The sequence below is a fragment of the Carcharhinus amblyrhynchos genome, unplaced genomic scaffold (genome assembly GCF_965287045.1).
Source record: "Carcharhinus amblyrhynchos unplaced genomic scaffold, sCarAmb.v2.hapA scaffold_38, whole genome shotgun sequence".
Taxonomy (NCBI): domain Eukaryota; kingdom Metazoa; phylum Chordata; class Chondrichthyes; order Carcharhiniformes; family Carcharhinidae; genus Carcharhinus; species Carcharhinus amblyrhynchos.
Window position 1 is genome coordinate 8,274,249 of NW_027649779.1, and position 60,388 is coordinate 8,334,636.

Sequence of the window (60,388 nt, forward strand, 5' to 3'; positions counted from 1 at the left end):
TTTCAATCCATCTAGATACTTGTCCCTGTATCCCATGAGCCTTAACCTTTTCAACCAACCTACCATGAGGGACTTTGTCAAACCCCTTACTGAAATCCATATAGACGGCATCAACGGCTCGTCCTTCGTCAACCGTTTTTGTCACCTCCTCAAAACATTCAACCAGATTCGTAAGGCAAGACCTCCCCTGAACAAAGCCATGCTGCGTATCCCTCATCACATCGCAACGCTCCAAATGCTGATACATCCTATCCCTAAGAATTTTCTCCAACAACTTTCCGACCACTGACGTTAAACTCACCGGCCTATAATTACCAGGGTTATTCCTACTGCCCTTTTTAAACAACGGTACCACATTAGCTATCGTCCAGTCCTCTGGGACCTCACCTGTGTCCAAAGAAGAGACAAAGATTTGCGTCAGAGGCCCAGCAATTTCATCTCTCACCTCCCTAAGCAGCCTGGGATAAATGTCATCAGGCCCCGGAGCTTTATCAGTTTTTATGCTGCCTAAAAACCCTAACACTTCCTCCCTCGTAATGGATATTTCCTTCAACTGGTCTACAGCTCCCTCCAAGACATTACAAGACACCAAGCCCCTCTCCTTCGTGAATACCGACGCAAAGTATTCATTCAGGATCTCCCCCATTCCCTCAGACTCTAAGCACAGTTCCCCTCCTTTATCCTTAAGAGGACCGATTTTCCCTCTAACCACACTTTGGTTCCTAATGTAAGAGTAAAATGCCTTTGGATTTTCCTTAATCCTATCCGCCAAAGCCATTTCATGATCGCTTTTCGCCCTTCTAACTTCCCTTTTGAGCTCCCTCCTACTCTCTCTATCATCCTCAAGTGCTCTCTCCGTTCCCAGTTGCTTAGACCTAACATATGCCTCTCTCTTCTTCCTGACCAAGTCCTCAATATCCCCTGTAATCCACAGCTCTCTAATCCTACCTTTTCCATCCTTCCTCTGAACCGGCGCATGTCTTTCCTGCAACCTTTTCAGTTTTCCCTTGAAAGCCTCCCACTTGCTGACCGTGGACATGTGTTTACTGTGATTCTAACTTTTCTATTGTAAATGGAAGGATGCCGGTTTTAATTGTGATGTTGACTTGTAAACTATATGACATTTATCAGACAACACACAAAGACATACACACATATATTCTGTCGTTCTCATTCTTTCCCACAAATTGTTTCCCTTACACACACATTTTCTTTCAACCTAAAACTACATCTTGGATTCCTGGGAGTCTTCAGAGACCCAACTAAATTTCAAATGGAATGACGAACATTTTCCCCAGCGCCATGTTTGCTGAGCTGGACATTAAAGGTCCCATGGTCTCCAACAGCTCCCTGGGCAACTTCCCTCCTTTTAACCAAAATCAACAAAAATACATTCCCATGGATTGAGCCATTTTCATCTGATGCTGCCCTGGCAACATCGGGACACAGCAACAGGAGTAGGCCACTCAGCTCCTCGAACTCGCCCCACCATTTAATAAGATCATGGCTGATCTGTGGCCGAATCCATTTTGGCTTCGCTAAGTCCATATCCCTTGATACACCTGTTCAATTAAAAAAAAACTCAGACTTATATCTAACAATTGTACCAGCGCCCACCGGCAATTGCCGAAGAGAGTTCCAATCATTCACCTCTCTGGACATGTACTAATGTTTTCTATCAACTCTCCTGAAAGGCCTTTCCCTATTTTTTTTTAAACTATGGTCTTTTAATCTCGAACCTTCAACTAATGGAAACAGTCCTTCCCTGTAGGTATTTCATAGGTTTCTATCAGAACAGTCCTCAACCTTCTGAATTCGAGAGAAAAATGTCTTAATTCGTCTGATTTCTCCTTGCAACTTGCGTTGAACTCCGTCCAGAGTCAACATTTTTCCAAAGATATGTTGCCCATACTTGCTCACAGTACTCTAATTGGGGTGGAACAAGGATTGTGCACGATTGCAGCACAACATCTGCCTCCGTATCCCCCAGTCCTTTGGATATGAAGGGAGGCATTCCATTGGTCTTAATGATTATTTTCTGCAGCAGATCGTGACATTTTAAGAAACTATGTGCCGAACCCCAAATCCTGTTTGGCCTCCACTAAATTTAGCGTTGTCCCTTCTAAAAATTATATCTTGATCTATCATTTGGATATTTGACTCTTTGTCCCATTATCTAAGCCCTTAATGAATATTGTAAATAATTGAGGGCCCAGACAGATTCCTGCCGTACACCACTTAATCTGCATAATTCAGCAACGGACATGTACAATTCATTGCACCATAAATTTTGGCACCTTGCAGAAGGGGATATGATATGACATTAATGGGTGTGAATTCTTGTTCCATTGATACCATAGATCATACCGGACAATGATATTTTCACACTAACTGTAATTACAAGGTTTTGCCAGCAGATGGAAATAAATCTTGGTGGGTTACATTACATGAAGCATGAACTGCCGCAATACACTGGACCCTGCATCTGTTCATTTTGAATTGGCCTCCATATGTATATATGTTAGAATGGACCCTGTCCATGATTATAATATATTATAACATACAGCGCGCTGTTTAAACTGGTATTGCACCTGTACATGTCAATGTATACATCACACAATCACCTTCATCCGAATTTCTCCAGTTAGGATCTAACTTTGCAGTTCTGACACATACAGTTCTGAATGGTGGTGGACATTAAAGCAATTAACCGCAGCAGGAGCCTCAAATAAAACCGCAATTCTTAATGATGTGGGAATCCAGCAAATGGAGATGAACAAAACTGAAACAATTGCTACAATCTTCCGCCAGAAGTGCCGAGAGGATTTTCCATCTCGGCCTCCTCCTGAGGTCCCCAGCATCGCAGATGCCAGTTTCCAAGCAGTTCAATACCTTTCACAGGATAAGATTGGAACAGGAGTTGGCTACTCGAGCCCGGGAGCCCGTGTCATATCTCTGCTTACATTCAACTAGCTCCCATCTCTGTTTGTATTGCAATAGGCCATGTCTCGATAACATTACAACATCTCCTTTAGTTCTCTACTCGGCTCATTATCAGTTGCTCCTACATGATAGACGATACTTTCTAAGTTAAAACTGGATTACTGAACTATGCTTCAGTTAAGATGGCGGCACGGTGACACAATAGTTATCACTGCTGTCTAATATCACCAGGGACCCGGCTTCAATTCCCAGCTATGGGGACTGTCTGTTGGCGTCTGCAAGTTCTCCCTGTGTCTGGGTGAGTTTCATCCGGATCCTCCGCTTTCTTCACACAGTCCGAAAGATTTGCTGTTTAGGTCCGTTTTGGCCAGGCTAAATTCTCCCTAAATTCTACCCGAACAGGCTATTCGGGGATCTTCACATTAACTTAATTGCATTGTTAATGGAAACCTACTTGTGACACTAATAAGTAAGTTTAAAAACTTTAATCTGGCTCAGTCTCAATTCCTACTGTGGGAATCGAGGCAGCAGTGCCAGCCACTGTGCCACCGCCCCGCCCTCATGTTATATGTTTTATATAGTTCAATCACAATTTTATGGGTTTCAATCAGATCTCCTGTCATCCTTCTAAACTCAAGTGAATACATGAGGTGGCGATGCCAGTGATGGACTGGTGTGGGCACAGAAAGAAATCTCACAACATCAGGTTAAAGTGTAACATGATTATTTGGAATCACAGGCTTTCGGAGCACTGATCCTTCATCAGGTGAGTCAATCGAATAAAGACCCAGTCAAATCAATCTCGCCTCATAGGACAGTCCCAACAATCTTGGTATCAACTGTACTCTCCCCAGACCCTTTCTTATTGAGTGAGATCAGAACCCCATGTACTACACCACGGGTGGTCTGATGAAGACCAGGCATAGCCATAGGAATACCTCCCTAATTCCAAACTCCAATCTTCTTGCAATGAAGGTTTTCCAAACTGTTTGCTGTATATGTCTCTCCTATTTCATTAACTGGTGTACAAGGACACACAGATCCATTTGTACATTACACTTCCTCATATATACTGCTTTCTGTTTTACACACCAGTATATAACTGCACATTTAGCTACATTGTACTCTAAATACCATGTGTCCGCCCATTCAAACAACTTGTCCAGGTCACACTGAAGCCTCCCCGTATCCTCTTCACAACTCACAATTCCGCCCAGTTCCGTATCACCAATCCTTTTGGACATATTACATTTGTTTCTCTCATCCAGAGCCCACAGTGGCACAGCGTCAGGGATCTGGGTTCGATTCCTGGCATGGGTCACTGTCTGTACGGAGTCTGCACGTTCTCCCCGTGTCTATATGGGTTTCCTCCGGGTGCTCCGGTTTCCTCCCACAGTCTGAAAGACCTTCTGGTTAGGGTGCATTGGCCGTGCTAAATCCTCCCTCAGCGTAACCCGAACAGATGCTGGAATGTGGCGACTCGGGGATTTTCACAGTAACTTCATTGCAGTGTTAACATAAATTTATTTGTGACAAATGAACACATTTAACATTTGGGGACCTGCGGTACCCCACTGTTAGCTGACCGTCACTCTGAAGAAGACCCATTTATTTCCACTCTCTGTTTCTTATCTGTCAATGAATTCTATACCTAGGCCAACACATCACTCCCCATCTCACGTGCTTTAATTGGGCCTACCAATATTTTATGAAGAACCTTCTCAAATATCTTCTGAAAGTGCAAATACACCACGTAAACTGGTTGCATCCCTCCCACTCCCTACCCGAAAGAACCCCCACTTCCCCCACCCCCAAATATTATTTACATCCTGAAAAAATGCAAGCAGTTTTGTTAAGATAAACATGTCTTTCTTAAGCCCATACTGGTTTCATCAAACTCCGTCCATGCTTTCCAAATATATTCCTATCATGGATTTGATAACAATCTCTAACGGATGCTAATGTCAGTCTGTAATTTATCAGTTTTATTCTCCCTTTCTCTGTATATATCGGGGTTACATTTGTCACCCTCCAACCTGTAGGAACTGTTTCGGCCTGTATAGAATTTTAGAAGATGGGCAGCAATGTATCCCACATTTCCTGGGCCATTTCCTTCCATATTCTGGGATTCTCAGGCCCCAGTGACCTACCAGAATTTCACCCTATTATTTTACCCAGAATGATTTTACTAATACTGGTTTCCCTCAATACCGTCTTACAACTACCCCCTAGGTTCCCGAACATTTCTGGGATGGTACTTGTGTGAAGGTAGTGTCAAACTTAGTGTTGTATTCATTCAATATTTATTTATTCCCCATTATAATTTCCCTGGATTCAGGCTCTAAGGGATTTACATTTACCTTAACCAATCCTTCTCTCTTCAGATATTGATATAAACGGTTATAATTAATTTTTATGTTCCCTTCAATTTTACTCCCACTCTCTATTTCCCCCGTCGATTATGCGGACTCTATTTATTGAATATTAAAACACTCCGAAACCTCAGGCTTGTTTCATCTTCTGGTAATTTTATGTATCTTTTAACTAAGAAGTAACATTTCCTCCCCTGAAAGACATCCGGGAAAAAGAGTTCTTCGATAATGTGACTGAACACATTGACGAAGGAAGTGCCGTGGACGTGGTGTACATGGACTTCAGCAAGGCGTTTGATAAGGTCCCCCATGCAAGACTTCTTGAGAAGGTGAGAGGGCATGGGATCCAAGGGGCTTTGGCCTTGTGGATCCAGAACTGGCTTGCCTGCAGAAGGCAGAGAATGGTTGTGGATGGGTCTTTTTCTGAATGGAGGTCAGTCACCAGTGGAGTGCCCCAGGGATCTGTTCTAGGACCCTTGCAGTTTGTCATTTTCATAAATGACCTGGATGAGGAAGTGGAAGGATGGGTTAGTAAGTTCGCTGATGACACGAAGGTCGGTGGTGTTGTGGATAGTCTGGAATTATGTCAAAAGTTGCAGCAGGACATAAATAGGATGCAGGACTGGGCGGAGAAGTGTCAGATGGACTTCAACGCGGATAAATGTGTAGTCGTCCATTTTGGCAGAACCAACGGGATGAACGAGTTCACTATCAAGGGCAGGAGTCTTAGTAGTGTTGAAGAGCAGAAGGGTCTTGGGGTCCGGGTCCACAGGACTCTTAAATCGGCCTCGCAGGTGGAAGAGGTGGTCAAGAAGGCGTATGGTGTACTGGCCTTCATTAATCGAGGGATTGAGTTTAGCAGTCGGGAGGTAATGCTGCAACTTTATAAGACCCTTGTCAGGCCTTATTTGGAGTACTGTGCGCAGTTCTGGTCGCCTCACTATAGGAAAGACGTAGAAGCTATTGAAAGGGTACAGAGGAGATTTACAAGGATGTTGCCTGGACTGGGAGGCATGCCTTATGAAGATAGGTTGAGGGAGCTGGGTCTCTTTTCCCTGGAGAGACGAAGGTTGAGAGGCGACCTGATAGAAGTTTATAAAATGTTGAGAGGAATAGATAGGGTGGATTCTCAGAGGCTATTTCCCCGGGTTGAAATGTTCGCTACGAGAGGACACAGATTTCAGGTGCGGGGAGGAAAGTACAGAAGTGATGTTAGGGGTAAGTTTTTCACTCAGAGGGTGGTGAGTGAATGGAATCGGCTGCCGTCAGTGGTGGTGGAGGCGAACTCGCTGGGGTCTTTTAAAAGACTTCTGGATGAGTATATGGGGTTTTATGGGATTGGGGGTTATAGATAGGTCTATAGATTGGTAGGTGTTGATGTGATCGGCGCAACTCGTGGGCCGAAGGGCCTGTTTGTGCTGCAGTGTTCTATGTTCTATGTTCTAAAAAGATGAGCTTTGACCATATATGATTTTCACAGTAACTTCATAACAGTCTGAATGTAAACCTATTTCTGACGAATAAATAAACTTCAAACCTTTAAGTACACACGGTGTCTTTATCAATAAACTGAGCTGAAATTCCCCAGCTGCCAGGGTGGAACTGGAACTCCTGTCCCAAGCTTCTGGAATACTAGCTTAATAATGATATTGCTATACTACCCCCGAGACTGAAATATCATCACATTTATTAATGGAACAATTGAACATTCTGTACTGGGTCACAGGTTGGATCGCGAGGTATCTTGTGGGAATTGAATACATTACAATTTGACTCAGAAATTATGTTCTTTCCATTCTTAACTGATCACAGTTTGTGTTTTGGCATGATGACATTTAACTCAGTGCGCCTAAAGTCTGAGATCTATGTCCAATATTACACTATACATTTATAACACGAATACATTACAAATGAATTTATGCTGCATTCGGTTATTTCTCTCGTTATGTACACTGAGCCATCTCTCTATTTATGCTACATTAGTTCCTCTTTATTAGTACTAGAGTAGATCACGGATCTGATCCTATTACATCCGATCCCATCTCTGTTTATATTACACAGGATTTGTATATTTACATCCATCTCTGTTGATTCAACACATGACCATGTATATGTTGCCTGGCATTTAACTGTCAGAAGCAAGTATTCTCCTGGCCTTGAATCTTATTCTGACAGAATGACAATGATTCATGGGAATCCATGTAAAAGTTCCATCAATTCATGAAATGACAAGGGGGAACAGGTGAGGTAGAGAAGGTCATATCGGGCTTGACGTTAATCGTGTATAAGCTGCACTATCAGAACAGCTGAACACTTGGTTTGGTTCCCTTAGAACTGAGCAGTTTATGAGAGATTGAGTACAGACGCTCAAAGTGATGAATGGGAATGTTTTACTCATTAGAAAGAAACTGTTACCCACTGACAAGAGGGCCAGTATACAGAAGATTGATTACAATACACTAGGATATGCCTCTTCATGTACTGAATGTGACTCAAATGATTCATTATTACAACGGATCTTATATTTGTTTACCTTACATAAAATGCCACTTTATTTATTACTCCTATTTGTGTTGTACCAGAGCTAGTCTTTGATTATATGACAGTAGTTCTTGTCTCTTTTTACACTACATTCGGTTATTTCTCTCGTTATGCCACCCTCGGCCATCTCTCTATTTATGCTGCATTAGGTCCTCTCAATTAATACGACAGTAGACCACGGATCTGTTCATATTTCATCAGATCTCATCTCTTTTTGATATTGCACGGGATTTGTCTCTTTGAATGACATCAGAATTTGTCTCTGTTAACCAACATACGACCATGAATATGTTGCCTGCCGAGATATTATCAATCCCGATATAATATGGGTGTGCCTGTCTGACACTAATCATTCTTGTTTGGAGCAGTGAGTTTAATTTTTACTAATTTCGATAAGTAGCTGTGAGAAATATCCAATTGCTTTTTATTGTGTGAGTAATAGTCAGTTTGAACAATTTCTCAGTGATTCACTGGTATTCGGGGACAGGTCAATATCTGGTTAATCGTACAGTGCTCATTCCAGTATCTTCAAGCAACCACCGTTGTGATACATTTTATTAGTTGAATATTGCACTGCACTGTGCCAATTTGATACAGACTTTAGAGATAAAGATTGACTTGTCTTATTTATAGCATTCAACAGACACACTGACAGTATGAGACAGAATTCTGTACTCGCAATATCGCCTGATGGGCTCCCAGAGGCTAAATATCTATCCACTCATTAATTACTTATATGTTTCAGAGAGAAATAAAACGAAATCGCCACAGAACGAGTGTTGTCAGTTAGGTTATGTTTGAATAGAATTATATATATATATATATATATATTCTGTAATTTGTGTTGTTACCTTCGAAATTATTTTTCACTTTCGGATGCCTTCATCTGCCTATGCCTAGGCTTTGTAATTCCCTCCCTAAATCTCCTTATTTCACTTTCCTCGCCTAAATCAATCCATAAAACTGTCCCTGTATTGGCCATCCTTTCAGTCACCTGTTCAAATATCTCGTTGTTCAAAAGCAAGATGCTGTGGGTGCCTGAGATCCGAACAGAAAATGCTAGAAACACTCAGTGGATCATTCATCATCAGTGGAGTGGTTTACGGCTCTCTCTCTCTCTCTCTGTCTCTCTGTCTCTCTCTCCCCCCGCCTCTGCCCCTGCCTCCCTCTCTCTCTCTCCCTCTCTCTCGCACACACATTTGTTGTAGACATGTACAGCAAGACACTGGGCCTTGTATCTTTATTTATTGCATGCGACTCATTTGAATCATTATTGCAATAGATCTTATATTTGTTTATATGACATAACACACCATTCCATTTATTATTATATGATGACATGCCGTGATAAATGCTACAAATCATCATTTCTGAGTTCTTGTTCAGTCAAGAGGCCATTTCTGTGACATTAGGCTCCATCTCAGATATGATTGTGTTAGGCTCTGTGTCATGCACTACTGAACACATCCGTGCCTTACTTTGTATTATATTGGACACTAATAATAAAGCCAACACTGTCTCAGTAACTGGTTTTCTATAAAATGTGTTTGGCAGATGGGAAAAAAAGGACAGCACGAGATGAAAAGATGGAAATTAGCTTTAAAAATGTAATGGGGTTCGAAGAATGTGTTTCATCTCGTTAATAACTACTGGGTGTTGTGCATCATATTTAATTGCTCTCGCATTGCCTGGAATATTTTATTGAAAGCTTGGGATGAAACTTGTAACATCCTCTTGTTCAAAAGAGATTGAGGAACATAATGAATGTATGCCACGTTGCACTGCAAATGGACATTAAAGGACAATTCAACATGGCCACTCCAACTAACCTGTACATCTTTGGACTGTAGGAACATAGAACATAGAACATAGAACATTACAGCGCAGAACAGGCCCTTCGGCCCACGATGTTGCGCCGACCAGTTAAAAAAAAAACAACAACAATGACCCACTAACCTAAACCAATCCCTTTTCGTCCATAAACCTGTCCACAGACCTCTTAAACGCCCCCAAACTAGGCGCATTTACAACTGCAGCAGGCAGGGCATTCCAATCCCTCACCACCCTCTGGGTAAAGAACCTACCCCTGACATCAGTCCTATAACTACCCCCCCCCTTAGTTTAAAGCCATGCCCCCTCGTGCTAGATTTTTCCATCAGAGGAAAAAGGCTATCACTGTCCACCCTATCTAAACCTCTAATCATCTTATATGTTTCAATAAGATCCCCTCTTAGCCGCCTTCTTTCCAGCGAAAACAACCCTAAATCCCTTAGCCTCTCCTCATAGGATCTCCCCTCCATACCAGGCAACATCCTGGTAAACCGCCTCTGCACCCTCTCCAAAGCCTCCACATCCTTCCTGTAATGTGGGGACCAGAACTGCACACAGTACTCCAAGTGCGGCCGCACCAGAGTTGTGTACAGTTGCAACATAACGCTACGACTCCTAAATTCAATCCCCCTACCAATAAACGCCAAGACACTGTATGCCTTCTTAACAACCTTATCTACTTGATTCCCAACTTTCAGGGATCTATGTACACATACACCTAGATCCCTCTGCTCCTCCACACTATTCAAAGTCTTCCCGTTAGCCCTATACTCAACACATCTGTTATTCCTACCAAAGTGAATTACCTCACATTTCTCTGCATTAAACTCCATCCGCCACCTCTCGGCCCAGCTCTGCAACCTGTCTAAGTCTTCCTGCAAACTATGACACCCTTCCTCACAATCTACCACACCTCCGACTTTGGTGTCATCAGCAAATTTACTGATCCACCCAACTATACCCTCATCCAGATCATTAACAAAAATCACAAATAGCAGTGGCCCCAACACAGATCCCTGAGGCACAGCAGTGCCTGAAGAAAGCAGTAAACATGGAAAAAACCCACGCACATACGGGGTGAATGTGTAAACACCACACAGTTAAACAAGGCTTAAATGGAACCTGTGTCCCTAACAGTGTGAGGTACCAGTGCTAATTACTGTGTAAATAATAGCTATTAATTTTAAGCATGATATTGTAATTTATTCAGTATTTATTGCACATCCTATGTCTCAGTCAACAAATAAAGTTAATAAATGGTCCTGGACGCTCTTGAATGTGATGTACAGCTGGTCATTCCGCTGCCAAGGCAATGCATCTTTCAAATGATTCACTGAACTTCTGTCTTTCTCTGTCTCAGACTGAACCTAAATCAGATAACTTCTCTTCTCTCTCTCAGTCTCCATTAACTCACACAGGTTCTCAGGAGATGGATCTGACTCCGAGATTATTTCTTTTTTCTTCCTTAAGGCACCTTGTGACTGAAAAGATAAAGCACAAAAATCTCAGCAGAGGAAAATTCATTGTAGGAACTTAACCATTTCACTCAATTAACCTCTCTCCTCTATTTCTCGCACACAACACCTAGCACACTTAAACTTTCTAGTTTGGAATACGTCTGCGGATAAAAAATGTTGCTTTAATTTTCCCTCTTTCCCCTCAATGGTAACCCTCAGTCCATCTTCCCTTCAATTAATCTGTTTAAACCCCAAATATGATCATTTTCTTGATTCATTAACATGGGAATGGGGGTGACTGTAACACTGAGACCGGCAGCAATCTGTATGGTTGTTCTTGATGCTTTCAGAGTGAGTTCACCCTCACAGGCAGGAAGACTGTTCACGGTGATAACACCAAACTGGCCCCGGTTGTTTCATTCTCAGGTAACACAACTTCCCGTTTCTCTGCTGCCGGTTCCAAACCGCACATCTCACTTCCGAGCAGAAAATAAATCCAGAGACCACAATCTGGTGAGAACATCTGTCAGTGCGGCTTATATCTGCCCACAGAGTCAGGGCAGAGTCAGACAGGTCACATTGCGGTGACATTTACAAATGAGCCTGGTGTGATCTGGTTAAAGTTTCCATTCCCGGACATAACTGGATGGTCAGTGGATCAGTCACTGAACTCCCCCGGGATCTGTGAAGGGAGGGAATGATAGCTGTTATCTTTCATTGTTTGATCATTTTCTCTCCATCTGCTATTTATTTTTGTTCCTCAGCTTTTATCTGTCAGCCCCCCCCCCCCCCCCCCCCCCCCCCCCCCGTTTTCCTTTCTCCGAACTCTCCCGCTGTCTCTATCTCCTTGCCAGTCTTTTCAACACATTTATTAGTGATCATAATCATGAAGTTGTGATTGGGTAAATTAAAGAGAGAATCTTTCAACTGGGGGACGGTCAGCAGCCAATGGGCACAAATTTATTTGAGTGAGCAGCGAGACAGAAAGATAAGTGTTTACTTTTACACCAGAGTTGTGATGAACTGGAATGAGCAGCTTGGAAGGGTGATGGAATTAGATTTCACCGAAACTTTGGAAAATAAATTCGATATATCCTTCATGGGATGAAGTTTTGAAGGATTCTCGAGAATGGGAGCATTTTAATGGATCATCTATATCAGTGTCCCAGCATCCTTTTTGTGTCTCTCCCTGTCCTTCATTAAAACGGAATAAAATGGAATATTTATACAACTGTCGTCTTGTGCTAATCTTATCTTTTGACAGCGCCTTTGTGTTGTGTGAGTATGTGTGTGTGTCTGTGTGTGTGTGTTTGTGTGTGTGTGTGTTTGTATATGTGTTTGAGTGTGTGTGTGTTTGTGTGTGTTATATGTGTGTGTGTGTGTCTGTGTGTGTTTGCGTGTGTTTTGTGTGAGTGTGTGTGTGTCTGTGTGTGTGTGTGTTTGTGCTTGAGTGTGTGTTGTATGTGTGTGTGTGTTTGTGTGTGTGCGTGTGTTTGTATATGTGTTTGAGTGTGTGTGTGTTTGTGTGTGTTACATGTGTGTGTGTGTGTCTGTGTGTGTGTGTGTTTGTGTGTGTTTGTGTGTGTGTGTGTTGTGTGTGTGTGTGTTTGTGTGTGTGCGAGTGTGTGTGTTTGTATATGTGTTTGAGTGTGTGTGTGTGTCTGTGTGTGTGTTTGCGTGTGTTTTGTGTGAGTGTGTGTGTGTCTGTGTGTGTGTTTATGTGTGTGTGTGTTTGTGTGTGTTGTATGTGTGTGTGTGTTTGTGTGTGTGTGTGAGTGTGTGTGTTTGTATATGTGTTTGAGTGTGTGTGTGTTTGTGTGTTGTGTGTGTGTGTGTGTGTGTTTGACTGTGTGTGTGTGTGTAATTGCCAGGAACCATTCCGAAAGTCTATTCTATTTACAAAACATCACTTTGAACAGATTAGCATCGGATCGAACTTTTTTTTAGAAAAAACACAATAATCCTAAACATTTATTGCACTGTTTTTCTCCCTCCGATGAGGGTTTCATACTTAGTCATTTCAGTCCTCACATGTGCTAATTCTGTCTGTAAATGTGAAACTCCTTGTAAAAATGAGAAGGAAGAGATCATTTTCTGTTCCTCCGACAGATTCGCCATCGGTCCCTCAGATAACAGAAATGTATGGAGTCCGCCATGACTGTCCCACCTTGTGAATACAAGCCTCAGTCAGGTGGAGTCAGTCACTTCTGCGGTTGTGGTAGGGTTTCCAATCCGTGTTTGCCACACAAATCCCTGCCTCACTCCTCATGACAAAGAAACCTGCCCTAAGGCCCGAGGAATGATTCCTTCCTTATATCAGGTTCCAGTCTGACTCCGGGCCCAGCTGTCTCTGTCAGTGATACACTGGGGCCAGTCATTCACATTGTAATGTTCTAATTCTCAGGTCCCAGTCTGACTCCGGGCCCAGCTGTCTCTGTCAGTGATACACTGGGGCCAGACATTCACATTGTAATGTTCTAATTCTCAGGTCCCAGTCTGACTCCGGGCCCAGCTGTCTCTGTCAGTGATACACTGGGGCCAGTCATTCACATTGTAATGTTCTAATTCTCAGGTTCCAGTCTGACTCCGGGCCCAGCTGTCTCTGTCAGTGATACACTGGGGCCAGACATTCACATTGTAATGTTCTAATTCTCAGGTCCCAGTCTGACTCCGGGCCCAGCTGTCTCTGTCAGTGATACACTGGGGCCCGTCATTCACATTGTAATGTTCTAATTCTATAACCGTTACCCAATCAGTTGTGAATTAGAACCTGCATCTGGTTTTGCTTCATTAGACACCTGTCTGTTATTATTGGACAAATTACTTTTTTCTAGAATTATCACACGCACAAAAACTGTTAATTTAAATATTCTATCATGCTCTGTCTCTGTTACTCGAGAGATCCCATACATTGGTTTACATGACTCTCCCAGTCAGTTTATGTCATCATTGTGCTAGCATATCTGTCTATATTAGATTAGATTCTGTCTCTGTTGTCACTGCATCATTTTTAATCATTGAGAGGATGTGGGCAGCACTGACATCTGTTGCCCTTTTCTCATTGCCCCTGACAAAGTGTTGATGAGCTGCTAACTTGAATCGCTGCATTCCTGTTCACTCGGCAATATCACCGTTTATATCACACAAGGTCTGGCCACCCTTATGGTAGACCTGATCCTGAATCATCGTGTTCCCGAGATTGTATAACCTATACACAGTAGGCAATATTTAGGATGGTTACAATGGAATTGGTGGAGGTAACGGTTACACAGGAGAGTAGCAGATGTTTTAATCTTTTGCATCAATAGGAATAAAAAGTCTGAGAATTCCAGGTGTAATTATCTCCTGTCGGCTATATATCCAGGGTCATTTTCACCATCATTTTCACAAATCAGTACACAATTGAGTCGTATTTCAGGATGTTTAGCGAGACGCTGAGACTAATTTTCATAATAGAACATAGAACACTACAGCACAAACAGGCCCTTCAGCCCACAAGTTGTGTCGATCATATCCATACCTACCAGGCCTATCTATAACTCCCAATCCCATTAAATCCCACGTACTCATCCAGAAGTCTCTTAAAAGACCCCAGCGAGTTCGCCTCTACCACCACCGACGGCAGCCGATTCCACTCACTCACCACCCTCTGAGTGAAAAACTTACTCCTGACATCTCCTCTGTACCTGCTCCCCAGCACCTTAAACCTGCGTCCTCTCGTAGTGACCATTTCAGCCCTGGGAAATAGCCTCCGAGAATCCACCCTATCTATTCCTCGCAACATCTTATAAACCTCTATCAGGTCGCCTCTCAACGTTCGTCTCTCCAGGGAGGAGAGCCCTATTCATCCGGATAAACCCATGAACAGGAAGAGCATCAATAGAGAAAGCTGGGATTCAGCCTGGGCTGGACACAGACAGAGTTCCAGAATAGAGTGTCTCCAGGTCAAAGTGGGAGATTGGTGACCCCAGCGGTTCTGCAACCTCACTGCACCCCCGCCCACTCACCCTCCCCACCCTCCCCACACTCCCCACCCTCCATCTCATTGGTGAATGTCCTCTATTTAATCTATTGATGGTGAATCGAAGAAGTGGAATCGAGCTGAGTGACTGGTGTTAGTCTGGGGACAGTGGGGGGTGGTGGGGGGTGGGGGGGGCGTCGGGGAGAGAGATGGGGCGGGGGGAGGGAGGCGTTGGGGGGCGGGGAGGGATAGAGGGGGGAGAGCATGGGAAATTGTGATAGATACTGGGATGAAAATGTTCATGAAATACTGGACCTCAACTCCCATTGAGTTACTTTCAGAGTCAGATTGCAGCTGGGAACAGAAAATTGGAGAGTCTGTGACTCCACTTAATAAAATCCAGCGTCAGCACTGGACAGTGAGATTGGTCTAATCACTCAAATCAGTGCACAGGAAGTCACTTTGAAGCGTTCATGCAACTTGCAGTGTGTGTGTTTTATAGATCAGAGTGAGTTAGGGATGGGAATGTGCTGCAGTCAAAAATTAGGACAAGGTACTACATTTAAATCTACACAGAACAGAACATAGAGACTGGGTTCGGCTGGAATTCTGAAGGGGCTAAGGAAAAAGATGCGAGTAAAAAAATGGAAATTCAGCGAAAACGAGATATGTGTCCAATTATAATGAACAATTATTTAATAATATCTGGATGAGAAAGTAGACAAATCTTTCAATCAATAAAAGATAAGGTTATAAAATAATTAGCTGGTAATCGACATATTTACTCGCGGGACGTATTAAATCCACTATCCTCCGGCCAGATTTCCCTGTGAATATTACTGACAGAGAGATTAATGCAGTTACTTTACTAATTGTTCCCTTTCTGGAGAAACAGGGAAATAAATTTTCCCCAAATCTCTCCTCAAACCTGCTGCACTTTCTTGTGATTAGAGTGATACAGCACCACCATCTGCTGGCGGCCCACTGTAACTGCAGGCGCTGGTGTTTGTGAGTCTGGGAACCGCTGAAATGTGAACATTGAACGATATTATCCGTGATTGGAGATTCCAGAAGGAGTTCCCCCTTTTTATAACCTGACACCGCACATAAACCGTGTTCTTCATCCCCCACAGGGGAATATTGTCTGGAGATTGAAGTTGGGATTATTTCAGACTGCAAATTGTACATTCGATGCAGTTATCAGATGCCTTAAAATGATAGTGTTTTCAATCGTGAAAGTATCATTGTGTGAAATTTAGATAATTATGATGGAAATATTAAAGTTTATTTATTAGTGTCACAAGTAGGATTACATTAACATTGCAATGAAGTTACTGTGACAATCCTTTCGCAGGATCTGTGTGTATGTTCGCACCCTTGTAAGTCTGTGTGTGTGTGTGTGTGTGTGTGTGTGTGAGTGTGTGTGTTTGTCAGTGTGTGAGTGTGTTTGTCAGTGTGTGTGTGTGTGTGTGCCCCCGTAAGTCTGTGAATGTGTGTGTATGTATGTGTGTGTGTGTGTGTCTGTCCCTTGTAAATGTCTCTGCCCTTCTGCCCTTGTAAGACAAAACCTTGAAAATTTCTGACAAACGGAGTACAGAGGACAGAAAAGTTTACCCACTAAGACTCAGAATGTGATTAACATCTGATAACTGCATCGAATGTCCAATTTGCAGTCTGAAATAATCCCAACTTCAATCTCCGGACGAACATTTCAGCGGTTCTCAGGCTCACAAACACCAGCGCCTGCAGTTACAGTGGGCCACCAGCAGATGGTGGTGCTGTGTCACTCTAATCACAAGAAAGTGCAGCAGGTTCGAGGAGAGATTTGGGGAAAATTTATTTCCCTGTTTCTCCAGAAAGGGAACAATTAGTAAAGCAACTGCTTTAATCTCTTTGTCAGTAATATTCATTTTAACGGCGTTTATTAACATTGTGTCTGTCCTGGGAAGATAAAATATTCCCATTTTGAAGCGTTTGGTCTACATTACACAAGTTCCCCTGATGCAGGAAAAGATCACCGGAGTTGGAATGAAAATGTTGAATCCTCATTCCTGTCCCGATTTTCCCTGCCAGTTATAAACCTCAGCAGCTTTCACATTTATTTAGCAGGAAAGGTTTTGGTGTTGGTTCTTGCGCAACAGGCGGTCCCTAAAACACAATAAACAAAGAGGTTAAATGTTGCTTCAATTGTTTCTGTTGGTTCTTCCCTTTCTCTTATGAACGGGCATCTCTGACATCTCCTCCAGTCACACAACCCTGTGAGATGTCTGTACTGATCTTATTGTAGCATCATGACCGTTCCACATACAACATGACTTGTATCTATAAATTCTCATCTTGAACATTTCAATTGAAATTTCAAGGTGAGCAGAGCTTTTTGAGCAGAATGGTTCAGATTCCCATCCCCTTTAATGTGAACAAGTTGTTTCTGATTTCACTACAGAGATTGTCTATTAAACAATGACTGAACACAGGGGGGTGAATGTGAGAAGCTGAAGTTTCCAGTTGAAGAGGTTCCCAGTGTCTCTGAGCAGCTGAACTGGGGAAGCCTTTGGGCAGAGACTGCGCTGCTGCTATTTCCCTTCCTGACCACCGGGGGTCGCTGTAACACTTCCGGGCGCTGCTCCGCCCAGTGTCACCTCTTGCCCACTCCGGCCCGGCCGCTGCTCGTTGACATCCGGGGTCTGTGGAGAGGCGGGGCCAGCCGCCATATTGCCGTGACGTCACTGTCAGCCCCTCCCCCCGTCGAGGAAAAAGCGACGGTTCAGAAATGTAGAAAGTGAGAGAAATTCCCACCCGGAAATCCCGCCCGGAGCGGAATTAAAATTAAATAAAATACATATTTTTATAAAGAGGCAGGTGGCGGAACCGCGCATGTGCTGTAGTATTTTCCCAGAGCGCACCGCGCGGGTGTGATTGAAAAACAGACGGAATAAAAAACAGAAACGATTTTCCCAAATGGAGAAGGAACCGAAAGTCTGACGGGTGAGGATGTGAATAATAATCATCAAGATTCAAAATATTAAAAGATTAAAATGTAACTGCCTGGGCGCATGTGCAGGAGGGGAATTCCCCCAGAGTGCAGCGCGCGGGACGCCGTCTCCCCTGGCAACGCAATCTGGCCGTCAGCCGTCTCCCCTGGCAACGCAAGATGGCCGCTGGCCGTCTCCCTTGGCAACGCAAGATGGCCGCCGGCCGTCTCCCCTGGCAACGCAAGATGGACGCCGCCGGCGTTGGGTGTGATTGTGGCGCAGGCGCAGTGAGGTCTGCCTGCAGCCCATTGTCCAGATTGCCCCCCAGTGGATGTGGTGGGGATGGTGCAGCAGATGGAGCAACAATCCCAGTTTCAATGGGGGGAGAGAAGCTGCAATGCTGCTCCCTGTTGTTCACTCCTCTCCCCAGTCTCAGCATTGCAGAGTGTTTAAACAAGAGGGTGCATTGTCACAGCAGCACCCAGACCTTCAGTTTAAGTTTATTTATCATTGTCACTAATAAGTAGGCTTACATTAACACTGCAATGTCGCCACATTCCTGTTCGGAAACACTGATGGAGAATTTAGCATGGCCAATGCGTCGGACTTTTGGACTGCTGGAGGAAATCAGAGCATCTGGAGGAAACCCATGCAGACATGGGGAGAACGTGCAAACTCCACACAGACAGTGACCCAAGCCGGGAATCAAATTTGGGGCCCTAGCGCTGTGAGGCAGCAATGCTAACCACCATGCCACTCTGTTGCAACACTCTCCCCCAGATATCAAACTACGCCCCCCTCCCCATTAAAATCATAAAATCCCAACAGTGCATCAAGTCTATGTCAACAGAACATTTTACCCGATTCCCGTAACCCCACATTACTCCCTAATCCCCCTAACCTTCACATCTTTGGACATTAAGGGAGAATTTAGCACGGTCAATCCACCTAACCTGTCCATCTTTCAGACCCCACAGATATTCTGGTTACCCTATTATAGAAAGGATATTATTAAACTAGAAAGAGTGCAGAAAAGATTTACTGGGATGCTGCTAGGACTTGATGGATTGAGTTATAAGGAGAGGCTGGATAGACTGCGGCTTTTTTCACTGGAGCTTAGGAGGCTGAGGGGTGATCTTATAGAGCTCTATAAAATAATGAGGGGCACAGATCAGCTCGATAGTCAATATCTTTTCCCAAAGGTAGAGGAGTCTAAAACTAGAGGGCTTGGATTCAGATGGGAGGGGAAACATACAAAAGTGTCCAGGGGAGCATTTTTTTATTTCACACAGAGGGTGGTGAGTGTCTGGAACAAGCTGCCAGATGTAGTCATAGAGATGGGTACAATTGTGTCTTTTAAAATGCATTTAGACAGTTACATGGGTGTGATGGGTGTAGAGGGATATGGGCCAAATACAAGCAATTGGGATTAGCTTAGGGGTTTTTAAAAAGGGCAGCATGGAGCAGTTGGGCTGAAGGGCCTGTCTCCATGCTGTAAACCTCTATGACTCTGTATGGGAGGAACATGAAAACCCCACACAGACAATGACCCGAGGCTGGAATTGAACACAGGTCCTTGGCACTAGGAGGCTGCAGTGCTAATCACTGTGCTAATGTGCTGCCACTCAGGCAAGTGTATTTGGAGGGAGCTCAGGACAGGTGGGGGTGGGAGTGGGGGTGGGGGGTGGTGGGATGAATTCTAACTCACTTTGATGAGGGGAGGGGTGGAAATCAGAAAAAAAAAATCAGATTTGCCTCAACATTTTCCCTCATTCCTGCTCTTGTTACTAACTAAAGACCAGCTCACTCCTCCATTCTGCCCATCAATGGGGCTAACAGAAAGCAGGGGAAAGGTTGTTGCACAGAAAGAGGCCATTCAGCCCATCATATCTTCACCAGCTTGGGAAATAGAGTTGCCATTTATTCTAATCCCACTTTCCAGTGATCCAGTCCCTAGCTCCCTGACTAAAGGTTCCAGCATTTCAGCTATAGATCTGTGTGTGAGGCGAGTGAGCCGAGAGATTTCTGTCTGAACCATCAGTTTAGGCAGCAAATTCCAGACACCCACCATCCCTTGAATGAGAACCCTTTTCCTAATGCCCCTTCTAATCCTTCCACCAATCACTTTATATCTGTGCAGCCCCCACTAACCCCTCTCCCACCTCCCCCAACCCCACCCACCCACAATAAGTGACCTCTCTGTGCTCAGGGGAAACAGGCCTTTTCTATCCACCCTGTCTTGGCTCCCTCATAATTTTGGACACCTCAGTTCGGTCTCCCTCAGCCTCCTCTGCTCTGAGGAAAACAAACCTTGCCAATCCAATCTTTCCTCATCACCACAATTCCCCAGCCCTGGAAACACTTTTGTAAATCGAAATGGTTATCCAATCCGACTAAACTGTCCATTTAACATTGTCCCATCGCCAACTGTGAACAACCACCAGATACTGGCACCACTGTGGCACACTGGTTCACACTGCTGCCTCAAAGGGACTTGTTTCAATCCTGGCCTCGTGTGACTGTGTGGAGTTTGCATGTTCTTCCCATGTCTGCGTGGGTTTTCTCTGGGTGCTCCGGTTTCCTCCCACTGTTTAAAGATGTGTGGGATAGGTTGATTGGTCATGCTTTAGTGACAGGGGGAGTTGCAGGGTAAATGTGTGGGATACGGGGACAGGGCATGGATGGGATTGTGGTTAGTGCAGACTTGATGGACCGAATGGCCTCCCCCTGTACTGTAGGGATTTTACACACAAATGGGGAACAGAGACTTTGCAAATGGTGGGGTACTTATTCAGAAATCAATGGGATATTTGTTGACATGTTCAGGTAAATCTCAATGATGGTCATTGTCCAGGTCTACATTCAAACAATGGTGCAGTCCTAGCTAAAAGTCACTTATCCTGAAATTGGACATTGCCACTGACTCCCAATATAACCGAGAGATGCAAACTCACACCACACCCTGATGTGGCGAAGGGGACCCCTCTCAGTTATTACAATCTGGGCCTTGTATCAGTAATCTCTGCCCTAAACATCTCTCAGTTATTACAGTCTGGAGCCTTGTATCAGTAATCTCTGTCCTAAGCCTCTCTCAGTTATTACAATCAGGGTCTTATATCAGTAATCTCTGCCCTAAACCCCTCTCAGTTATTACAACCCGGGCCTTGTATCAGTAATCTCTGCCCTAAACCTCTCTCAGTTATTACAATCCGGGCCTTGTATCAGTAATCTCTGCCCTAAAACTCTCTCAGTTATTACAATCTAGGCCTTGTATCAGTAATCTAGTATCAGTATTCTTTGCTGTAAACCTCTCTCAGTTATTACAATCTGGGCCTTGTATCAGCAATCTAGTATCAGTATTCTTTGCTGTAAACCTCTCTCAGTTATTACAATCTGGGCCTTGTATCAGTAAACTCTGCCCTAGACTTCCCTCAGTTATTACAATCTGGACCTTGTATCAGTAATCTCTGCCCTAAACCTCTCTCAGTTATTACAATCTGGCCCTTGTATCAGTAATCTCTGCACTAAACCTCTCTCTGTTATTACAATCTGGGCCTTGTATCAGTAATTTCTGCCCTAAAACTCTCTCAGATATTACAATCTGGGCCTTGTATCAGTAATCTCTGCCCTAAAACTCTCTCAGTTATTGCAGTCTGAGCCTAGTATCAGTATTCTTTGTTGTAAACCTCTCTCAGTTATTACAATCCGGGCCTTGTATCAGTAATCTCTGCCCAAAAACTCTCTCAGTTCTTACAATCTGGGTCTCGTATCAGTAAACTCTGCCCTAAACCTCTCTCAGTTATTACAATCTAGACCTTAAGCAGAGGACACAAAGACTTAATATAATTGACAACAGAATTGAAGGGGGTGATAAGGAGATTTTTTTTTACACAGTATGATCTGGAATGCATAACCTGACAGGTGCTAGAAGCAGGTTTAATATTAACTGTACAAGAAAATTGGATAAATATTGACAGAGTTATTGTGAATTGGATTAATGAAATAGTTCACTCATCTTTGTGGCATTTTGATTGTTTCCCCCGTAAGGTTTTAATATTTGATTTTTTCATTCACAATGTGTCTGAAACAGAAGATTAAACCATTGGGTTTGATGAGCTGTCAGATCTGTTTCCTATGTGTCTGTGCAACTTGCGAACTGCAGATGACCATGAGAAGGAGCTGATTATTTTCAGCTCCTCTAACAGATACACCTCAGATATCAGAAATCTCAGGAGGTCCTCATGCCTTCATTATCCTCGCCACAAATATAACAACTCTCAGTCAGGCTGAGTCAGTCACATGTGTCTTTGTTATGATGTTTCCACTTCTATTTTATTCCTCACTTCCCAGTAACACTCACCATAACACAGACACTTTAAAATATCATTGCTCACTTACATCTTGTCCTCCTATTGCAATCGGATGTTTGTTGGGCCTCTTGTCTCCCTTAAGGTCAGATTACCTGCAGTTCAAATGACCTCAGAGATACTGAAACCGACCTTTGTGATTATTATTATACCAGACTCCAGTCAGCCCCAGGAGCTGCAGTTGTAAAATACAGTAAGAAGCCTCACAACACCAGATTTAAGTCCAAACAGTTTATGTGATAGTAAAGCTTGTGGGATTACTATCAAATAAACTGGTTGAACTTAAACCTGGTGTCGTGAGACTTCTTACTGTGTTTACCCCAGTCCAACGCCGGTATCTCTACATCAAGACTACCATCAACGTTGTAAAATAAAGCAGATATGGAATAACAGACAGGTTATTGTTTGATACTGACAGTGGCAGAGTCTTTTCTCTTTTCATTCACAGGTTTTGAGTCAGTCCACCTCGTGTCCAGCGAGGGGCATATACGCGATGGGTCATACTGGGGCTGCTCTTGGTTTTTCAAGATTGGCCTAGTGCTTCATGTCGTCAGTGTGTGCGCCTAAACTGGACCAGATACTGGGCAAGATGACAGCTCAGTGACTATCACTGATTGCTGTGCAGACACATGGATTTGGGCCAGTGTCTGTGGGAGTTTGCGCATTCTCCCCGTGCTTGCGTGGGTTTCCTCCGGGTGCTCCGGTTTCCTCCCACACCCCAAAGATGTGCTGTTAGGCTGATTGGCAGGAATAAATTGTCCCTAAATCAGATTCCCTCAATCTGGATGGCCATAAAACATTAGACAGGGGTCGTGGGTGGAGAGGGGGACTGGTGGTGTTGAGATGGCGGGGCGGGCTCGTTGGGCCGAAGGGCCTGTTTCCCGGGCTGATTTTGTTCTTTGTTCTTTAACACACACTGGAATTTAAATACATTATATCAATAGACCATGACTCACTCACACTATCAAATGAAACCTAAACTTTGGTTATGGTGCACTGGATACTGACTGTATTATCATTACATTGGATCTAATGCTGTGCTCACTAACATACTGCAATGTGACTCTTATTATGTGAACAAACACTGTTTATGTTACACTCAGAGTCAGTCAGTGTTTTGCTGGGTTTTCTCTGTGCTCCATCTCCACTCTGATTGGACTGGAGCCTCTGTGTGTGTCATTGTTACACTGAGACTCTGTTATTATTGGACAAGCAGCAAGTCATCGTCACAATACTGGGCGGATTGACGGCATCGCGGACCAATGGGAAGAGGGGGCGGTGTTGGAGGACTGATCGGGAGCGTTCGGTCCTCCAACCAATAGGAGCGAAAGAGGGGCGGGCCAAGCTTTGACTGGAGCATGCGCAGTGTGAGTAATGGCGATGGAAAACAGTTTTTGTTTTGGGCTGGGAAATCTGTTAGAGGTGATTGACGGTACGGAGAGAGCAATGGATCGCCCAGGTGGGTGAAAACGCTGCGTAAGCATGTGGTGTAAGCAGCAAACCGCGGAAGAGAGCTTCCCGGACCCAGTTTGTTCCGAGCAGGGCCGCAGCTCCTCAGGTTCGCTCCGGGTTACCGTTCGCCATCTTTATTGGGGGCAATATGCAGCGGTGCGGACGCGCGGCCGCCATGTTTGTAGAGGGCAATGATGTCATTAAGTGGGAGGAGCTTGTTCCCCATTGTTCAGAATGGAGACAACTTGTCCATCAAACTGCATCAACCCTCTGAGTCCCAATGTCTCATTGATGAGGCAGAGCGGTGACAGAGAAGAAAAAATAAAGGGAAATAAAAACAGAAAATGCTGGAAAATCTCAGCAGATCTGACAGCATCTGTGGAGAGAGAATAGAACGCTCTCTCCACTCACATTGTCTGTACCTTTAAGACTTGATTACCTGTAAAAATTTGCATTCCAATCATTATTTTGTGAATTGAGTTTGTGTCTTTCTATGCCTTGTTTGTGGACAGAACTCCCACTCACCTGACGAAGGAGCAGCGCACAGAAAGCTAGTGGATTTTGCTACCAAATAAACCTATTGGACTTTAATCTGGTGCAGTGAGACGTCTTACTGTGTTTACTCCAGTCCAACACCACCATCTCCACTTCAGAGTAAATAGAACCAACGTTTCGAGACTGGATGACCCATAAAGCTTGTACATGTGTAAACAGAGCATGTAAACTTCAACACCTCCATGTACCTTTATACACCTCTATCAATCTACTTTGCTCCAAGGAGAACAACCCCAATTTATCTAAAAAAAGGACACTGCAAGAAGGTAAAAGTGAAGGTAAGAGTTTTATAAATTTTCTGAAATAATTTAATTGGTGCTGGAAATGTCAGTCAGTGGGGTTAAGTGCTGCACTTGTGAAATGTGGGAGATCTGTGATGCTTCTTTACAGACGGCATGGATAGGTTGGAGCAGCAGTTGGATGCACTGAGGAGCATGAAGGTAGCAGAAACTGTCATAGACAGGAGCTTTAGAAACTTCGTCACACCCAAGGTGCAGGCAGATAGATGGGTGATTGCTACAAGGGGCAGGCAGTCAGTGCAGGAACAATACTAGGCAGGAACTGAAGAATGTAGATTGGGAGCTGATGTAAGAGGGCAAATCGATATCTGGCATCTTAGAGAGACATATAAGATAATGACGGGGATAGACAGGGTAGAGGTAGAGAGATTCTTAGAGTCTCTGGAATTCTCTGCCCATTGTAACGGTGGAGGCTACCTCGCTGAATATACTTAAGTCACGGGTAGATAGGTATTTGATAGACAGGGGAATTACGGGTTATGGGGAGAAAGCGGGAAAGTGGAACTGATCCACTTCAGATCAGCCATGATATTATTGAATGGCGGGGTAGGCTTGAAGGGCTAGATGGCCTATGCCTGCTCCTATTTCTTATATTCTGGAATGTGGGAGGCTTTTAAGTGCAAGTTGATAGGAATTCAGGATCGGCACATTCCTGTAAGGATGAAACATAGAAACATAGAAGATAGGAGAAAGAGGAGACCATTTGGCCCTTTGAACCTGCCATGCCATTCGTTACAATTATCGCTGATCATCCATCTCAGTAGCCTCATCCTGCTTTCTCCCTATAACCTTTGATCCCATTCGCCCCAAGAGCTATATCCAGCCACCTCTTGAATACATTCAATGTTTTGACATCAACTGCTTCCTGTGGTAATGAATTCCACAGGCTGACCACTTTCTGGGTGAAGAAATGCCTCCTCATCTCTGTCCTAAATAGTCTATCCTGAATCCTCAGACTGTGACCCCCTGGTTCTGGACACCCCCACCTTTGGGAATATCCTCCCTGCATCTATCCCTGTCTAGTCCTGTTAAAATTTTATAAGTCTCTATGAGACCCCTCCTCATTTGTCTGAACTGCAGCAAAAACAATCCTAACCTAGTCAATCTCTCCTCGTGTCAGTCCCGCCATTCCCGGAATCAGCCTGGTAAAACTTCGCAGCACTCCCTCGAGAGCAAGAACATCCTTCCTCAGAAAAGGAGACCAAAATGGCACCCAACACTCTAGCTGTGGCCTCATCAAGGCTCTGTATAATTGCAACAACACATCCCTGCCCCTGTACGTTAGCTTTTACAGTGAAGGCCAACATGCCATTTGCCTTCTTTACTGCCTGCTGCACCTGCATGCTCACCTTCAGTGACTGATGCACAAGGATAACCAGGTCCCTCTGCACACTCCCCCCTCCCAATTTACAGACATTCAGGTAGTAATCTGCCTTCTTGTTTTTGCTTCCAAAGTGAATAAGCTCACACTTATCCAAATTATCCTGCATCTGCCATTGATTAGCCCACTCACCCAACCTTTCCAGATCATTCCGAAGGATCTCTGCATCATAATTCACCCTCCCACCCAACTTGGTATCTATCATCTGGAAAATCCATGGTGAGCCCCTGGACAATGTGGATCATTACCCACACTTGGGAGTCTCCTATCGGCACAGGCAGACATCGGCGATGAAATTCAGCAGCGACTCCAATGCGTCAGTGCAGGCTTCAGACGCATGAGGAACAGAGTGTTCGAAGCCTGAGATCTCAAATCCAGCACCAAGCTCATGGTGTACAGAGCAGCTGTAGTCTCTGTCCTCCTGTATCCATCGGAAACATTGACAGTGAACAGCAGATACCTCAAATCCCTGGAGAGATGTCACCAACATTGCCTCCACAAAATCCTGCAAATCCACTGGCAGGATAGGCATACCAATGTGAGTGTTCTGTCCTGGACCAATATCCCCAGTAGTGAGGCACTGATCACACTAGACCAGCTGCGATGGGCAGGCCACATTGTCCTCAAGCCCCACACAAGACTCCCACAACAAGTGCTGTACTTCAAGCTCCGCAATGGAAAGCTGTTGGAGAAAATTCCTAAAGTTTGAGAAATTTTAAACCATTAGGCATTTCAGACACTACCAGCATTGAGTTAAATGATTTAGAAGCTAACAAGGGAACAGTCTACATATGCAAATGCAGTAAAAGATTCTGATTTACTTGTAATTCAGAGATTTAAACAAGTAATTCTGATTTAAACATGGATTTTCTGATTTTAAAATAGATATTAGCTGTATTTTAAAAGCAAATGTAACCTTAAGCCAAAGGCAGGCTGCTGCAAGGCATGATGGTACAGGGATACTTACAGACAGGCTACAATCTTCAGAACAATGAAACCACAGAATTTGCCAGCATTGGTCAGGAAAGTTTCTAATAGAAAGGTTTTCAAAGCAGCTTCATGAATAGGATTCATTCACACTGTCCAGATAAGACAGTGCCTTCTCAGACATGAAAATTTACATTTGGCTGGTTGGCCAATGGGAACAGTAACTTTGATCTTTATAGCTAAGCGTCTGGGGTTACTAAGCAATAGGGGAAGTACATCAGCAAGAGGGGGAGGAAGCATCCGGATTCTACGGACAAATTAAATCCCATTGTGTCAGAGGATAAAATGGAATTGGCTAAAGTATATGACATATATAATTAATGATTTTTTTGTATGGAAATTGATTGGTTCACACCTAATGAAGGGCAGGAGAATTTGACATGAAGAATCTATCCTAAGCATTCTACGTCAGAGTTATTGTAGAGATCAGGATGCTTCTCTTCTAGAGAGGTATTACACTGTCCAATAATGTCTCCCTTCGATCATTGGTCAAATAAAAGATAAATCTTTAAACTGGGACACTGGCTTTCGTGAGTCTTTGTATTGTCTGAAGGTTTTGGCAATACTTGGTTTCCAGTGGTAATGTACCCAGTGTGTTGGGGGCAATGAACTCAGAAGAATCATTCAACATTCAAGGATTTAATCAACAAACAGTTTATTGAGTTACCATTACCACCTGTTAGATTGTTGTTCTTTATCTGGGGTTGAGGTGACAACGAGAGAATTCTCAGTTATTCCAAATTCCTCCAGGCTACATTTAAAATTTTCAGATTTAACTGGTTTGAATAAATCCACAATTATAAACTAAAATAGACACGAGTTTCCGAGTGATTCAAAAACAAATCAACTGACTGCTGAAAGGATTAACTTTTCTACAGAGCCTAAAGGGGTGGGGAGAGAGCAGAAAAAAACTTGGCACGCAATTATGGCACTTTACATGATTTTAAAAAAACTTTTCTAACAACAAAACAAACTTGATTTTAAACTTCATTATTCATTTTTTTGTTACATTCCTCAACCTAATTATTGTAATTTGATCAGTTATTGTTAGGGATGGATAACTTCTGTGCTTTATAAACTGATTCACTCATTTTGTTAATCAGAAGCCAGACTTCTTCATTCTTATCCGTTTTTTTCCTCTCCCACCACTCCCTCTGTTTTGCGGGAGGGTCGTGGGGATTTCAAATCTCATTTTATCATAAAAGTGAAATACTGCGGATGCTGGAATCTGAAACAAAAACACAAAATGCTGGAAAATCTCAGCAGGTCTGCAGCATCTTTGGAGAAAGAATAGAGCCAATGTCTCGAATCTGAACCATCGAAATGGCTCTATTCTCGAACCATTTTATCGATAGGTTTTGTGTTCCTAGTTTCCAAATGGCAGGTAAGTGACCTGTCTGGTACCCACTCAAGCTCTGATTTTTCACTGGCCTTGATGGGGGAAGATCATAACCATTCGGATCTATTCTCAGAGGGTCCACTTTTCAGTCTGTGCTACTTGGAATATACCGTCACTTCACTGACTATCGGGACACAAATCAGTCACAGTTTTTATCACAAATTTAGGATAAATTAATTTAAACAATGCCTAAGAACGCCTCTTAATTTATTAACCAACTACCTGCCACTGTTTGTTGATTGGTCAGACTCCTCTTTTTACAGATTCGAGTATCTCAGCCACTGAACACCAGCTGGTCCTGGGATAAGTTTAATTCCAACTCATTCCCAGTAAATATTCTCACCAGGCGCCCCCCCCCCCCCCCCCCGGGGGCCCTGCTAAGCAGCTTTAATGATCAGTAATTACAGAAACTGAGCTGTCACAGGAATGTGGTCAAGACAGCCCAGTCCCATAATGCCTCACATTCAATCTGCACTCCTTCCATTATAACAGAATATGTGGCTGTATGTAGCTGCCTCGGCCATGGTCAACCCCAACACTGCCTTCCTGAACTGCTACAATGCCTGTAAATACACCCACAGTGCTGTTAGGGAGTGATTTCCAGCTACACGTTCCAGACTTTCACTCACTGTAGGTGGATAACAGATTGATATATTCCATTCAACCACACCCAAGCTGAGTTATCCCAATTATTGTCCAGGACAATATATTCACAATATCTTTACAACAGAAATTAAACATTCCCATTTGATTTCAGGTACTAACATATTCTGTTAGTTTGTTCTTTATTGTCGATGTCAGGCTGGGGTTGTTCCCCTTGGAGCAAAGGAGGTTGAGGGGAGATTTGAACGAGGTGGACAAGATTCTGACAGGTTTAGATAAGGTGGACAAAGTAAAGCTGTTCCCATTCGCTGATGGGACAGGGACGAGGGGGACAGAGATTTAAGGTTTTGAGTCAGAGATGCAGGGGGAGGAATGTGAGGAAGAATATTTTGCTGCAGTGAGTTGTATTGACTTGGAACCCGCTCCCTATGAGGGTGGAGGGAGTGGAAACAATCAATTACAAAGGAAATTGGATGGAGATTTGGGGATTGGCGGGGGATGGTTTCAGACAGAAATGCTGATTACATATCTCTGACCTCCCTAACACCCTGTCACTCTGTGATCCTTGTGAAATTTAAAACCAAGTATTCACAACAAGGCTCAAAGAGCATCAACCCACTGGAGGCAAAAAAAGAACAAAGAACAACACAGCACGGGAAACAGGCCCTTTGGCCCAACGAGCCCGCGCCACCATTTCAACATTGTGAGTCCCCCCTTCCACCCATCCAAAGTCATGAGTCCTGCCAGTCCAGCAGAAAGAAACCCTCTGACTCTCTCCATTCACCAACCATGAGAATGAACAAAATGCAGTCCTGGATATAACTGAGAGCTGAAACAGTAACAGCAGAATCCAACCCCTGGAATCACTCATGAACCTGTTGGTGTCTCAGCAGCTGGGATGAAACTCTGAATCCCTTCCCACACTGAGAGCAGGTGAATGGCCTCTCCCCAGTGTGAACTCGCTGGTGTATCTGCAGGTGGGATGACTGAGTGAATCCTTCCCCACAATGAGAACAAGTGAACAGTCTCTCCCCAGTGTGAACTCGCTGGTGTCTCTGCAAGTTGGATAACTGGTTGAATCCCTTCCCACACTGAGAGCAGGTAAATGGTCTCTCCCCAGTGTGAACTCGCTGGTGTCTCTGCAGGCTGGATGACCAAGTGAATCCCTCCCCACACTGAAAGCAGGTGAACGGCCTCTCCCCAGTGTGAACTCGCTGGTGTGCCTGCAGGTTGGATGACCGAGTGAATCCCTCCCCACACTGAGAGCAGGTGAACGGGCTCTCACCAGTGTGAACTCGCTGGTGTGCCTGCAGGCTGGATGACCAACTGAATCCCTCCCCACACTGAGAGCAGGTGAACGGCTTCTCCCCAGTGTGAACTCGCTGGTGTGACTGCAGGTGGGGGAACCGAATGAATCCCTTCCCACACTGAGAGCAGGTGAACGGCCTCTCCCCAGTGTGGCTGCGCCGATGAGTATCCAACAGAGAGGGGACACTGTATCTCTTTCCACAGTCCGCACATTTCCATGGTTTATCCATGGTGCAGGTGACCCTGCCTCTCACTTGGGTGGACAATCAGGTGAAGACTCACCCACACACAGAACAGTCTCTCCCTGCTGTGAATGGTGTGATATTTATTCAGGCTGTGTAACTGGTTAAAGCTCTTCACTCAGTGCACGGGAACACTCTCACTTGAATTTGGCAGTGTGTTGGAGTTTTTCCAGTCACACTGATGTTTAAAATCTTTTCAAATCTCCTTCCAGATTCAATGGTTGATGATATTCAGGTTCCAAGGAATATGACTCTGCCAGATCAGGACCTGACATTTGAGATTTCAGCCTGTGATTCCTCTTTCAATATCCTGTAAAACAAGTTGACACAAGTTATCAGTGGCAGTACAGGATCGAAATTCAGAACAGACAATTCTACTTTCTATGGAAATGTTTTCCTCTCGTTCCTCAAAAGCTGTGAATCTCCATCCCACACATTCTCCCTCCATTCTCACTCTGCTGTATCTAATATTCACCCTCCCAATTCTCCTGAAGGTGCTGATTGAGTCTGATTGACAGATCCATGCTCACTGCTTCCTGTCCTGGACACAGAGAGCTGAAAATCTCCATGCAGGCTGCCAGACAGATCTATGCACATATGACTGGACTAAAAATGTGTGGAATGTAAGACTGGATTCACTTTCTTTCCCTTCAGTTGGTGCAAGTCCCCAATTTCCCCGAGAATGAGAAAAGAAATGGAAATGGGGAAACATTGATTTCCTCCCAGATGTTGCACAGAGGAGGAAGTTTTAGTCTAAACTTTATTGGCCGACTTCTGCATTACGACTCTTTCTCAAAGACATTGACATCCTTTGCTCCCTCAGCTTGACACATTTATTAGTCTGGCCAAAAGGATGGTCTCTTTCCTAATGTTCACAATTAAAGGGCTGGTTTCCCTCGGAGATGGCTGACATTTAAGAGAATAATAAATTATTAGAGGACAGAGATATGCCGAGTGTTGTTATATTGTGGATCTGATATATTATTTATGGTTCTGTAACAAAATACATTTATTATTTCTCGTCTTGTAATGAGGCACTGTCGCTCTGTTATACATTTGCACTCAGAGTCATTACAGCACAGAAAGAATCCATTTTATATTTACAGGGTGAGGGGGTGGAGAAACTCAACTCAAAATCCTGCAGTCTCTCCGTGCTGCTTTTTAAATTTCAGTTCAAACCCTGGGCCACACGGGAAGCTGCAGAGATTGGGGAAACTTAACAAAGCAGTTTGTGTCTGTGAGTGTCTTTGAGCTTGCTGGGGTGCCAGGGAGAGAATGTCACTGTCTTCACCTCTCTGTATAAAACAGACACCAAATTACAGGACACTCAGTATACATTTAATTATCAAATATCTGTCTGTCTCTCGTTCTCTCTCCCGATTTCTCCCCCTGTCTGTCTCTCGTTCTCTCTCCCGATTTCTCCCCTTGTCTGTGTCTCATTCTCTCTCCCAATTTGTCCCCCTGTCTGTCTCTCGTTCTCTCTCCCGATTTGTCTCCCTGTCTGTGTCTCGTTCTCTCTCCCGATTTCTCTCCCTGTCTGTCTCTCATTCTCTCTCCCAATTTCTCCCCCTGTCTGTCTCTCATTCTCTCTCCCAATTTCTCCCTGTCTGTCTCTCATTCTCTCTCCCAATTTCTCCCCCTGTCTGTCTCTCGTTCTCTCTCCCGATTTGTCCCCCTGTCTGTCTCTCGTTCTCTCTCCCGATTTCTCCCCCTGTCTGTCTCTCATTCTCTCTCCCAATTTCTCCCCGTCTGTCTCTCATTCTCTCTCCCAATTTCTCCCCCTGTCTGTCTCTCGTTCTCTCTCCCGATTTGTCCCCCTGTCTGTCTCTCATTCTCTCTCTCTTGATTTCTCCCCCTGTCTGTCTCTCATTCTCTCTCCCAATTTCTCTCCCTGTCTGTTTTTCTCTCTCTCTCTCCCTGTGTCTTCTGCAGCAGAAACAGACAGAGACAGGGAGAGAGGAAAAGAGGCAGGGATGGAAACAGCTGTAGGTGTGGGTTAGATGCAGGGGGAGACACACAGGCTGTTAGAGGGAGGGGGGCTTCAGTGAGGGACGGGGTGTCCAGTTTAATTCTGAGGGACCCGGTGGCGGGATTTCACTGTCTCAGCCTCTCTCTGTATAAACATTTCACAAATTAAAAAAAAACACTCAACACAGCTGATTGCACCTTGTGGGATCCTGCTGTGCACCACCAGGATTTTTGTTCCAAAAGAATTTGGCTTCATTTTAAGAGAGTTCCAGCCTTTCTGGAAATTTGGGATGATGCAGACACACACAAACACACAGTAGTGATTGAGGAAAGGGTCTCATAGCAGGCGAAAGGGGTGGGAGCACTGTGGGGAGGGGGAAGGACTGTGTCCCATCTGATTCAGGTTCACATTGCTGCTGCTGTGGGATCTTGCTGTGCACACACTGGGCCTGTGGCCTTTGCCCCGCACTGCAACAGCGACCACACTTTTTATTTTGGAACAAGATCAGGCTCAGGGACCGCAGAGTGGGTTCAAGGAAAAACCTGGAAAGGGGGTTGGGTAAATTCAAGTACTTTAATCTCTGAGGCATCGTAGACTATGGAGCAAGTGCTGGGGAATGGGAGGAGTATAGATTGGGATTGGATGGGCCAGCATTGAGCTGGTGGGCCAAAGGGCCTGTTTCTGTGCTGTGTGATTCCAGATTCTTTTCTCTCTCTCACCCTTTTCCCAGGAATTTCTATTTGAACCATAGAAACCCTACAGTGCAGAAAGAGGCCATTCGGCCCATCGAGTCTGCACCAAACACAATCCCACCCAGGCCCTACCCCCCTATCCCTACATATTACACCCGCTAATCCCTCTAACCTACACATCCCTGGACGCTAAGGGGCAATTTTTAGCATAGCCAATCAACCTAACCTGCACATCTTTGGACCGTGGGAGGAAACCGGAGAACCCAGAGGAAACCCACACAGACACGAGGAGAATGTGCAAACTCCACACAGACGGTCCACCTTGTTGTCCAGCGAGGGGCATACATGCGGTGGGTCATACGAGGGCTGCTCTTGGATGTTTCGAGAGTGGCCTAGTACTTCACGTCGTTAGTGTACGCTTAAACTGGACCAGATACTGGGCAAGACGACAGCTCAGTGACTATCACTGTTTGCTGTGCAGATACATGGATTTGGGCCAGTATGTGTGGGAGTTTGCGCATTCTCCCTGTGCTTGCATGGGTTTTCTCCGGTTTCCTCCCACACCCCAAAGATGTGCTCTTAGGTTGATTGGTGTAACAAATTGTCCCTAAATTAGTCTCCCCTCAATCTGGAGTGCCATAAGCATAGATGTGGGTCTGGGTGGAAGAGGGAACTCACAATGTTAAAATGGCAGCACGGGCTCGTTGGGTCTGTTTCCCGTGCTGTGTTGTTCTTTGACCCAAGCACAGGAATAGAACCCAGGACCCTGGAGCTATGAAGCAGCAGTGCTATCCACTGTGCTGCTGTGCAACCCTATTTGGATGGGAGATGGTATAGATGAGAGATGGGATGGTATAGAATTTCTCTGTCCCTCCAGTGTTTTTGCCGATCCTTGCACCCCTCCCAGACACTCCTATCGATATTTCATCTTTCAACAAAATGTGGGAGAAAACCCCAGTGTGAATTGTTGTCAATTTAATTTGGAAAGAGAGGGAGAGAGAGGTGTGGATCCCATTCCCCACACACACTCCTGCAGTCCTCACCCACAACATTTATTTAACCTGGCCCTCACCAGGTTGTGTGTGTGTGTGGGATGTTGCTGTGTACACAGGTGGGTCCGGCTCCCTATTCCTCGCACTGTGACCATGAGCGGAACTTTAAACAGAAAGCACTGAGGGGAAGGAGAAGGGTTGGGGAGGGGGAGGAGAGAAGGGTTGGGGAGCGGGAGGAGAAGGGTTGAGGAGGGGGAAGGAGAGAAGGGTTGAGGAGGGGGAGGAGAAGGGTTGGGGAGGGGGAAGGAGAGAAGGGCTGGGGAGGGGGTTGGAGAGAAGGGTTGGGGAGGGGGAGGAGAAGGGTTGGGGAGGGGGAAGGAGAGAAGGGTTGGGGAGGGGAAGGAGAGAAGGGTTGGGGAGGGGGATGGAGAGAAGGGTTGGGGAGGGGGAAGGAGAGAAGGGTTGGGGAGGGGGATGGAGAGAAGGGTTGGGGAGGGGGTTGGAGAAGGGTTGGGGAGGGGGAAGGAGAGAAGGGTTGGGGAGGGGGAAGGAGAGAAGGGTTGGGGAGGGGGAAGGAGAGAAGGGTTGGGGAGGGGAAGGAGAGAAGGGTTGGGGAGGGGGATGGAGAGAAGGGTTGGGGAGGGGGACGGAGAGAAGGGTTGGGGAGGGGGAAGGAGAGAAGGGTTGGGGAGGGGGATGGAGAGAAGGGTTGGGGAGGGGGAAGGAGAGAAGGGTCGGGGAGGGGGAAGGAGAGAAGGGTCGGGGAGGGGGAAGGAGAGAAGGGTCGGGGAGGGGGAGGAGAAGGGTCGGGGAGGGGGAAGGAGAGAAGGGTCGGGGAGGGGGAGGAGAAGGGTTGGGGAGGGGGAAGGAGAGAAGGGTTGGGGAGGGGAAGGAGAAGGGTTGGGGAGGGGGAGGAGAAGGGTTGGGGAGGGGGAAGGATAGAAGGGTTGGGGAGGGGGAAGGAGAGAAGGGTTGGGGACGGGGTTGGAGAAGGGTTGGGGAGGGAGAAGGAGAGAAGGGTTGGGGAGGGGGAAGGAGAGAAGGGTTGGCGAGGGGGAGGAGAAGGGTTGGCGAGGGGGAGGAGGCGGAGAGAGATAGAGAAATGGAGGGAGAGCTAAACAGAGAGGGAAGTGGAGGGTGTGAGGGTCTCAGGAGTAGCAGGAGGGAAGAGACACAGAGTTTGGGGGGGTGTCCTTCTCCATTGTGGGACTGCCAGTGGGATCTTGCTGTGCAGAATTATCTTCATTGTAATTTGACTCATTCATTCATTGATTAAGGGAGGGGGGATGTGATTGGGGAATTATAAATATTGATACAACGCTGCACAATTTTGGAAACCCCCCCCACCCGCCAAAAGGATACAACTCGTCTCGTAATCTTAATTAAGTGTGTGTGAGATAGTAGGAAGTTACTGGTTTTAGACATAGAATCCGTACATTGCAGAAGGAGGCCATTCGGGCCATCTAGTCTGTACTGACCACAACCCCCCACCCCCACTCCCAGGCGTTATTCCCGTAATCCTGCGCTTTTAACCTGCTGATCCCCCCTGACACTGGGGTCAAATTAACACGGCCAGTCCACCGAACCTGCACATCTTTGGAGTGTGGGAGGAATTGGTAAATTAAAGCAGGATCTAACACTCTCTCTATCAGGAACAACTAACAGCTCTTTCATTTAGACTGGGGGGGTGACAACCTTATTAAAACAAGGAACAAACTGAATAAACTCCCCAATAGAATGCTGTTCCAATGACCAAACTCACTCGGGAATAATGAAATAAATCATTCCAGAATAGAGTCACCCTCAAATAATATAATACCAGGTGTCTGTTGGAAGTGTGAACTTTCTTCTGCTGTTTCAGTCTGGAATACTTTCTGAGTTGGTTTGTGTTTGGAGGGTGATGTGATGAAGCTCTATATATTACTACAGGATTCAGAATCAGACTCTCCCTCCTTCAATCTAAAGAGGCAGCAATGTCCCCCTCTCCCTGTTATTCCCCCCTGTCGGGGTTTAAACACCTAGAATTCCCTCACAGTATTCCTGCAATTTGAGTAGCTCGAGGCTGTCACCAACACTGCAATCTGAATGTAATCGGTTGTGTGTGTGTTTGAGAGCTTGTTTTAAAATCATTGGTCCAATTCAGAACCTGTTTTGCTGCTGGGATTCTGGCTGCTGCTTTGGACACAGATGTTATAAAGTTGTCTTCTGCAGCCTGCTTTCTGTAGTTTAAAATCCCAAAGACACAGGCTTTCGAAAGACTCAATACTGGGTGGGTTATTTTGATTTTCTCGGCATTTCTTTTCAATACTTACATTGGGCAAACACCAGATTTTTATATGCAACTTCATTACAATATTCGACGGGGATGTGGGGTGGGGTGGGGATGTGGGGTGGGGTGGGGATGTGGGGTGGGGTGGGGTGGGGGGGAAGGAAGAGAGAGATGGGGGGAAGAGACACGAGGGTGGGGGGAAGAGAGAGAGAGAGAGACAGGGAGGGGGGAGAGAGAGAGAGAGAGAGAGAGAGATGGGAAGAAGTGGGGGGAGAGAGAGGGGAAAATAGGAAGACAGCAAGAGGTGAGGTTTGTGGGGGGTTGCAGTGAGGGGGTGGGAAGAGGCACATGATCTGGGAGGGGGGCTGTCTCATGTGGAGAGGGAGAGAGAGGGAGGTGTCTGGTTCCCTTATTTCCCACTCACTTGACCCCAATCCTGACGATATCACTTTGTATCTGGCCTTGTTCAGACTGTGTGTATGTGGGATCTTGCTGCGCACTCATGCTCTGTGTTTCTTTCCCCCCCCCCCACAACCACCACCGCATTTCTCGCACTGTGACTGTGCCTCACACTTTAAACGTAAAAAAAATGGAGGGAAAGAGGGAGGGTGGGGTAGTGAGAGAGAAACAGGGTGAATGGAGAAGGGGTGGGAGCATGTCAGGGGCTCAGTGGAGGGTTGGGGAAAGAGACAGAGGCTCTGGGGGTGGGGGTGTCCTCCTGTGGGGGGGCGGGATGCAGGTGACTGATAGAAGTGGGAATAAGCTCCTGTGTTTATTCACTGGCCTGTCTCTGGAGTAAATGCCTCCCCCCCAGAATGTTTTGATATGTTTTAATAAATTATATATCGGGACAGTCACGAGGCATTTGGAAGTTCATTTCATTTGAAAATTGTTCCCATTTTGTCGGGGTTTAATAATGAGGATGTGAAAATGAATGTTCCCCCTACCCCCCCTCAGTGAGATTGTGAATTTCAGAAAGTAGGGAGGTCTTGCTGCAGCTGTATAGGGCATTGGTGAGGCCGCAGCTGGAGTACTGTGTGCAGTTTTGGGCGCCGCACTTACGCAAGGATATTTTGGCCCTGGAGGGAGTGCAGAGGAGGTTTACTAGGCTGATACCGGAGTTGAGGGGATTGAGCTATGAGGAGAGGCTGAATAAACTAGGCTTGTACTCGTTAGAGTTTAGAAGAATGAGGGGAGATCTCATTGAGACGTATAAGATGATGAATGGGATGGATAGGATAGAGGTGGAGAGACTCTTCCCGCTCAAAAAAGACAGTAGGACTAGGGGGCACAGCCTCAAGATAAAGGGGAGGCGGTTTAGAATGGAGTTGAGGACGAACTTCTTCACTCAAAGGGTGGTGAATCTCTGGAATTCTCTGCCCGTTGAAGTGGTGGAGGCTGCCTCGCTAAATATTTTTAAGACGCGGGTTGATGGGTTTTTGATAGGAGAGGGGATTAAGGGTTATGGGGAGAGGGCGGGAATGTGGAACTGAGCAGCGACAGATCAGCCATGATCTTATTGAATGGCGGGGCAGGCTCGAAGGGCTGGATGGCCTACTCCTGCTCCTATTTCTTATGTTCTTATGTTCTTATGCTGATTAAATATCCCTGACCTCCCTAACACCCCGTCACTCTGTGATCCTTATGAAATTTAAAACCAAGTATTCACAACAAGACTCAAAGAGCATCAGCCCACTGGAGGCAAAAAAAGAACAAAGAACAACACAGCACGGGAAACAGGCCCTTTGGCCCAACGAGCCCGCGCCACCATTTCAACATTGTGAGTCCCCCCTTCCACCCATCCAAAGTCATGAGTCCTGCCAGTCCAGCAGAAAGAAACCCTCTGACTCTCTCCATTCACCAACCATGAGAATGAACAAAATGCAGTCCTGGATGTAACTGAGAGCTGAAACAGTAACAGCAGAATCCAATACTGAATATCACTCATGAACCTGTTGGTGTCTCAGCAGCTGGGATGAAACTCTGAATCCCTTCCCACACTGAGAGCAGGTGAACGGTCTCTCCCCAGTGTGAATTCGCTGGTGTATCTGCAGGTGGGATGACTGAGTGAATCCTTCCCCACAATGAGAACAAGTGAACAGTCTCTCCCCAGTGTGAACTCGCTGGTGTCTCTGCAAGTTGGATAACTGGTTGAATCCCTTCCCACACTGAGAGCAGGTGAACGGTCTCTCTCCAGTGTGAACTCGCTGGTGTCTCTGCAGGCTGGATGACTGAGTGAATCCCTCCCCACACTGAGAGCAGGTGAACGGCCTCTCCCCAGTGTGAACTCGCTGGTGTCTCTGCAGGCTGGATGACTGAGTGAATCCCTCCCCACACTGAGAGCAGGTGAACGGCCTCTCCCCAGTGTGAACTCGCTGGTGTGCCTGCAGGTTGGATGACCGAGTGAATCCCTCCCCACACTGAGAGCAGGTGAACGGCCTCTCCCCAGTGTGAACTCGCTGGTGTGACTGCAGATTGGATGACCGAGTGAATCCCTCCCCACACTGAGAGCAGGTAAATGGTCTCTCTCCAGTGTGAACGCGCTGGTGTGCCTGCAGGCTGGATGACCAACTGAATCCCTCCCCACACTGAGAGCAGGTGAACGGCTTCTCCCCAGTGTGAACTCGCTGGTGTGACTGCAGGTGGGGGAACCGAATGAATCCCTTCCCACACTGAGAGCAGGTGAATGGCCTCTCCCCAGTGTGGCTGCGCCGATGAGTATCCAACAGAGAGGGGACACTGTATCTCTTTCCACAGTCCGCACATTTCCATGGTTTATCCATGGTGCAGGTGACCCTGCCTCTCACTTGGGTGGACAATCAGGTGAAGACTCACCCACACACAGAACAGTCTCTCCCTGCTGTGAATGGTGTGATATTTATTCAGGCTGTGTAACTGGTTAAAGCTCTTCACTCAGTGCACGGGAACACTCTCACTTGAATTTGGCAGTGTGTTGGAGTTTTTCCAATCACAGTGATGTTTAAAATCTTTTCAAATCTCCTTCCAGATTCAATGGTTGATGATATTCAGGTTCCAAGGAATATGACTCTGCCAGATCAGGACCTGACATTTGAGATTTCAGCCTGTGATTCCTCTTTCAATATCCTGTAAAACAAGTTGACACAAGTTATCAGTGTCAGTACAGGATCGAAATTCAGAACAGACAATTCTACTTTCTATGGAAATGTTTTCCTCTCGTTCCTCAAAAGCTGTGAATCTCCATCCCACACATTCTCCCTCCATTCTCACTCTGCTGTATCTAATATTCACCCTCCCAATTCTCCTGAAGGTGCTGATTGAGTCTGAGTGACAGATCCATGCTCACTGCTTCCTGTCCTGGACACAGAGAGCTGAAAATCTCCATGCAGGCTGCCAGATAGATCTATGCACATATGACTGGACTAAAAATGTGTCGAATGTAAGACTGGATTCACTTTCTTTCCCTTCAGTTGGTGCAAGTCCCCAATTTCCCCGAGAATGAGAAAAGAAATGGAAATGGGGAAACATTGATTTCCTCCCAGATGTTGCACAGAGGAGGAAGTTTTAGTCTGAACTTTATTGGCTGACTTCTGCATTACGACTCTCTCTCTCAAAGACATTGACATCCTTTGCTCCCTCAGCTTGACACATTTATTTGTCTGGCCAAAAGGATGGTCTCTTTCCTAATGTTCACAATTAAAGGGCTGGTTTCCCTCAGAGATGGCTGACATTTAAGAGAATAATAAATTATTAGAGGACAGAGATATGCCGAGTGTTGTTATATTGTGGATCTGATGTATTTTGTTACAGAACCATAAATAATACATTTATTATTTCTCGTCTTGTAATGAGGCACTGTCGCTCTGCTATACATTTCCACTCAGAGTCATTACAACACAGAAAGAATCCATTTTATATTTACAGGGTGAGGGGGTGGAGAAACTCAACTCAAAATCCTGCAGTCTCTCCGTGCTGCTTTTTAAATTTCAGTTCAAACCCTGGGCCACACGGGAAGCTGCAGAGATTGGGGAAACTTAACAAAGCAGTTTGTGTCTGTGAGTGTCTTTGAGCTTGCTGGGGTGCCAGGGAGAGAATGTCACTGTCTTCACCTCTCTGTATAAAACAGACACCAAATTACAGGACACTCAATATACATTTAATTATCAAATATCTGTCTGTGTCTCGTTCTCTCTCCCGATTTCTCCCCCTGTCTGTCTCTCATTCTCTCTCCCAATTTCTCCCCGTCTGTCTCTCATTCTCTCTCCCAATTTGTCCCCCTGTCTGTCTCTCGTTCTCTCTCCCGATTTCTCCCCCGTCTGTCTCTCATTCTCTCTCCCGATTTCTCCCCCGTCTGTCTCTCGTTCTCTCTCCCGATTTGTCCCCCTGTCTGTCTCTCATTCTCTCTCCCAATTTCTCCCCCTGTCTGTCTCTCGTTCTCTCTCCCGATTTGTCCCCCTGTCTGTCTCTCATTCTCTCTCCCAATTTCTCCCCCTGTCTGTCTCTCGTTCTCTCTCCCGATTTGTCCCCCTGTCTGTCTCTCGTTCTCTCTCTCGATTTCTCCCCCTGTCTGTCTCTCATTCTCTCTCCCAATTTCTCTCCCTGTCTGTTTTTCTCTCTCTCTCTCCCTGTATCTTCTGCAGCAGAAACAGACAGAGACAGGGAGAGAGGAAAAGAGGCAGGGATGGAAACAGCTGTAGGTGTGGGTTAGATGCAGGGGAGAGACTCAGGCTGTTAGAGGGAGGGGGCTTCAGTGAGGGACGGGGTCTCCAGTTTAATTCTGAGGGACCCAGTGGCGGGATTTCACTGTCTCAGCCTCTCTCTGTATAAACATTTCACAAATTAAAAAAAAACACTCAACACAGCTGATTGCATCTCGTGGGATCCTGCTGTGCACCACCAGGATTTTTATTTCAAAAGAATTTGGCTTCAGTTTAAGAGAGTTCCAGCCTTTCTGGAAATTTGGGATGATGCAGACACACACAAACACACAGTAGTGAATGAGGAAAGGGTCTCATAGCAGGCGAAAGGGTGGGAGCACTGTGGGGACGGGGAAGGACTGTGTCCCATCTGATTCAGGTTCACATTGCTGCTGCTGTGGGATCTTGCTGTGCACACACTGGGCCTTTGCCCCGCACTGCAACAGCGACCACACTTTTTATTTTGAAACAAGATCAGGCTCAGGGACCGCAGAGTGGGGTTCAAGGAAAAACCTGGAAAGAGGGTTGGGTAAATTCAAGCACTTTAATCTCTGAGGCATCGTAGACTATGGAGCAAGTGCTGGGGAATGGGAGGAGTATAGATTGGGATTGGATGGGCCAGCATTGAGCTGGTGGGCCAAAGGGCCTGTTTCTGTGCTGTGTGACTCCAAATTCTTTTCTCTCTCTCTGTTTTCCCAGGAATTTCTATTTGAATCATAGAACCCTACAGTGCAGAAAGAGGCCATTCGGCCCATCGAGTCTGCACCAAACACAATCCCACCCAGGCCCTACCCCCCTATCCCTACATATTATACCCACTAATCCCTCTAACCTACACATCCCTGGACGCTAAGGGGCAATTTTTAGCATAGCCAATCAACCTAACCCGCACATCTTTGGACCGTGGGAGGAAACTGGAGAACCCAGAGGAAACCCACACAGACACGAGGAGAATGTGCAAACTCCACACAGACGGTCCACCTTGTTGTCCAGCAAGGGGCATACATGCGGTGGGTCATACGAGGGCTGCTCTTGGATGTTTCGAGAGTGGCCTAGTACTTCACGTCGTTAGTGTACGCTTAAACTGGACCAGATACTGGGCAAGACGACAGCTCAGTGACTATCACTGTTTGCTGTGCAGATACTGTCGTGGTTCCCCAAGACGACAACTTATTTAACCCGATTGAAACAGAGAGTCTGAGTTGTAATCCTCCAAGCAGTAGACTTTATTTTCCAGTACAAGAGAAATAAAGCCAGGAGGTCCAGAACACTCCACAGAGCCCTCGGCTTACAGTCTTTTTATGTACATTTCAGCTCCATATCTCAAGATTCTTATCTCGTCTTTACAATGCGACCTCGTTTAGCCACCATTGTTTCTGTACTGACCCCTTATTTACCTTGCTTGAGATTGGTCACCCATTGTTACGTCTCTTTTCCTCTCGAAACCATGGTAGTTACATCCTTTGCCCTTATCTTTACGACTCTGCTTGTACAACAATAGTGGTTTAGCTGACTTAGGCCGAATGTGAAGAAAAACATGCTCACTTTATTCTTTCCTGCTTGTTACGATCATATATTAAGCTGGACAGCTGTATAGTACCCATTGTCTCCCCAAGTGACTGCTGTTTGCATTTGCTAATAAGTAACTGCTATACTACTTCTCTGGGTCTCCTGCTCTGATCACATTTGCTACACTTGATTATATTAGGTTACTTACTTATCAACTATACTTGATTACCCATCCCAATTCTACTTACCCATCCTAATTCTACTTCAAGGAAGACACTCTAATACTATCCGTGATTCCGTATTTCATACCCAGTTTAGGTACAATTGTTCAGTACAAATTCTCTAAGTACTAACATGCTTACATATTGAGTACAAATTTCCTTACATATCCCCCCTTTGAGACTATCCCCTAGTCTCATCCCAATTACCAAGGCCAGCTCAGATAGTCCCCCTTGTTTGGCCCTGTTCACATGCACATATTTAATCACACTTGTAGGCAACGTGGGGGAGCCAAGTACTTTGGCCAGGGATCAATGTCCCCATTCTAGTCTTATCATGGCTTGTCTAGCAAAAGTCCTGATTTTTAGGTTGCTCCCCCAGATTGCCTGCCCCTAACAGTCATCAGCCAAAAACCTTCCCACCCTTGTCTAGGGAAGGGAAAAAGACTGATTCCTGTGTACAGACTAAGTCTCTTGGTCTCCGTAGGCATCGGTGAGGTTGTAGAACGATCCTCCACTAGTGCAGCTATTTCGCAAACTGACAGGTTTCAATTTCAACCAGGGTCATTGTGAATTCATCCAGCGGGGGCAGTTCAATGTTTCCCCATTCCTTAGTTGTCCCTCCCAAACGTGGGTTGCTTGTCACTTGTGTCACCATTTGTCGCACTGCCAATCTGGCAAGGAGGGATCTCAAGACAGGTAAAAAACAGCAAAATATTAATCCCAGGATGGTTATTGTCATGGCTGCCACAACTCCAGCTTTAGCAAACCAGGCCCCCCATCTTCCTAACATATTGTCCAGCCAATTCCATACCCCATTGTGACTGTGGCTGCCTTTTCGTATGCCCACCAAGCTGCTGCCAGACCTTGATAGCAAGGAGGATACCCCATTGCTACGTCGTCTAGCTTGGTGCTGTAATATGCTACAGCCTGCCTTCGTCTGCCCTTGCAATTCTCCTGCATTAACACTGCTGTAGCAAACCCTGCTTCTCTGTTACTCACAAATAAGTCAAAGGGTTTGTCATAGGTTGGTAAAGCCAATGCTGGTGCCTGTGCCATTTCTTTCTTTATATTCTCAAATGCGTCTGAAGCATCTTTATCCCATCTTAGTTTGGCTTTTAACTCTTCACATCCCGCCTCTTTCATTATTTTCCGTAGTGCCTGTGTTTTTTCTGCATAGCTTTCCACCCATTCTGAACTGAATCCTGTCATTCCCAAAAATGTCATCATTTGCCCCACCGTCTGTGGTTTCGGAACTTTTAGTACTGCTTCTATTTGCTGTGAAGCTATCCCCTTTTGCCCTGCTGATATCTCTCTCCCCAAATATTCTACTTTTTCCTGGCACAACTGCAGCTTTTTCCTGGATACTTTGTGACCCCCTTCTGCTAATCTTTCCAATAGTTTTAAACTGTCCTTCCTGCATTGCTCTCTTGTCTCTGCGCATAATAATAAATCATCCACATACTGTATCAATGTTCCCTCCAACTGTATCCCCTCCAAATCTGCCCTCAACACCTGATTGAATGCATGTGGGGAATGCTTGAATCCTTGGGGCATCCTGTTATACGTGTATTGTTTCCCTTCAAACGTAAATGCAAAGAGATACTGGCTTTCTTGGGCTAGCGGCACGCTAAAAAATGCTGAGCATAGGTCTACTACAGTGAACCATCTACTTTCAGGCGGTATATTAGTCAACAGGGTGTAGGGGTTGGGAACCTCTACTGGCATGTCCTCCACTACCTCATTTACTGCCCTCAAGTCATGCACCAATCTCCATTTTTCCCCATCCGCCTTTTTTACCGGTAGCAGTGGTGTGTTACACTTGCTCCGAGTTTCCTTTAATACCCCTGCTTCTATCAGTCCCCTAATTGTTCCTCTAATTCCTTCAATTGCTTCTGCCTTAATCGGATACTGTGGTCTGTAAGGTCCTTGTCGTCCGGTCTTTAGTCTAACCTCCACTGGATTAGCGTTTTTGACCCTTCCCACATCCGTGTCCTGTCTGGACCATAGCTCCTGTGGGAGGGAATTCAAATCCTTTTCTAAGCTCTTTCTCCACTCCTGCTCCTGCTTCTCAATCTCTGCCTCTATTTTTACCTGTTTTGGCTTCCCGATCATTTTAACATCCAAGATTATCTTCAACATTTGTCCATTACTGGACGTCCAAATATCTACGTTTCCTGTCTGAACAAATTCTAATTCTTGTGCTCTCAGCACCATTGGTCCTAGGTCCTTTGATCTATATCCCGGATTCACTTTCAGTGTAACATGTGGTTCTGCTCCAGGTACAGAGAACCATTTGTTAACCCATTCATCCCTCACGACCGCGAGGGCCGCTCCCTCTGGGCCAACTAAAATACTTTCCGACCTTATCTCTTGTTCTCGTCCTGCCTCCTTTTCCCATTTCTCCTGTATCTCGGGTTTCTGTTCTTCATCAAATATCATTGTGCTGTGTAGTTCTGTCCTTGGCCATTCGGCCTGTGGAACCCAAGTATCTATCAGCTCCCCCCAAACTTCCCATACCTGTTTTTTAACTTGTTCCTCTATGTCTCCCAACCAGTACACATTAACCCCTTCCTTTCCTGGTACTCCGAGTAAATACACTCCCATCAAATCAATTCCTTGTTCTGTACATTCTAATTTTAGTCCTAAACCTAGGATTGCATCTCTTCCTAATAAATTTAATGGCATTCTATCACACACTAATATAGGTACATGAGTAGTTTTGCTTCCAATGGTGACAGGTACCGGCGTTGTCATCTGAGTTAACGTTACTTTCCCCGAGAACCCCACAGTTTTCACAAACTGGTTTGATAATGGTAGGTGATTCGCATATTTTGTTTGTATGCACGTACACGTGGCGCCGGTGTCTATCATCATGGGGACCTCAACCCCTCCTACTCTAACACTAATTATGGGTTCCTGATCTGCTGTATCTGTTATTTGTACGTACTGTCCTACCATTTCAGGGTTCTCAGGGCCCCCCTATAGGGAGCTCTGAAAATTCACAGGTCCCTGCAGCACGGGAGTGTTATTCAACGGCATTTGCGCCATTTGCTGGCCTATCTGCTGCTAGTTTTCTCCCTGCCTGTGAGAGTTCTGTGGGCAATTTCTTTTTATATGTCCTGCTTCCCCGCACCCCCAGCATACGCCTGGAGGGCCAGGCGGCGGTCCCTGCCTTGGAAGCTGCTGATTTCCCTGCCCCTGTCCTCTCTGATTCTGATAGGGTGGCCTACCACCTCCGTGTCCTTTCCCATTTCTATTCCAGTCAGTCTGATTTTGTGAAGCATAAGGGTGTTGATAATTTAAGCCATAGCCTCCTGGGTTCATGGACAGCGGGAAGGCAGAAATGTTATAGGTTATGATGGGCTGGCCTCCATCTCCGTTTCTCCCTAGCATCGGTGCAGGTATTTCCTCTGTCTTTTGGTTCACCACCATCGGTGCTATTTTCTTGAGTGTGGGGTCTTCTTTCACTTTCAGCTTTTCCTTACTTTTAATTTCTTCCAGCTGGGCTTGCAGGAGTTTGCGTTGTATCTCCTTCAACTGTTTGTCTGCATTTTTTCCTCCCTGCGGTGTCTCTCCACTGCATGGGCAACATAATCCACAAACTCTCGGTAGTTTTTCGAATCCAGGCCCACCACTTCTTCCAGTCTTGCCTTAGCTGAAGTCGGCAGGCCTTCTAAGATTGCGGCTCGGAACAGGGAGTTGGTCAGTGGATCTGTTAAAATGTCCCTCTCCGTGTCCCTTCTCCACCTTCTTAATTGGTTTTCTATGTACACGGCCGCATTCTCTTCCTCACCCAACGGTTCCCCTCTCAGAGTTTTTATATCCATCCGATTGGGGTACATATCCCATAGTGCTTGCCAAATGTCGTGGCGGTATGGGTCCATTAGTGTTCCATCCACATCCGGGTCATAGGCTGCGGTCGGGATGCCAGCACGTCTCATTACTTCAGCCATTTGGTCCATTCCTAACACTTTTGTCAGGAGAGCTTTGATGTCACCCAGCGCCATCCTCTTTCCCACCATTCCAGCCTCCAGCTGTCCAATCCACCTCCCGGCTCCGTCCAAAATATTGGGTAATTCGTTAATTAAATTAGGCAAGTCCTGACCTGACCAAGGGATATATTGCAGTCTGCCACCCTTCAGAATCACCGGGAACATCCCTTTCTCCCTTCGTTCCTCGGCTGGATATTTTACAGGTTGGTGTCTTTTCCGCATTGATTTTCTTCGTCCCCCTAACACTGACTGTCTCTCCTCCTCTACACTACTTTCTTCTGTCCCTCCTTCCATTCTTTCTCTCTCTGGGTGCTTCCATGTCCATGCTCCCATATTTTCGTTTGTCTCCCCATCTCTGGATTTCCCAGCATTTTTCCTCTCTGTTTCTTTCTTTCTCTTTTTCCTCTTTCCTCACTCCGACTCTCTTTCCTTCTATCTTTTCTTGTGATATCTCACTTTCACATTCGTGGAGATCCTCTCTCATTTTCTGCTCGCATTCTTTTCTGGCCCCAGTCCCTCTTCTTTCGTACCTCTTGTCTCCTTCTCCTTCTGTTATCTTTTTTGCCCATTCAAAAAGTTCTACCGCGTTTACTTCTGCCTCTAACTGCCTCCTCCTTTGAATTAACCCATCCAGGCTTTCTTCCATCCTCTTAGTCTCTTCCTCAATACCTTGTCTCCTTTCTTCCTCCTCCTGTGCCCACTGTTCCTTTGTCATTTGCTTTACGTCAAACTCTCCCTCAAAATTCATTGTGCCTGATATAACTGGGTACAGTCCTACGGGATTTGACCCTTCCAGGTATGGGGGTGGGGCTACGTTTGGGTCTTCCAGCTCCTTCTTCTCCTGAGTCTGGACTGGCATTAGCATCCTACCCCACCCCCCCATGCTCTTCTTCTCTCTCTCCCTTCTTCTTCGAACAACGCTAATATCTCTAACTCCTTTTCTCGCTTCTCCCTTCTTTTGCTCGATCTATCCTTGATTTTATAGTTCTTTATCATTCCCTTCTGATCCTCACACCTCTCTATGCACCAGGTGCCTTCCTCCGGCCACTGTGTATTTGTCTTACTTGTTCTTTTAGCCCATTTTTTAGAGATATGTGCTATATCCCCTCTGAGGGCTGGGAACTTGTCCCCTAGTATTTCCACTGGTGTTTTAGCTTTGCTTGCCATTATTTGTACTCTCGTCTCGCTGCCGTGATCTTTATTGCTTAATTCGTCAGAGTTTGGTATAATAGTTATTATCACTCGGTGTACTGTTTTTCCAGGCTCGGTCCCCCGTTCACTTATCCCTTGCGACTCCCCTGCCAGTATTTGTAACTCTAACCGGGGTTCCGATATCCACTTCCCCGTAGCCCCCTGTCCTGGCACTATCTTTCTTTACTCCGGCGATCTCTCAGACAGATTCTTTCTTACTCTCATCTGAACATCACATCCCAGGCATCCTTTTCTAGCCTTTACACTCACTTCAAACTTCTGAGCTTCGCATAGGGGGCTACCCCTCTTAACAACTGGTCTAAGGCTGGGTGTAAAGACAGACACCTCCTTATTTGCACGTGCTCAGCTCAGACCTCTCACACACTCTCACACTCTTTCATCACAGATGAGCACCTACTGTACTTTGATTCACTCCCTTAAATTCGGTAATCTATTCCGGAGCTCCGGTTGTGGCCATTCAACCGGACCCGTAAACAGATCCCAGGTTTCAGCACCAATTCTTGTAGGTAAAGATACCTCTGAGACTAATTGTGAGTCAAAGTACAGCAGTTTAATTAACTAAAGCCTGATTCAGAAAATCCAAAATAAGATTTATTTTTATCACCTTTAAATATCCTCACTAAATCAAGACCCTTGCACCTTCTTACAATTCTGGTACAATAAAACAAAACATCACTTGGAACACAGATGCACAAAGAAATACTGAAAGCATTCTAATGTGCAATCTACATGTTTAATTATTTCTACAGCTCTGCCTTTGTAACCAACACAGGCAAGTACAAAATCAAATCTACTGTGTGCCTAAATGGTTAACTCTCCTTACAACTTTAAGATGCAATGTAATGCCACCTTTCCCACTTGGCAGAATTCAAATCTCTGTCCGATCCCTGCATAATTTAGTAAACTTAAAGCAATTCACTTTGATTGGCTATACCTATTACATCACCTGAGGGTCTCAATTACACAGTTACACCCTCTCTCTCTCTCTCTCTGTACCATACAGAGTCAGCCTGCTTGTCTCTTTTTTTAACCCTTTACTGGTGGGAGCTCACTGGCCTCTAATAAATTTGATGGGTGTCTCATGTTGTGACAAATCCCCTTCTCTCTCAAACAGTCATATAGTCATGCACAATTCCAAATACATAACTGCTATTAGCGTTCACCCCGCACCTCAGTAAAAGCCTATGTCAGGGTTCCCAGTTCCACTGACATACTTCTCTCTACTCTTTCTGCTCCCTCATCACATAACCTCCCCTTAGTTTTAACTACCGTATTAGGTAAGAGAGCAATCTCTCACAGATCTCTCTCCCTCTCGGTTGACGTCTTTTCCCCGAGGTCCTGGGTAGGTTCGGACTGGCAGGCCTTCCTACACTTACTCTCCTTGGGCAAGTCGTAACCTGGAATCCCGCTCCAAACCGCTTGACTTAACCTAGTTGCATCGATTAGCGTTCGGTTCTTTTTGCGTCGCACTTTTTACCCATTCACAGACAACACAGTATTCGCAGCGCGCTTTGCATGCAAAACTCTACCCTTCAGATCAGACTCAGTCTCTCAAAATGTTTTTCCCAATTTAGTTTTACCTTTGCAGGATGTTCTTTGGGTTGGGGAGATCCAGGACCAGCAGAGAGCCGGGTGCGCCGGGCCTCGAGATCCCTTTTTCCGACAACAAGGATTTACATGCAATATAAGTCTGCTCACCTTGCTGTCAGAATGCCGGCTTTGGGATGTCCAGCCCCAGTCGGACCACCGTCTCCGCTGCTCCTTCCAGATGCTATTTTCTGGGCGATTTCCCACAACACCCTGCTCGCAGCGCCAATTTTGTTGTGGTTCCCCAAGACGACAACTTATTTAACCCGATTGAAACAGAGAGTCTGAGTTGTAATCCTCCAAGCAGTAGACTTTATTTTCCAGTACAAGAGAAATAAAGCCGGGAGGTCCGGAACACTCCACAGAGCCCTCGGCTTACAGTCTTTTTATGTACATTTCAGCTCCATATCTCAAGATTCTTATCTCGTCTTTACAATGCGACCTCGTTTAGCCACCATTGTTTCTGTACTGACCCCTTATTTACCTTGCTTGAGATTGGTCACCCATTGTTACGTCTCTTTTCCTCTCGAAACCATGGTAGTTACATCCTTTGCCCTTATCTTTACGACTCTGCTTGTACAACAATAGTGGTTTAGCTGACTTAGGCCGAATGTGAAGAAAAACATGCTCACTTTATTCTTTCCTGCTTGTTACGATCATATATTAAGCTGGACAGCTGTATAGTACCCATTGTCTCCCCAAGTGACTGCTGTTTGCATTTGCTAATAAGTAACTGCTATACTACTTCTCTGGGTCTCCTGCTCTGATCACATTTGCTACACTTGATTATATTAGGTTACTTACTTATCAACTATACTTGATTACCCATCCCAATTCTACTTACCCATCCTAATTCTACTTCAAGGAAGACACTCTAATACTATCCGTGATTCCGTATTTCATACCCAGTTTAGGTACAATTGTTCAGTACAAATTCTCTAAGTACTAACATGCTTACATATTGAGTACAAATTTCCTTACAATACATGGATTTGGGCCAGTATGTGTGGGAGTTTGCGCATTCTCCCTGTGCTTGCATGGGTTTTCTCCGGTTTCCTCCCACACCCCAAAGATGTGCTCTTAGGTTGATTGGTGTAACAAATTGTCCCTAAATTAGTCTCCCCTCAATCTGGAGTGCCATAAGCATAGACGTGGGTCATGGGTGGAAGAGTGAACTCACAATGTTAAAATGGCAGCACGGGCTCGTTGGGTCTGTTTCCCGTGCTGTGTTGTTCTTTGACCCAAGCACAGGAATAGAACCCAGGACCCTGGAGCTATGAAGCAGCAGTGCTAACCACTGTGCTGCTGTGCAACCCTATTTGGATGGGAGATGGTATAGATGAGAGATGGGATGGTATAGAATTTCTCTGTCCCTCCAGTGTTTTTGCCGATCCTTGCACCCCTCCCAGACACTCCTATCGATATTTCATCTTTCAACAAAATATGGGAGAAAACCCCAGTGTGAATTGTTGTCAATTTAATTTGGAAAGAGAGGGAGAGAGAGGTGTGGATCCCATTCCCCACACACGCTCCTGCAGTCCTCACCCACAACATTTATTTAACCTGGCCCTCACCAGGTTGTGTGTGTGTGTGGGATGGTGCTGTGTACACAGGTGGGTCCAGCTCCCTATTCCTCGCACTGTGACCATGAGCGGAACTTTAAACAGAAAGCACTGAGGGGAAGGAGAAGGGTTGGCGAGGGGGACGGAGAGAAGGGTTGGGGAGGGGGACGGAGAGAAGGGTTGGCGAGGGGGACGGAGAGAAGGGTTGGCGAGGGGGACGGAGAGAAGGGTTGGGGAGGGGGAAGGAGAGAAGGGTTGGGGAGGGGGACGGAGAGAAGGGTTGGCGAGGGGGACGGAGAGAAGGGTTGGCGAGGGGGACGGAGAGAAGGGTTGGCGAGGGGGACGGAGAGAAGGGTTGGCGAGGGGGACGGAGAGAAGGGTTGGGGAGGGGGACGGAGAGAAGGGTTGGCGAGGGGGACGGAGAGAAGGGTTGGCGAGGGGGACGGAGAGAAGGGTTGGCGAGGGGGACGGAGAGAAGGGTTGGCGAGGGGGACGGAGAGAAGGGTTGGCGAGGGGGACGGAGAGAAGGGTTGGGGAGGGGGACGGAGAGAAGGGTTGGGGAGGGGGACGGAGAGAAGGGTTGGGGAGGGGGACGGAGAGAAGGGTTGGGGAGGGGGACGGAGAGAAGGGTTGGGGAGGGGGACGGAGAGAAGGGTTGGGGAGGGGGACGGAGAGAAGGGTTGGGGAGGGGGACGGAGAGAAGGGTTGGGGAGGGGGACGGAGAGAAGGGTTGGGGAGGGGGACGGAGAGAAGGGTTGGGGAGGGGGACGGAGAGATGGGTTGGGGAGGGGGACGGAGAGAAGGGTTGGGGAGGGGGACGGAGAGAAGGGTTGGGGAGGGGGACGGAGAGAAGGGTTGGGGAGGGGGACGGAGAGAAGGGTTGGGGAGGGGGACGGAGAGAAGGGTTGGGGAGGGGGACGGAGAGAAGGGTTGGGGAGGGGGACGGAGAGAAGGGTTGGGGAGGGGGACGGAGAGAAGGGTTGGGGAGGGGGACGGAGAGAAGGGTTGGGGAGGGGGACGGAGAGAAGGGTTGGGGAGGGGGACGGAGAGAAGGGTTGGGGAGGGGGACGGAGAGAAGGGTTGGGGAGGGGGACGGAGAGAAGGGTTGGGGAGGGGGACGGAGAGAAGGGTTGGGGAGGGGGACGGAGAGAAGGGTTGGGGAGGGGGACGGAGAGAAGGGTTGGGGAGGGGGACGGAGAGAAGGGTTGGGGAGGGGGAGGAGAGAAGGGTTGGGGAGGGGGACGGAGAGAAGGGTTGGGGAGGGGGACGGAGAGAAGGGTTGGGGAGGGGGACGGAGAGAAGGGTTGGGGAGGGGGACGGAGAGAAGGGTTGGGGAGGGGGACGGAGAGAAGGGTTGGGGAGGGGGACGGAGAGAAGGGTTGGGGAGGGGGACGGAGAGAAGGGTTGGGGAGGGGGACGGAGAGAAGGGTTGGGGAGGGGGACGGAGAGAAGGGTTGGGGAGGGGGACGGAGAGAAGGGTTGGGGAGGGGGACGGAGAGAAGGGTTGGGGAGGGGGACGGAGAGAAGGGTTGGGAGGGGGAAGGAGAAGGGTTGGGGAGGGGGATGGAGAGAAGGGTTGGGGAGGGGGAAGGAGAGAAGGGTTGGGGAGGGGGATGGAGAGAAGGGTTGGGGAGGGGGAAGGAGAGAAGGGTTGGGGAGGGTGATGGAGAGAAGGGTTGGGGAGGGGGAAGGAGAGAAGGGTTGGGGAGGGTGATGGAGAAGGGTTGGCGAGGGGGAGGAGGCGGAGAGAGATAGAGAAATGGACGTAGAGCTAAACAGAGAGGGAGTGGAGGGTGTGAGGGTCTCAGGAGTAGCAGGGGGAAAGAGACACAGAGTTTGGGGGGGTGCCCTTCTCCATCGTGGGACTGCCAGTGGGATCTTGCTGTGCAGAATTATCTTCATTGTAATTTGAATCATTCATTCATTGATTAAGGGAGGGGGGATGTGATTGGGGAATTATAAATATTGATACAACGCTGCACAATTTTGGAACCCCCCCCCACCCACCAAAAGGATACAACTCGTCTCGTAATCTTAAGTGTGCGTGAGATAGTAGGAAGCTGCTGGTTTTAGACATAGAATCCCTACAGTGCAGAAGGAGGCCATTCGGCCCATCTAGTCCGTACTGACCACAATCCCACCCAGGCCTCATTCCCGTAACCCTGCACTTTTAACCTGCTGATCCCCCCTGACACTGGGGTCAAATTAACACGGCCAGTCCACCGAACCTGCACATCTTTGGAGTGTGGGAGGAATTGGTAAATTAAAGCAGGATCTAACACTCTCTCTATCAGGAACAACTAACAGCTCTTTCATTTAGACTGGGGGGGTGACAACCTTATTAAAACAAGGAACAAACTGAATAAACTCCCCAATAGAATGCTGTTCCAATGACCAAACTCACTCGGGAATAATGAAATAAATCATTACAGAATAGAGTCACCCTCAGATAATATAATACCAGGCGGCTGTTGGAAGTGTGAACTTTCTGCTGCTGTTTCAGTCTGGAATACTTTCTGAGTTGGTTTGTGTTTGGAGGGTGATGTGATGAAGGTGTATATATTACTGGAGCATTCAGTATCAGACTCTCCCTCCAATCTGAAAAGGCAGCAAGGTCCCTCTCTCCCCGTTATTACCCCCCTGTCCGGGTTTAAACACCTAGAATTCCCTCCTGGTATTCCTGCAATTTGAGCGGCTCGAGGCTGTCACCAACACTCCAATCTGAATGTAATTGTGTGTGTGTTTGAGAGCTTGTGTTAAAATCATTGGTCCAATTCAGAGCCTGTTTTGCTGCTGGGATTCTGGCTGCTGATTTGGACACAGATGTTATAAAGTTGTCTTCTGCTGCCTGCTTTCTGCAGTTTCAAATCCCAAAGACACAGGCTTTCGAAAGACTCAATGCTGGGTGGGTTATTGTGATTTTCTCAGCATTTCTTTTCAATATTTACATTGGGCAAACACCAGATTTTTATATGCAACTTCATTACAATATTCGATGGGGATGGGCGGGGAGAGAGACATGGGGGTGGGGGGAAGAGAGAGAAAGACAGGGAGGGGGGGAGAGAGAGAGACGGGAAGAAGTGGGGGGAGAGAGAGGGGAAAATAGGAAGACAGCAAGAGGTGAGGTTTGTGGGGGGTTGCGGTGAGGGGGTGGGAAGAGGCACAGGATCTGGGAGGGGGGCTGTCTCGTGTGGAGAGGGAGAGAGGGAGGTGTCTGGTTCCCTTATTTCCCACTCACTTGACCCCAATCCTGACGATATCACTTTGTATCTGGCCTTGTTCAGACTGTGTGTACGTGGGATCTTGCTGCGCACTCATGCATTCACCCCCACAACCACCACCACATTTCTCGCACTGTGACTGTGCCTCACACTTTAAACGTAAAAAAAGATGGAGGGGAAGAAGGAGGGTGGGGTAGTGAGAGAGAAACAGGGTGAATGGAGAAGGGGTGGGAGCGTGTCAGGGGCTCAGTGGAGGGTTGGGGAAAGAGACAGAAGCTCTGGGGGTGGGGGTGTCCTCCTGCGGGGGGGGGCAGGATGCAGGTGACTGATAGAAGTGGGAATAAGCTCCTGTGTTTATTCACTGGCCTGTCTCTGGAGTAAATCCACCCCCCCAGAATGTTTTGATATGTTTTAATAAATTAGATATCGGGACAGTCACGAGGCATTTGGAAGTTCATTTCATTTGAAAATTGTTCCCATTTTTGTCAGGGTTTAATAATGAGGATGTGGAAATGAATGTCCCCTCCCCCCCCTCCCTCCCTCCCCTCCCTCCCTCCCTCCCTCCCTCCCTCCCTCAGTCAGTGAGATTGTGAATTTCAGCAAGTCCTGGGATCTTGCTTTGCCTTTTATTGTTTACAATCAGGTTTTGCGTTTAATCACATTTCACTTTATTTTCTCTTCCAACCAAGGAGAATTCTTTTGGAAACTTTGACGATGCAGAGAGCGAATAGTTTTGCCGTGAAGAATCCTCGGACAAGAGCTATAACCAGAGAGAAAAATATTAATAAAAATCCCTGTGTCTTTGTCGTTCATTTTTATACACAGACTGGTGGGGCTTTTACACTGAGGGTTATTGGTCTGTGTGTCAGGGGGAGGGGGGGTTATTCCGAGTGATCCCTGCTCCAATGTAATCCCACAGATTCCAATCCCTCTCCCTGAAGCTCTGTCTGTGTAACTCCCCCATCCTCAGAACTGTTTCTCCACATCTTTCCAATCCCTGTCTCTCCCCATCCTTTCCACCTCAGCCTCTCTCAATGGCAGCATCTTTCCCTTTTTCTCTCATTCTCTCTATCTTTCTCTTCCTGAAACTTCATCAGTCTGTCTTCCCCAAGCTCCCCTTTCCATTCATCTCGACATCTCGCTTTGTATCTCAGCCTTTTTGCTCATCTCTCCCTCTCCGTGGGTCATTTTATCTCGATCACAGCAGCCCCTTCTCCATCTCTCTGTCCCTTTCTATCTATCTCTGCTGCCCTTTGTGACTCATTCTGTCTGAATTACAGTAACATCCTGTCTCCATCCCTATATCTTTTCACAGTAGTTTCACTGAAATGTTAATGTGAGCCTACTTGTGACTAATAAATAAAATTTTAACTCTGCTTCTTTCTGTCTCTTGCTATCTGCTTCCCTCTCTTGACCTCTCCCTGATTCCCACCCTCTGAATCATTGCTGCTGTAGACATTCTCCCCATCTCCATATCTGTCTCTTATCTCTCTCTGTCTGTGAATCATTCTGTCTGAATTACAGCAGCATCCTCCCGATCTCCATCTCTCTGCTTCTGTCTCTTCTCTCTTCTCTGTCTCGTGACAGGCCAGATCAGAGATTCACTGTTTTCAAGCAGTGAGGGCCCAGGAACACAGTGGAGGGGAAGTGGCAAAAAAAAAACTACTGAAAGGGGGAGTTTGTAATACACAGGTAATTAGATAGAGGGGAGGGGTGTGGGGTCTGTTGTACAAGAGGGGGGAATATTATAACACAAGCTGCCCAGAGTCAGAGGTTATTACAGAAAGGGGGCAATGGAGGAGAGGGGACGGGGATATTATAACAGTGTCAGGGCAATTCATCATTCCAGCATTTTAAATGGGCAGAGTTTCCACATCCAACTCAACCAGGAGCTGTTTACAGGGGGAGTGGAGGGGGATTGATGTGTGGGGAGGGGGAGGGGGAGGGGGATTCTGTCTAGGGGCTGTTCACAGGGAGGGAGTGGGGGTTTGCTGGAGGGAGGGGAGAAACTTAGAGGGATATTCAGCAGGACACTGAGGGATTGGGCACTGAGGGGATTGAAGAGGGTTTGGGCTGTGGGGTGGTACAGGACTGAGAGGGATTTGGAGGGGGATTGAAGAGGGTTTGCACAGTTGGGGGGTATGGCACTGAGAGGAATGGATTCAGTGGCTGGGAGATTTAGAGGGATTGCGGAGATGACGATAGATTCAGCTGGAGTGGGAGGGGGGGAAATTGAGAGGGATTAAAGAGGAGAGTGGAGAGGGATGTGGGGAGAGACTCAGAGGGATTGTGGTGGGGAATTCGAGGGATTCAGGGAGATTTAAGGGAGGGTCTCATGGATTTAGAGATTCAGCAGTGGGCACTGAGAGGGTGGGAATCAGGGAGAATTGAGAGGATTCAGGAAAGGGAGACAGAGGGGGGGTTTTCTCAGGGTCTGACGGATACAGGAGGGATGGGGGGTGGATTTAAGAGGATTCAGCAGTGGGGGGGGAGGGAATTAAATGGTTTGGGGCTCAGTGATCAAAGGGGGTGGGATTTGAGAAGGAGCAGGATATGGGGGCAGAGGGATGTGGTGAGGGGGGCCAATCCAGGGAGATATTCAAGGGGATTCCAGAGGAATCTCAGGGGCTTAGAACTGAGAGCTTGTCTGGGTGGGAGAGAGAGAGTTAGCGCAGGAGGGTGAATGTCAGGGTGGAGGGAAAGGGATTGAGGCCGGATGGGATTTTTAGCAGTTTGAGAAGGGGGATTCAGAGAGGGACTTGGGGGGTGGGGATTGCTTCAGGGTTAGAATTGGGGGCACATCAAAGGATTCGAGGGGAGAGGTGACTCAGATTTGGAGCTGGGGAGGACTTGAGGGATTTGAGTTTGGGGGCGTAGGAGGGACTGGAGGTGGGGGAGTCATAGGGCGTCTTTAAGGGGTGGTTAAGGAATTGGGACGGGACCTTGGGGGATTCAGAGGGGCTTAGAGGGCTTTGGCAGTGGGTTCTGAGAGATTTGTGGGGGGGGTGGGCTTCGAGTCAGATTGAAGGAGATTGGGCAGATGAGACAGGGCACCGGTGAGGGAATAGAGAGGGATTCAGGATAGGAGAAGGATAGGCTTTGAGGGATTTGGTGGGGGAAGGGGCTGAGGGAACCACTGGGATTCACAAGGGAAGTGGGAATAGAGGGACTGGGAGGAGGGGAGTGTGCTTAGGGATCTAGTGGGGGGAGGGGGTGGAAAAGAGAGCAGGGCAGGGAAAAAAAGTCCAGGGGGAGAAAAAAAGTGTCCAGGGAAAAAAAAGATAGCGAGAGAAAGCAAAAAGATAGCTAGAGAGCGACAGAAAAATAGAGAGCAGATAGAGAAAGAAAGATTGAGAGGAGGCTGCAAACAGAGAAAAGCAGGGCTGGGGCGGGAAAGGGTGCAGACACAAAGTGAAGAGGTTCATACTCACCATCGCTCATGTTTTCCCCTCGGTGATCTCTCCAACTCCTTCCATCCCCTCTCCCATGGTGGGGGAGACAGATCCTGGGCCAGGGGCTTTGTGCTGGGTAAAGGGGAGGGCGGTTAAAATATCAGAGCTGGAACTCCATGACTCACTCACAGAGTTTACCTGCTACCAACCCACGTGTAGAGAGAGAGAAAACAATGCATACCCTGCCTTTTTATATCCTCACTGAGTCACACACAAACTGTCCACACCTCCCCAATCAAACCCCATCCAACCACATCTCCTACACCTCACCTGGACACACCTCCTCCAAGTATGGCCCAGTCCAAAACCAACCTGTCTCTGAGTGTGTGGGGGGTGTTGTGTGGGTTAGTGAGCACCAGGCAAATGGTTTATCCCAAGGCTCGCTCGCTGTCTCTCTCCCCCAGCCCCCTCCCGCCCCCATCCCAGCTTCACATTACCAGCACCTGGAGCTGAGAGAAAAATGGGTCAAATTAACTCGCAGCCCTGTATTGCCAGGCTGAGAGAGACAGAGGCCGGTCTAAATGTAGATCATACAACTTGTTCATCCAAGACTCCATCGGCTACAGGTTTGCACCCTTTGCTGGTTCTTGCAAAGCTCCCTTCTTCTTAAGTTGCCTGAAGAAATGTCTTGCAAAGTTCTTTGTTGTTGCATTTACAATGCAATCTGTCTGTTGTTGTCTGTCTGGGTGTTTACATGTGTCTGCCTTGTGCTTAATGTTCAATGACTCACCAGAAATCAGAACTGCAAAAAAAACACTCAGACATTTTTTTAAGAACAGAAGCACTGGCTGGGGGAGGGGAGGGAGAGAATGAGAGTGAAGTTTCTGTCTCATAAATGCTGCAAACCAGCAGCTTTGAAGAGAGACAGAAGCCGGATTTTAAACTCTCTGGGAACTGTGCCCAGGGACACACACACATCTGTAACATATCACTGTGTAATTCAACAATTAATCCAGTTCTCCTGGATTCCTGCTCTGTAATATATCACTGTGTAATCCAACAATTAATCCAGTTCTCCTGGATTACTGCTCTGTAATATATCACTGTGTAATCCAACAATTAATCCAGTTCTCCTGGATTACTGCTCTGTAACATATCACTGTGTAATCCAACAATTAATCCAGTTCTCCTGGATTCCTGCTCTGTAACATATCACTGTGTAATCCAACAATTAATCCAGTTCTCCTGGATTCCTGCTCTGTAATATATCACTGTGTAATCCAACAATTAATCCAGTTCTCCTGGATTACTGCTCTGTAACATATCACTGTGTAATCCAACAATTAATCCAGTTCTCCTGGATTCCTGCTCTGTAACATATCACTGTGTAATCCAACAATTAATCCAGTTCTCCTGGATTCCTGCTCTGTAATATATCACTGTGTAATCCAACAATTAATCCAGTTCTCCTGGATTACTGCTCTGTAACATATCACTGTGTAATCCAACAATTAAACCAGTTCTCCTGAATTTCTGCTCTGTAATATATCACTGTGTAATCCAACAATTAATCCAGTTCTCCTGGATTTCTGCTCTATAACATATCACTGTGTAATCCAACAATTAATCCAGTTCTCCTGGATTCCTGCTCTGTAACATGTCTCTGTGTAATCCAACAATAAATCCAGTTCTCCTGCATTTCTGCTCTGTAACATATCACTGTGTAATCCAACAAGTAATCCAGTTCTCCTGGATTCCTGCTCTGTAACATATCACTGTGTAATCCAACAAGTAATCCAGTTCTCCTGGATTTCTGCTCTGTAATATATCACTGGATAATCCAACAATTAATCCAGTTCTCCTGGATTCCTGCTCGGTAATATGTCACTGTATAATCCAACAATTAATCCAGTTCTCCTGGATTTCGGCTCTGTAACATATCACTGTATAATCCAACAAGTAATCCAGTTCTCCTGGATTCCTGCTCTGTAACATATCACTGTATAATCCAACAAGTAATCCAGTTCTCCTGGATTCCTGCTGTGTAACATATCACTGTATAATCCAACAATTAATCCAGTTCTCCTGGATTTCTGCTCTATAACATGGAATGGAACCCGCTTCTGCTGCGGAGAACACACAAGTCTGACAACACCAGGTTTAAGTCCGATTTATTTGACAGTAAACTTGGCTTTCACGACACACGACAGCGCAGAGTTGCTGAGCAGAGACTGATAGCCAAGTCCACACACATGAGGATGGCCCCAAAAGGGATCTTAGGTTCATGTCGCACTATCTGTAACCCCCATGACTTGCCTGAACTTGTAAAATCTCATTAACTGTCCTGTCTAGACTCTTCTGCCTGTGCCTGATGCTATTTCCACTCACATTGTCTGCATCTTTAAGACTTGAATAGCAGGTTTGT

The 60,388-nt window shown here is 46.3% G+C and overlaps 1 protein-coding gene and 1 long non-coding RNA gene across 2 annotated transcripts; one reads left to right on the forward strand and one right to left on the reverse strand.

Annotated features, from left to right (window-relative positions):
- Positions 1–23,818: 23,818 nt before the first annotated feature.
- On the forward strand, positions 23,819–55,764 carry LOC145362542 (uncharacterized). The gene is made up of 3 exons (XR_013889993.1): positions 23,819–23,902; positions 24,408–24,728; positions 55,261–55,764. It is a non-coding gene; the product is annotated as an uncharacterized LOC145362542 (long non-coding RNA).
- LOC145362315 (uncharacterized) lies at positions 26,396–39,510 on the reverse strand. The gene is made up of 3 exons (XM_080218394.1): positions 38,536–39,510; positions 30,042–30,580; positions 26,396–26,646 (listed from the first exon to the last, which is right to left on the reverse strand). The coding sequence occupies exons 1-3, from the start codon at positions 39,372–39,374 to the stop codon at positions 26,396–26,398; spliced, it is 1,629 nt and encodes a 542-aa protein (XP_080074520.1). The 5' UTR covers positions 39,375–39,510.
- Positions 55,765–60,388: the final 4,624 nt, after the last annotated feature.

Coding starts and splice junctions, on each gene's coding strand:
- LOC145362315 (XM_080218394.1), bottom strand. CDS start 39,374: ATGGATAAACCATGGAAATGTGCGGACTGTGGAAAGAGATACAGTGTC. Junction 30,581..38,535: donor AGACACCAACAGGTTCATGA/GTGATATTCAGT, acceptor TCATCGGCGCAG/CCACACTGGGGAGAGGCCGT. Junction 26,647..30,041: donor GCCATTCACCTGCTCTCAGT/GTGGGAAGGGAT, acceptor CTATCCTGCCAG/TGGATTTGCAGGATTTTGTG.